At 36.4% G+C, this 72,089-nt stretch overlaps 2 protein-coding genes across 3 annotated transcripts in view; one reads left to right on the top strand and one right to left on the bottom strand.

Annotated features, from left to right (window-relative positions):
- UTP6 (UTP6 small subunit processome component) overlaps positions 1 to 3,803 on the bottom strand; it is a 22,893-nt gene extending 19,090 nt beyond the window's left edge. Inside the window, exons 1-2 of the mRNA XM_090292056.1 lie at positions 3,595 to 3,803; positions 2,287 to 2,371 (exon numbers count right to left, since the gene is read on the bottom strand). Of these exons, the coding sequence (XP_090148182.1) occupies positions 2,287 to 2,371; positions 3,595 to 3,686 (177 nt within the window). The 5' untranslated portion in view covers positions 3,687 to 3,803. The remainder of the gene's footprint in view (positions 1 to 2,286; positions 2,372 to 3,594) is intronic.
- Positions 3,804 to 30,188: 26,385 nt separating this feature from the next.
- SUZ12 (SUZ12 polycomb repressive complex 2 subunit) lies at positions 30,189 to 71,844 on the top strand. Of its 2 annotated transcripts, XM_090292072.1 has the most exons (16): positions 30,189 to 30,703; positions 33,192 to 33,238; positions 33,324 to 33,388; positions 37,739 to 37,807; positions 47,842 to 47,891; positions 51,798 to 51,883; positions 53,404 to 53,635; positions 54,882 to 54,975; positions 59,334 to 59,439; positions 62,351 to 62,528; positions 63,962 to 64,053; positions 64,252 to 64,395; positions 64,935 to 65,092; positions 66,996 to 67,194; positions 67,622 to 67,701; positions 69,348 to 71,844. In XM_090292072.1, exons 1-16 carry the CDS (start codon positions 30,424 to 30,426, stop codon positions 69,691 to 69,693), a joined length of 2,226 nt encoding a protein of 741 aa, XP_090148198.1. In that variant the 5' UTR covers positions 30,189 to 30,423; the 3' UTR covers positions 69,694 to 71,844. The 2 variants fall into 2 exon arrangements, with proteins under 2 accessions (XP_090148198.1, XP_090148199.1); XM_090292073.1 differs by lacking the exon at positions 37,739 to 37,807.
- The last annotated feature ends 245 nt before the right edge of the window (positions 71,845 to 72,089 follow it).

Here is a 72,089-nt window from a genome sequence, read left to right as displayed (position 1 = left end):
TGTAGCTAGCTACATCAAAGTCTACATTTGCTATATTTGCTTCAAATCTTATTTAAAAGAAAATATTCAAATAAGACTATGTACCACATCTGATTCCACTCTTCTCCCTCCACAGAGGAAATGACTATCTTGATGTAACTGTTTATCACTCCCAAGCATGACTTTGGACTTTATTAAAATGCTGTCTTGAATGCTTTCAAACTTTACATAAATGGTATCATATTGTACCCATCTTGCATATTTTTACTCAGCATCAAATTTAGATATATCCCTACTGACACATGAAATTGCGGTCCATTCATTTTAACTGCTACACAGTATTTCATTGTATGAATGTGCAATTTACCTGTCCTTTCTGGTGATGTATATTTGTTTCCAATTTTTCTATTACGAAAAGTTATAACTGATATTCCTGTACATATCGTCTTGTGGACATATCCAGGAACTTTTCCAGGGTGTACACTGACATCCACCACTAATAAGACATCCACCACTAATACATAAGCTCTTCACGTCAATGACTTTTGTCTGCTTAATTTATTATTGTAGCTCTACTGGATTGAATCAGTGCCATGTAGAGAGTAGGTACTCAATATTTACTCTATGGCTAAAAGAATGAAATTGCTGGGTCAGAGTAGATGTATTTTCAACTTTATGGAATATTACCAAGTTGCTCTCCAAGTAGTTGTGCCTATCATATACTTACAATATCAGTCTTTAAAAACATTTGCTAATATGATGGATATAAAGTAGTACTGCACCCTGGTTTTAATCTATATTTACCTGATTACTAATGAGGCTAACAGCTTTTCATAAATTGCCCAACAAATGATGTCTCCCCTTTGAAAATTGGATGTTCACATTTTTCCAGCTCTTTCCGTCTTCTTTCTAGTTTTTTGTCATTTTCTTCTTGATTTGTATACCTTTATATAATCTAGATCTTAATTACATGTTCCAAAATTTTCTCCCATATTGTGGCTTGTCTTTTCACATTATTTATGGTATCTTGTCTGCACAGCGATTTTTACTTTTAACAGGCAAGTAATTTTTCTCAGTTTCATTTAATAACTCTTCCCCTACCTAAAATCATTCTTTCATAGTTTTTGCAGATTTAAAGTCCCTCCCCCACATTTAGCTTGCCAATTCAGCAGGAATTTATTTTTGTGTACTATGTGAGGAAGAGACCTAATTTTTTTTAATGTAGGTAACCAGTAACTCATTGATTTAAAATGCCACTTATACCTTATAGCAAATTTACATGGTTCTGTGCAAGTGTGGGGGGAGGTGGGTGGTAATATATATGAGTGTTTAATCGTGGTTTTAATCTAACCCACACAAAACTTTTAAATATTTGAAGAGTGAAATGATTTGCCACTTCTTAAGTCTCAAGGTTAAACATCTCTATTTTCTTCAACAATTCCTCCTAGAACGAGGTTTCTATCCTGGCTGCCTTCCAACCAACCTCTCAGAGTCCTTCTTAAAATGTAGCCTTGAGTCTCAAACACTGCGCCAGGCATGGTCTGATAAGCGCAGAACAGTCTTTTTCAAACCAGCATCTTCTGAGTGCTTACTGTTTGCAATGTTCTCCGCTCAGCTACCTTGTTCATGTAATCAGTTAGATTATATTTTTTGACATAATATGCTCATTGAATAAGCAATCTACTATGAGCCCTAGGACTTCTTCCAAATACAAGACTCTTAACCAGGTTTCCTATATCGTTAGTTGTTTTTAACCTAAGCTTAGAGCCTTTAGTCTTAAAACATTCCATCTTGTTATTGGGTTCTTTATGAATCCTGCTTTTGTCATCCAACATACAAGCCATTCTCTCCCACCTGAAAATAGGTCTAGCACATGTATTTTACCTTCACTCAAGTCTTCCATTCACTTACAGGACTGAAGAATCTTGCAGCATACTTCTTTCTAAGCTGACAGACTTACAGACACCTAAGTATTAACTTTCCAACCAGCTACTATCATCAAACTCACTCTCCTTTATTGTTCCCCACACAAGGTGGTCTGTCAAATCTCTTGCTGAAATCCTGACATATGTCTTTGGCAGTCTCTGATCCACTAACCCCATAAAAGAAAAGAAAAAATAAGTTCAGTTTGCCAAGGACTGTAAAGCCTTAATGGAGCAATGCTATTCCCAGACCACCTGTTTTTGTCCATAAGTTACCTTTCTAATGACCAGTTCCAGAAGTTTGTTGAAAATTGACATCAAGCTGGTCATTCTATTATTAATTTAAAATGTGTGAGATTAAAAGATAGTGAAATTATTCACTTACTTGAACATAATTGACAAAGTCTTCCTTACAAAGAGCTCTTCGCTGTATTTTGTATTCGAGATTCGAAGCTTTCTTAATGATAGCCCTGAGGAGAAAGCCAATTAAAGTGCAACACTTACAAAAAACAAGACTTAAATAACTTTGGGGTTTTTGTTAAGTTTCTAAATTTTTTTATGTATTTAAAATATATTTACCAAAGCATATAATTCCCAAATAATTATTCTTCATAACCAAATATTCTCTTACAGGACCACTTCAGTGTTCTTAAAGGCATCAGAATATTTTAAAATTTTCATGAAAATTACCTTAATCAATTGCCAGGACGATTAACAGTCCCACCAGCAAAGCAAATAATCTTAAGTACTTTACATTTTTTACATATAGTATCAATAAAGATTCCTCCAAATTCAGGTCACTTAAACTTTAATAAGTTCTTAAATTCCTCTTGCTTTGGAGTTTCCAACATGAAAATTTTTTTAAAAACTTTACATTGTCTCTACCTAAAAAAATTTATTATATCTACAAAGGACTTATGGGAGAAGATTCACTGTATTTAGCTAAGGAATGAACACACAACACGTGCATATAAGGGGAATTTAATACAAGATATGCAAGACCGATAATTGTCTCTAGTTAATTAAAACAATAACATTTACTGAGTCCTTATTAAGACTTCACATAGATATGTTGCGTTTCATTAACAATGTTTAAGGATCCCAGTCACATTACTACATTCAGTCATTGTAAAATTAAGAAATAGTGGTGGAAAATCATTTAAAACTATTAAACTTAACTTTAACAAATTACTGAATGCCAACTCTGTGCCAGATACTGCTGACTGAGCCCTAGGGTAGAATACGAAACTGAAGTAAATGGTCCCCGTCTTCAAGTCTTGTTAGACTGATCTACTCCGGGGCTCCCCTCGGCCCTCTCTTCGTATCTCTAGAGCAGTACACTCTACTATAAACAACTGCGAGTACACCACACTGCAGTCAAAACGCTTAATTCATCTGTCTCCCCCACCATACACAAGGCGCTTTAGCTCCTGATGGGAAGGGTTCCTGGTTTTATCACCTTTATAGCCCCCAGACCTGGCTCCAATGAAGAGCTGTCAGTAAGTTTGGTGGGACGGATAACTTTGCAATAAAGAGAAATTAACTCTAGGCATCATCAAATATCAGAAATAAGCTTCCGCCGCGTGAAGAAAAATAAACAAAATTCAAGCGGTTCCCCATCCCTGCCCCCGCCACACACACTCGCCGCAACCTCCTCTCTGCCCTCCCCAGCCATTCCTCTTCCTCAGCTCACTTAATCTCTGCATGACTGAACAGTCCAACGCGTTCCAGCTGTTCCAATTCGGGAAGTCGATCTTCTATGCGTTCCTGAATTATCTCCGCCATGAGGGCCAAACTCTAGAACCTCAGAGAGGTTGCCAATAGCCAACACACACTTGTAGCGCCCACCTTCTATTCCGGAGACCCAGCCCTAACGCTCGCACGTGCTGGCGTAACGTGAGCTCTAGGTCCCGCCTTTTCCGCTTCCGCCGCCGGAGAAGGCCCTCTGGCCCCCGCGGCCGCGGTCTCCTCCCTGGGGCTGATTGTGGCATTGCAGCGAGGGACCCTCCCGCACAGGAGGGCTCCAGTGGACTGGAGTGGACGGGCGGGGCTAGGGCGGAGCTGGGCGGGGCTAGGGCGGGGCTAGAGTGGGGCTAGGGTGAGGCGGGGTAAATCCACCCGAGGCTAGACGTCGGCGGAGTTGGAAAAAAGCGGTCTGCAAGAGTTACCTGGGAAAGATGTCAAAGGCATTGTCTCCTTTTGTTACGCTCACTCCCACATCCTTGCTTTCCGACAGCAATAACTGCCAGCCCCCCCCCAAAAGAAGCAACGGAGAAGAATAGAGGGTATTATAATACAGGGTGGGCAAAAGTTAGTTTACAGTTAGTATGGAAAATAATACAATAGTTAATAAACAATATAAGAATAAACTTTCACAAACTGACAACTGTAAACCTACTTCCGCCCACCCCTGTATAATTATAGTAAACATTTCAAAAAGTCAGTAATGAAAATCGTAGGGAGCATTAAAACTGACTAGGCTATTCTAAACACTATGTCTTTGCTTTCGGCTAGATTTAGTAAACCAGTACAACACTAGTTTTTCACATGCCAGTTAGAACCAATAATTGATCTATTAATTTTTAAATGGGGAGATATTTTTATTATTTAAATAATTATTCTTGCTGTGTAGGACAAAACGTTTCAAAACTCATAGCCCTGGGTGGATATCAGAAACTGATTTTTAGGAAAGATTCTGGTATTGGAATGTTTGTGAGTTACCCAAATAAATCAATAAACCATTGCCCAAACAATTTAGCATTTCTAAGAAAACCATCAGACAACCCAGCTTGGAAGCCACATTGTTGGTGTAATTGCTGAACTCAAAATTACATGGCTTAGTTCTTTTTTAAGATGGTAAAGAACCAAAGCAGGAGTTCTTGCTAGATCTGTTTATTTCCAGATTCACATCAGCACCTTGATCCTCTGTGTGATTTATAAAAGGGGAATAGGCTTAGCGTTAACCATGTTTCACCTCTGTACCTTTCTCCCCCCCCCCACCCTTTCACATTTTAGCCTACTGGTGTCAGAATTGAGGCAAAGGTTGGCTTGAGCGTCATCATTTCTTAATTCCCTCAGCTTTAAGACATTAGGGAAGTGGAAGGAAATAATGGAAGTAAAACAAAGATGAAATTTCCTTGTGATAGGAAAATCTCTGTGGCTTGCGTTAACAGTAGGAGTGGGGATGCCACTAGTAAGTTCCATATGGGCAAGGAATTTTTATTTTGTTCACTAGATAACCTGGGAGCCTAGAACAATGCCTAGAATGTAATAAACATGATAAATGCATGACAGAATAAGAAAAGGCACTTCATAAATTCCTTTAGGTACAAGGGAGTCAAGAAGCTCTGAAAGATTGTAATCTTTCATTTAAAGGCAAATTTGATAGATAATTGATTTTTAAATCAACACAACCAAAAACACTCTCCTCTTTGATTTTCAAATTTGGCTTCTATGTTTATCTTGCTGTAAGAATCATTATAATGATAATGGTAAAGTCTTCTTTTGTCTCTTCTGCACCTCATAATAAGCTATTACTTATCTAGGATTTACTGCATGCCTGGCTACAATGGGCATTGTTCTAGTTCTTTATATATTAACTAACCTGCTATCACAAATATTTTCAAATATCAACCCAAGAAGGAGCTCTTGAAGAGGTAAAAAGCACCTACTAGAGGAAGCCCAACACAGCAAAAGAAACTATGTTTGAATAATGCCCACCGAAATGACGACAAATTCACAACTATCAACAACTGAATCTAAAAAATAAAAAACAAAAATAAACTAAGCAAACCAGAACAGGAACAGAATCATAGATATGGAGATCATTTGGAGAGTTATCAGCTGGGAAGGGGAGGGGAGAGAAAGGAGGAAATAGTGCAGAGATCCAGAAGCATAATCGATAGGAACAAAACAGAGAGATGTTAAGAATAGTGTAGGAAAGGGTGAAGCCAAAGAACTTACATGCACAACCCATGGACATGAACTAAGGGGGGGGGATTGCTGGAGGGAAGGAGGTTACCAGGTGAAGGGGAGTAAAGGGGGGGCGGGGAAATTGGGGCAACTTTAATAGCATAATCAATAAAATAAACCTAAAAAAATAATGCCCACTAGGTCTCAGAATACTTAGCTGAGCTGAGCTTCTACTCAGGAACTCTAGAGCAGGAGCAAAGGTTCTCTTGAGTGTGGAGCTCTAGTGTGCTTCTTGTAAAGCTTGACATTCCTTTTAGTCTTTTATTTGATCTTTAAAATTCACCATAGATAGCAGATTAACAAGCAGGTACTGACTGAGTGGGGACGCAAGGGGGCATTCTGTGTGCTGGAAATGTTCTACACTTGATCTGGGTGGTCATTATATGGTTGTACACATATGAAAAAAATCTATCCATTGAGATACATACTTACAGATTTATGTACTTTATGAAAGTTAAACTTTAATTTAGAAGAAAAAAAATTAATGACCAGACCCTCTCTTTGAGGATATCATTTCTTTCAAGAGTTTTATTTGTGTGGCAGTCAAAATATTGAAACACAAATGACCAAAGCCTCCTCCCTCTCTGAAAGACTTCATGCAAATGTTGCATACTAGTCCACAATGTATTAGTATTTGTTTTAATATGAATTATTGTTATTTTTCCAGCTCCTCAAGTAAGGTTAATCCAGAAAGATGTATCCTGCTCACCCCATGTTGCAGAAACGCCCTATTTGATGCTCATGAACCAGTTTAGAAAACAGCCAAGAGGGGTCTCAGTTAGCATCCTGAGACAATCTCTTATGGAGTCTGACAGAAGAACAGTAGCCAGATGTTTGCAAATCAAGTCAAAACACCTGTTCTTGCCTTCAAAGTACTTAAATGCAAACTTTTAAAAAACTTGAACTTTTCTTTAAATATGCATTGTCACATCTGAAGATTAAGTTCTCAGACAGCTCAGTGGTTAAAATCAGCCGGCTAAGAAATGCTTATCTATTATTATTATTATTATTATTATTATTATTATTATTATTATTATTATTTAAAGGGAAGTACCTAATTTCAATGCCAATTCACCTGGAATCCCATCCCCCTACCTTGCTAAAGTACCCTGCCTTCTTCTCCCACACAGAGAGCTCTGGTAGACTTCAAAGTCAGAGCAGAAGTGATAGACACAGACTGGTCTTTGATGCCTAAGAACATCTGAGCCCGCTGTTTGATGCGAATGAAAAGCATCTGTACTTTTCAAACCTTTCATGTTATCTCACATTGCTAACAACAAAAGCTGAAAAGTTTGAGGTGACACACATTATACACATTAAAATATTTGGAACCAGGAACTTTTCATTTCTTTTTCTATTATATATAGCTTCTTTTACTTTGCAAACCACAATGGATAGTAAATTACTTCTGGCACGCAGCCTTGTCAGCTTGCCAAATTTCAAATGGAGCAAGTTTTTACAGCGGGGCTAATAAGCCCTGAAAATAAGGAGGTAAGTATAATGGAAATAATGGCATGGTCTTTAACTGCAGGAGCATAGAATGACAATGTGAGATTCTAATAGATTCTACTTTTAAAAGTTTTTTTATTCTAATGAAATCTTTAAAAACTCTTTTAGGTTATTCTAGTTCAAATACATGTAAATGGAAAGAGTTTCTTTTAATTGGCAAAAAGCATTTTTGTGGGTTTTTTCCTGTGGCTTAAGTTATTGCTTTTTGCAAACTGGAAAAAAAAAAGAGAGAGAGAGAGAAAAGAAAACAAGAATATGGTAGTTTGGGGATAACAACCTACTATTAAAACAAACTGACATCTTGAAAAAAAACATGTTCTGAAATGATTGGCCTGGCGATTGTTTGTGTATGAATACATTTCATCAAAGCCATAGCTGATTAGCTACATCAACTTTTTTTTCAGGCTGCCCCCAATCCAGATAGAAACCCAGTCCTGCTTAAATATCTTTCAGGTCTTTATTGAACAAAGCCTCAAAAACTGAAAACAAATACCACATTTAATTTTCATCATTGAAAGAAATAGATAGTGTCTGTTGTGAGGTAATACCCATTTCTTTAAATTTAATTCCCACATCCATTCCCATTCACAAGTGACAGGGAAAAGTTCTTTTCCCCCTTCTCATGCTGCCCTCCAATTAGACCTGGACTGATTAGCCTCAGCATCACATGGTCAGTCCCAAATTGTTTAAGCAAAGAAGAGGTTTGGCATTCTGGGGTGTGTGTGTGTGTGTGTGTGTGTGTGTGTGCAACTATGCAACTATACAGAAATAATATGGCCTTGCTCCAGAAATGCCAGCTTTCTTATAGTTCCCCAACCATTCCAGGTTATTTTACACACACTATTCCCTGTGCCTGGAATGTCTTTTGTCCCCTTATTCATCTGGCAAATTTAGTTCATGAAAAAAAAAGAAGGAAGCCTGCTCTTAACACCCCACCACCTCACCATTACCACCAATCTGTGTACTTATATACATTTCTATAAAGAACTCAGTCTTTAAATTTCTTTTTTCCTCTCACTAATTTTCTAATTTTCTAGGTGATCCTATCAGGCCCACAACATCTACCAGTGCTATCCAATAGAAACCTTTCTGTGATGACAGCCACATGTTGTATCTGCATTTTCTGATTTGGTAGCCACGAGCCCTAGGTAGCTATTCAAGTACCTGAAATGTGGCTAGAGCACGTGAGAAAATTAATTCTTAATTTCACTTAATCGATTTAAATTTACATCACCATGAATAGCTAATGGCTGCCACATTGCACAGTGCAGATCTACATCAATTCCAAGTTTATAGCACCAGTCCATCTACGTCCGCTGAACATGTACTCATGCCAGTATATCCAGTCGCCTACTCAGCATCTGCGCTTGGAGCTCTTAAAGGCATTTCAAAATTAGTATGTCCAAATTCAAGCTGCTAATGTTCTCTCTCAAAATCCGCTCTTGCTATAAATTCTCCATCTTGGTTAACGGCAATTGCATTTTTTCTGTTTCTCAGGCCAAAAGCCTGGGAGTTGCCCCTGGCTCCATATCTAATTTGTCAGCAGTCCTCCACTAAATACAGCCAGAAGGTGACTTCTCCCCATCATTGCTACTGCTATTATCTTAGTGAAAGCCACCCTTACCTATCACCTGGATTATAGATTGCTATAGCCTCTACTTGGTCTTCCTGCTTTCACCCTGGTCCTTTGAGTCTATGCTTTTTCTTTTTTATGGTGATAGTTATTACATTTATTCAATACCATTTATGAGCTGATGTTGCATACAATATCTTATTTTATTAATATTGTATAACTGAGATGTGTCTAATTTTTACTTAACTCCTAATAATGTGAAAGACCTTAGAAAAGTCATTTTACTGTTAATAAAAGGTAGCATATATATGCATATGCAAGCCACCATTCTATTTAGTCTATATATATTGATTTATTAATCATAAGTCTTATTTTTTTATTTTTCAATCACACTTTACATTCAATATTATTTTGTATTAATTTCAAGTGTACAGCATAGTGGTTAGACAATTATATACTTTACAAAGTGTTCTCCTGATATTTTCAGTATCCATCTGGCACCAGTAATAGTTATACAATATTATTGACTGCATTTCCTATGCCATACTTTACATCCCCATGACTATGTAACTACTAATTTGTACTTCTTAATCTTTTCACCATTTTCACCAAGTCTCCCAAAACCCCTCTCCTCTGGCAACCATTAGTCTGTTCTCTGTGTCTATGAGTCTTGTTTCAGTTTTGTTTGTTTATTTTGTTTTTTAGATTCCACATATAAACAGGCATCTATTCTTACCAGATGTCTATTCTTAACAGCAACCAAAGTTATTTTGTTATATAATATGTCAGACCACGTCACTTGCTTCTCAAAACCCTGCAGTGGCTTCTTGACTCTGAGTAAAAACTAAAATCTTTCACTTGCCTACAAAGCCCCATACTATCGGGTGCCCTGTCACTCCCTTTCCTCTCTGACCTCATTCCCCACTCCTCCCTAGCTTCCAGATGCATCAGCCCCCTTGGTAACCCCCAAACATAACAATGCAGGGCCTTTGCACCAGCTAGTCTATCAGTCTGGAATTCTCTTCCCCAGATACATTCATGACTCATTCTCTCACCTCTATCAGATCTTTCTCAAATGTCACTCTCAGGAAGACCCTTCATATTTCTCCTCCCTGCAACAATCCTTATTCTATATTCTTGCTTTTTTCCCTCCATATCACTGATCACCATCTAACATAGTGTTCATCTTTTCAAACATACACTGAAACATAAGCTCCACTGAGCTGAAATCGTTTGCTGTTCAACCTCCAGAATTAGGCATGTTGTAAGTGCCCATTACATAGTTGTTGAATAAATGAATGAATATTTGGTATAGTTGTACTACTTAATTTGTATTGTAATTTATTTCTTTAATCTATATGTCTACCTGCATAATAATGTGACTTCCCTGGTGTGGCTCAGTGGATTGAGCGCAGGCCTGCAAACCAAAGGGTAACCGATTTGATTCCTAGTCAGGGCACATGTCTGGGTTGCAGGTCAGGTCCCCACTTGGGGGCTAGCTAGAGGCAACCACACATTGATGTTCCTTCCCCTCTCTTTCTCCCTCCCTTCCCTTCCCTCTAAAAATAAATAAATAAAATTTTTAAAAAGTAAAAAAAATAATAATGTGACATCCATGAGAGAGAAAACTAATATTTCATTTACTTTTGACGTCCCAGAACCTAGCATTGAAAAACATTAGGTGCTTGATAAATACTCACTAAAGAGAAGCAACTCTGTATTTGCATATCGCCTGTTATAAGAATCACTCACAGTGTTTAATATGCTCAAAACTCTTCCTAAAGGAAACTATTTTTCCCATAGTTACTTTTTTTCTTACCACCTGACGCTGGGCAATTTGCCACTACCAGTCAGATCACAGGTAAAATCCTGATTCAAGGACAACCAATCCATTGGCTGGCCAAAAATCTATAATGTACCGTGGCATAAAAAGATGAACTGGCCCTGGCTGGTGCGGCCTGCAAATGAAGGGGTCACCAGTTTGATTCCCAGTCAGGGCACATGCTTGGGTTGTGGGTCAGGTCCCTGGTTGGGGGTGCACGAGAGGCAACCATACATTGATGTTTATCTCCTTCTTTTTCTCCCTCCTTTCCCCTCTCTCTAAAAATAAATAAAAATATTTAAAACATATATATATTTTTAAAAGATGACCGGAATTAAACTGTCCCTCTTTGGACTCTGAATTAAGAAGAATAAAAAGAATTACATGATGGCAGCATATGATTTAAAATCAAAGAGAAACCATGTGTTAGAGAATTGAGCTTAAAGAGCCTGGCAATGCAAAGTTGTAAGGAAGTAGAAATTATGAGTAAGTGGACACTGAAATATAGAAAAACTATACAGAGTAAAGGGATTGCAGAGGAACACAGAACTTAAGAAAAAGTGGAGAGTCACTGAATCACATTAATAAAAGTACCCTGGAGTAAGGGTCCGCAAACTCCTGCAATTGAGGTGCCGTTTTGCACTGTTTTGAATCCAGTTCTTTTGAAGCTCTGTGCCCCTTTTAGCTCTCCGTGTTAATTTACAATAACGCTGAATTGCTTGAGGTGTCTTAGAATAGATCGTGCCTGTTCTTTACAAGCCTCAACCCAAATAAAATACCATTATTGGTTCATATAGTTGCCATCCCATGTAGAAGGGCGAGGGTATTGCTTTTTCATTTTTCTACCAAATGAAACATTTGAGATGTTCTTCAAAGCCATAGGCCATTGACCTTTGGAGCTTTGAACATTTATTAGGAAGCACAGGGAGGAATGTTCTCTTTGGAGCCATTTGGTTTCTCTTAAAGTCACACTCCTAAGGCAAGCTGGAATCCACTCAAAGTGTAGATGTACCTTGCTTAAACAGATTTGAAACCCTGGGTTTATAGCAATGGGTTATTATTTGGTCACTTTTAACATTCTATTATTTATTTACTTTATTAGAAAAGTAGTATACTGTTAGAAATTCAAATGCCATATTCTTTTGAATAGTGAACATTTATGAACCACAAGAGAGCCACAAAGCTAAAGTTTCCCCTGCTACATTAGAGTGAATAACATTGGCTTGGCTTAACACAAAGCACCTAAGGAAAAGGGCTTTCTGCTTCAAAGACTTGGTCACAATCTTTCTTTCGCCTTCTCCATTAGTAGCCCTCCCCTCTGGGTCCACACAGCTGCCTCTGCCACAGAAGAAGCCAGCTATTTTAAAATGCACTAGCTCTTTTGCTGGCAGGGCAGTGGGCCATAATGATTAAGACCACCAGCTTTATTTTGAGTACATTTTGGCAGTATCTACCAACATTTTAAATATACGTGCATTAAAATCCAGCTTTTCTGACATATACAAATCTACAGAAATACTAACAAAAGTACACAAACGTATATGTATGAGAATGGTCACTGAAGCAATGTTTGTAATAGCAAAACATTGGAAAGAGTCTAAATTGTCTATCAGGGAAGTGGTTAAATAAATTAAAGTACATCCATACAATAGTATAATATGCAACGATTAAAAAGAATGAGGAGTCTATTTATATGAGATGGAAATAGGCCAATATGTTGTTAAATCTAAAAAAGGCAACTTGCAAAACAGTAATTTTATAGTACATTTATAATGTGTATATGTGTGTGTTATGAACAAAAAATAAAACAAAACCAAAAAACCTTGGAGGATTGCCCACCCAACCACTCACACATTGAGAAGTGGACTGAGGACTTCATACCTTGCAATATTGTTTAGTAATATAACAAAAGCATATACCAGCTGCAGCATCTTTTGAGGGTTAGTTGGGATATTAAAATAAAAATTTGCTTTATCTTTATGTCTGATTGACACTTCACAGCAACTCCTGGAAATACCTTAACTTTTATTTAATACATTGTTATTTTTAAGCATCAAAGAAGATTCTGTCTTAATGGACTTGGGATCTGTTTTTCCTATGAGAAACACTTTTTGTAAAGTAAATAACTTCACTCCCTAAGGTATCTGTTTGCTAATAAGATATCCATAATAAATAGGGCATATTCTGTCTCTTTCGGAAATCTTGCTCCCTTTTCTCCCCATCTTACCCAAGCCTCTGTAACCTGGGAGCTGTCCAGGTACAAATTACCATTTAAAAAGACCTCAAGTTGTTCACACAAGCAGCTCTATTATTGCTCTCTCCTTTACAGCCTTGGCTGCTCAAAAACTCACATTCAGACTGGATCACATCCACTCCAGCCCTTCAGCACACAGGTATTGTGGGCGAGAGGCCGCTTTGGGCTACAAAACACTTTATTCATCCTAAAATAACTTCATTCATAGCTTCATTGAACAACTAGTTTGTGCTCATCACAGGCTCTGACAAAGCACTTTTGCTTACCTTGTCACTAATGCTTACAGCTACTCTGTGTGTGGGTGCAGCTTCGTTTAACGAAAGAGCAAACCGCTCGTCCAAAGAGCGAAGAGACTTGCCCAAGATCTCACGGCTAGTGTGTGGGGGAACGTGCTGGGAAATCTAAGCTTTAGGTTTAGGAAAGATCAGTAATGGTTCTTTTTCCTTTTCTAAATTAACTAATTTAAGAGCCAAACAGCACTATAAAACTTGTAAAGAAAACACATTCTCCTACGCCACCCACCCCTTCTCCCATTATAATTCTCCTTTGCAGCCACGGAAGCTTTTAAACTGTGGTTCCTGGTTTACCGCCATATTTCTAAATAACACGTGTGACCGGTATGGGGAACGGATTTGACCATGATGTATCCAAAACGCTACTCTACCGCCAACTCCCCCTGTCCCTTCACTCGCGGGGTCACCTCCCTGCCCAGATAGAACGCTGGGTCCGGTGCCCTCTCTTCGCTCCCGCTGAGCCAGTCTGCAGACGGCAGGGACTCAAATGCACCTCGCGGGCGGCGGGCTCGGGGCACAGCCGCGCTCCGCGTCTGAGAGCGAGGATCCGGCTGGGGGCCAGGGACCCGGCGGGGGGCCAGGGTCGGGTGTTGAGGGGCAAGGTCGGGACAGGGGTCAGAGTCTGGGATCGAGGGCGAGGGCCGTGATTGGGGACTGCGCGCCGGGGTCAGGAAGGCGGTGAGGGGGGTGAGGGGCGAGCGTCAGGCGGATCCTGGTTTAGCGGAGCGGCCAGGGCTCCCGGCCCGCAGATCACACAGGAGTCGGCGCCCCCCGGATCCGGGCCGCGGTGGCTCCTGGATGTTCCCCGAGGGCCCTCAACAGGGCGGCCGCAGTTCCCCAGGAAAGCTGACCTCCTCTCCAGCCCCTGTCCTGCGGCAGCTGGGCCCCTGCAGACCCAGCCCAACTCGACACTCTTCTCCTGCCCGTGAGCAAGCCGCTCGCCTTCCAGGGCACGGATCCCCTGTGGGAAACAACCCAGGGCACCAGGGCTTCGGGTTTCCCAGCTCGCGCAGCACGGTCCGAAGGCTGGGGTTTGAGAGTCACACCCCCACCCCCTGCTCCTTCCTCTGGGGCGCTGGGGGCTGTGCACAATACTGCAACCTTGTTGCATAGACCTCTCCACCAACCCCTTCCAGTGTTCCCTTCTGACCACCTTTTTGTAAGACCTTGATCAGGATGAGGGTGTTCAGGACTTGAGCAGTTTTAGAGGGAAATTTCCTTTGTTTAAGGGGGTTTCGGGGCTCTGTTTCCCACTGGGTGTAGTATCCTCTTATCGGCCTTCATCAACTCTGTCCCTTCTGCTCCACACTTACTTTTTCTCCATCTTCCCCTGTCATCACAGCTGTGGGTTAAATCAATTTTTAGTTTTACATTATGAATCTGAAAATATTTTCCACGGTGGGTCTATGTAATATTTCCTTTCTTATCAGTCTTTTTCCCTTTTCCCTGTGTTAATCATTGTCTCAACTATTAAGCATTCTATGCACTTAATTAATTTTTTCCCATATGTTCTGCCAACACTGTAAATCCCCATTCATTCAAACTCATCAGCTAACACACCTATTTTGGTTTTTTTCTCAGAAATATTCCTCCCATTCCAATCTGAGCTGTTGCTCACTAAGCCAACTGCACAGCTGTTCTGAGGTTTTCCTTCACCATCGTGGTCCTGGGAATTGTGGTTCTTTGTGGGAGTCCCCTGTGTCCTGGATTCCATGTCCTGTTTTTTCTCCCTCGTTTTGGTACAGTGCATCTTCCGGTAGCTTCCTGAGAAAGGGCATAAAGGAAGTAAATTTTTCTTGAGATCTTGCATGTCTGAAAATTATTTGACCTCCTCGCTAGACTGATGTGGTAATTTGTGTTTGTCAGTCTAGGTTGGAATTCACTTTTCCTTAGAACTGTGAATTGTCTTCTAGGTTTTGATGTTTCTGCTGAGAAGTCTAATGATATTCTTCCTTTTCTGTCTGGTCCATACACCTTTGTGTATCACCCTACATTTACTATTGTTTCTGGAAGCTTTATCTCCTATCTTTGATGTTTTGAAACACACCATAATATGTCTAAATGCGCATCTTTTCATTCATTGTGTTAGACATGCCAGGGCCCTTCCAATTTAGAAATTCCCTTCAGTTCTGATAAATTTATTGTGTTATTCCTTAGATCTCTCCCCTCTACCCACACATACTCTGCTTCACTCCATCCCCATCCTCTTTCTTTGTTCTTACTTTTTCAAATATTTGTTGTTTGTATATTGGACTCTCCAAATAAATCTAATTCTCTCATCTTTTCTCTTCCACTTTTCACCTCTTTTTTTTTTTTTTTTTTACTGTCTGCAAATTCAAATTTCAACTCTATTTACCAAACTTTTCAAAATTGTCCCTTTGTCAGTTTTGCCTTCTAAACAGTTACAATGCCTTTGGTACCTGTTCTAGACTTGTCACGATTTGACTCTGAATATTTGACTGTAGACTTAGAGAAAGCTGAGAGCTGGGGTTTTGATGAAGAAGGAGCTGATAGTGGATGAAGAAGGAATAAGAAAGGAGTTATACTGCTTCCTGAATATTTAGCAGAGCCAGTCATGAAGCATTTGCATGAGATGGCCACTCACTATGTAAGGGACTCATTAACCACGTCTATGGTTACACAAGTCCTGGAATTTCTAAAGCCATAAAAAAGTAATTGCTAGATGTGTTGTGTGCCGGAAAAACAACCCGAAGACAGATCCCCATCAAAACAAAGAAGGGGAACAAAACGAAGGGCACTGTCCACTTGAGGACTGGTAAATAGACTTTACCCACATGCCAAGGGTCTGAGGATGGAAATATTTGCTCATCTTTGTGGACACCTTTTCAGGATGGGTAGAAGCCTACCCTACTAGAACTGAGAAATCTTCGGAGGTGGTGTAAGCCTTACTGAAGGAAATAATTTCTCATTTTGGCCTCTCCGGCAGCATTCAGAGCAATAATGGACCTGCTTTTGTTTCAGAAATTACACGGAAGATTAGCAAATTTTTAAGAATCAAGTGGAGACTCCACACGGCATGGAGACCTCAGGCTTCTGGGAAGGTAGAGAAGATGAATCACGCCTTGAAGAAAAATATAGCCAAGCTGTGCCAAGAAACTCACCTCCACTGGAATCAAGCTTTACCTATTGCCCTGCTCAGGATGAGGGGGCTCCTCGGAGTGGGACTCAACTGAGTCCTTTTGAAACTGTGTGTGAGTGACCATTTCAGGCTGTGATTGGGGTGGGAGATATGTATATAGATCAAAAAGTGAAGGTAATGAAAGTGTGCGACACTTAAGCCAGACCTTAGCTGCAATTAAGGAGTTGCTTGTATTAGAGGCCTCTCCCCTACAGGTTCCCTGCGTTCCTTTGTGCCTGGAGATAAGGTGCTACTCAAGACCTGGAGACAGGATTTCCCGAGAGCCAGCTAGAAGGAAAGTGGACTGGACATTGGGACGTACCCCTCACCACCCCTACTGTGGTGAAGTTGGCAGGAATAGAGCCTTGGATTTACTGCACCAGAGTAAAGAAAGCACTGGAGGAACAATGGACCAGGAGTCTCAGGAAGACCTAAAAGTCATATTTAAAAAACAATGACATATTCTTTTCATCACTTTTTGTTTAACCTCATATTATGGAGAACTTGTTCCTTTCAAATGTGATGAAAATATGTGGGTATATTTAGAAAAATATTCTAAACATTTCTGAATTTTGTCTTGCAGGAACTTATGTTGAACAAACTTTCGCTACATGTCTTATAGGTGTGTGTACTCCCCTGGAAAGCCTTCAAAATTATACTTTGTTTAAGTATATCAATAAGAAAATAACTTACTCTGATACTTTTAATTAGGAATCTGTGGTAACTCTAAAAGACAGGGAAATGTTTTCCTTGAAAGTCACCAATGTAGCCCCAGCTGGAGAATCTGCACCTTTTGTCAACTGTGCTAAAAACTGTTCTGTGCTTTATCCTAGCGCGTTGGTGCGTACAATGTGCCCCCTCATGTGGATCTGCAATTAAATGTATTCCTAAAGCTAAGATACTTGCTCAACAGCAAAATGAGTACTTCTGTATGAAACTGACCTTATAGAAATAAGGTAGTTTAAAATAACAGTGGGGGAATGATGGGGAACTCAAATGTTGGAAAATTTTAGTTTCAGGTAACAGCTAATAAGCTTAGTAGTCAATGTATGGAAAAAGCTACTGTTTCAGGAATGAAGGTCTGACCCACCTTTACCCCAGGAGACCATCAGCAGGTCCGCCTCTGTGCCTCAGGAGGACGGCAAGCAATCAGGATGGTATCTGAGCCATTGGACTCCAGGGTAAGCCAACCACTACCCAGGACACAGATAAAGAATGCTGCAGCTTTTATCTGATTAAAATTTTTCTTGAATTCCAAACCCCTTACCTACACTTTTCTTCTTCTTATAAAAAGGGTCAGTTTATAATGGAATTTAAGATGGGTCTGTTAGGGTACAAAGCCACCATCTTTCCAGATCACTGACCATCTGAGTAAAGCGCCCATAAAGATTCAATCCCTGTCTCTGCTTGTTGGGTCTGGTAGGTGACAGGCAACACGAACACTGGTTTTTCCGGTTTCAAAATGTCGCCAGTTTGATTCCTGGTCAGGGCACATGCCTGTGTTGTGGGTTTAGTCCCTGGTTGAGGTGCATGGGAGAGACAACTGATTGATGTTTCTCTCTCACATTGATGTTTTAGTTCCCGCTCTTTCTCCCTCCCTTCCCTTTTCTCTAAAAATAAATAAAATATATATTTTTAATGCATAAATGTTCTTGAAATAATGCTGAAATTAGTGTGACCAAAGAGCAGGCAGGATAGCCAGGAATAGTAAGACATGAGACAAGAAGGTAGAAAGCAAAAATGAAACTAGACCACCAACTTACACCATACACAAGAATACACTCAAAATGGATAAAAAACTTAAATATAAGTCAGGAAATCATAAAAATCCTAGAAGAAGCGGGTTAGGGAGTGGGTGGAAGTGGAAGAGGGTTTTAGGGGGATAAATGATGGTGGGAATAAAAAAAACAATAAAAAATGGAAAAAATCCTAGAAGAAATGTAAGCAGTAAAATTTCAGCTATCTCAGGTAGCAATATTTCTGCCAATACAGTATTCCCTTACTTATCGTGGGCATTACATTCTAGACCACCCCCTGCGATAGGTGAAAATCTGCGAAATAGGAATCTTCCATTTACTTTAGTATTTATATATATTTTAAGACTTTATAAACCCTTGCCACACACTTATAAACCATTCCCAGTCCATTGTTAACCTTTCCCACTCTCTTATTAACCTTTTCCACACTTTTATAAACACTACTTATGTTCTTAAACATATTCTACACTCTTAAACCTATGTAACTTTAACAATATACGTATACAGTACCGCAAAATCCCGCAATATAGTGAAAAATAATTAAATGTAATATTTTTTAAAATCCTGAGATACAGTGAGGCCACGATAAGTGAACCCCGATATAGAGAGGGACTACTGTATATCTTCTAATGTTAGGGAATTCAAGAGTTAAAGATTTTATCTTTAGTTGATAGGTTTAACTTATTAATGCATGTGGAATGCCATTTTTCCAGGAACTGGAATGCATGACCTAGTGACTCCACCAGATCAACAAGTAATTCAACCTTTGTGTTTCAGGGCATGTGCAAGTGATGTAGATGGTATCTGAACCATTGTGTTCCAGGGAGGGATAGCAGTGATGCAGATAAAAAAATACTAGGGAAATCTAGTGGACTGCAAATCTTAGCTGATTAACTATTTTCCAAACCCCTTACCTACCCTTTCCTTCTCCCTATACAAAGGTTGGCTTCAGATGATATTAAGACAGTTTTTGAGAGTATATAACCCACTGTCTCCTCAGATCGCCAGCATCTGAATAAAGCGTTCATAAAGACTTAATCCTTGTCTCTACTTATTGGTTCTGGTAGTGACAGGCAGCATGAACGCTGGCTTTTCTGGTTTCACTTGGGCAAGGGAAACAAAGCAATAAATTAACAAATGGAACTACATCAAATTAAAAAGCTTCTGCACAGCTAAAGAAACCACCATCAAAACGAAAAGGGGGCCCACAATATAAGAGAACATATTTGCCACTGATACATCTGATAAGGGGTTAATTTCCAAAATATATAAAGAACTTACACAACTCAAAGCCAGGAAGACAAACAATCCAATTAAAAAATGGGCAAAGCACCTGAATAGACACTTCTCCAAAGGGGACATACAGAAGGCCAATAGACATATAAAAAAATGCTCCACATCACTAATCATCAGAGAGATGCAAATTAAAACTATAATGAGATATTGCCTCATACCTTCCAGAATGGCTACCATCAATAAATCAACAAACAACAGGTGCTGGTGAGGATGTGGAGTAAAGGGAACCCTACTGCACTGTTGGTGGGAATGCACATTGGTGTAGCCACTGTATGGAGTTTTCTCAAAAAATTAAAAAGGAACACCTTTGACCTAGCAATTCCACTTCTGGGAATACAACCTAAGAATCCTGAAACACCAATTCAAAAGAATATATGCACCCCTATGTTCATAGCAGCATTATTTACAGTAGCCAAGATCTGGAAACAGCCCAAGTGCCTGTCAGTAGATGAGTGGATAAAAAACTGTGGTACATTTACATAATGGAATACTATGCTGCCATTAAAAAAGAAGGAACTCTTATTTTTTGCAACAGCATGGATGGACCTGGAGATTATCATGCTAAGTGAAGTAAGTCAGTCAGTGAAAGACAAATACCATATATGATCTCACTTATATGTGGAATCAAATGAACAAAATGAACTAAAGAACAAGATAGAATCAGAGGCATAGAAACATGGAACAGACTGACAGCTATAAGAGGGGAGGGGGACTAGATAAAAGAAGGCAAAGAGATTAGTCAACAAACATATATGCATAACTCATGGACACAAAGGTGTGGTGATGGCCTGAGGAAAAGGGGGGCAAGATCTGGGTGGAGAGAGACAAAGAGGAAAAATGGGGATAATTGTAATAGTGTAAACAATAAAAAATGAAGGAAAAAAGGAAGGTAGAAAGTACTCTGATTTTGCAAAGCCTTTACCTGAGAAATTAGGGATATTTATTAACTTTTCAAAAGGTTCTATCATAGTATTGTTTGAAACACAAGTCAGTAGTTTAGGCACTTAAACAGTCTTAAAGATTCATAGCTTTCCAAACTACTTGTTATATGCCATTATTCTCTGTGAAATACTCCTGAATTCACAATGTCAGGAAATGTGTAGCCCAGAATAAAACAAGTTCCCCAACTCTGTTTGGGAGTTTTATGGTGAACTCATTTTCTGTGTTCAAACATATTCTATTTCCCTTCTTCTGCTCACGCTTAAGTAAATTTTAAAATTTCCAAGAAATTAAAAGTATCTTCTAATGAGAAAAAAAGGAACTCTGCTTTAATTGAGCATATTAGCAATATAATTAGAATAATAAAAATAGAATTGATACTACAATTTTCTAGAAGCTCCTGAAGTAAGAAACCTGACTTACCGTTAAGCAAAGAGGAAGTCCCCAGTCTGGAGCGTGAGCTCTGCCAGTAAAGGGGCTGCATTACTGATAAGCAGAACTTCAGCTTACTTGCTACCTCCCATTGTCTCTTTCTCTCACCAGCATTTGCTGGGAAGGGCAACAAACAGTTTCTCCCTTTTACTCAGGGATTTGGTTGTCATTGTCCTCTCTCTCCTCCCTAACTAACATTTCATGGTCCCTGAAAAAACAAAATTAGTTCTTTCTCATTAAAATGTGGTGGCACTGTTGGACACATAAGTGATTGTATTAACAGCACCAACGGGGCTCTTCGGAGTAAGTGCTCAGGAAAGAGCAAGACAGATTGACAAGAATGTGACTACTCTCATTAGGAAACAAACAAAAAGGATTAGAGTCAGAGACACCAGCATAAACTCATGTTTAGCTTAGTATATCGATAGATAGGGATGCATAGATTCAGAAATATAGATTTGTGTGTGTGCATGTGTTCGTGTACATACACAAATTTCCTAGCACTGTCCACTGGGAAAGCCTAGAAACAATGACACCTCAGCGGCAGTGAGCACATCCAGCTCCCGAATCTTGGTTTCTCTATCACTTTTATCATAATAAAAAGAACCATGGCTTCTTGGAGAAATGGCTGATGTAGGACTGGGGTAGGGAATATACATGATGAAGGTGGCACTTCTTGTAGTACTGGAAAATAAGGAACTGCTCAAAGGAGAAAAAGAGCAGAATGATGGGGCCATGTTAAGGGAACAGAGGAATCAACTAAAAGATCTCCTGGTTGCCAAAGCAGAATAATTTAATCAACAAAATGAATAACATAGTATTGAATATAGCTCAAAGTAGCAAATAAATGATTCAATAAGTGCAGAAATGAGGAAGGAGAGAAAAATCTCTTGTACAGAAAAATTGGAAATTATTTACATAGATACTCCCCCATCAAGGCCGTGGACCTTAATTCACCATCACAATTACCCATCAGCACCCTTGAGTGTGGGCTACACTTAAGGACTTGCTTCCAAAGAGTAGTATGAATAGGGGTGAAAAAGTAACTTTGCAGAGGAGAAGGCTATCAAATCTTAAATTTGGTGATTAAGGTTAACATCATCAGTGACAATCATGTTGATAGCATGTGGATGTGCTGTGATGAGGATGGCACTTGACTTTTGTGATCTTCCTTCCAAAACCCATAACCCTAGTCAACTATTAGAAAAACATCAGACAAACCCAGATTGAGGAACTTTTTATAAAATACCTGACCAATACTCTTTAAAACCGTGAAAATCATCAAAATCAAGGAAAATCTGAGAAACTGCCACAGGTTCAGACTCTAGGAGACTAAGGAGGACTAAAACCAATGTGGTATTCTGAATGACAGTTGGATAGGATAGATAGGCATAGACAAGTTAACTTTGTGCCCAACAGATAACATACATATTATTTAAACATCCATGACACATTAAAATAATAGAGTGTTTTAGGCCCTGAAAGAAAATCTCAACCAATTCTCAAAAATAAATAAATAAATAAATAAATAATTAATAAATCCAGAAATTATACAAGCCTTTTTCCCCCCTCTTACCATAGTACAACACAAAATTAATAGGATATTGGTTGAATAAATTATGGAACTTCAAAAAGCCTAACAATTTAATTTTTTAATATGCTTGTCTGTGGCTAATTTGACTGCTCAGATATTTTGTACTGTCAGTATTTTTCCGGCACTTTTATCTTAATTTGTGAAAGAGAATTTTTAGATTCTTGTATGATACGTGGAACCTCAAATTTCCTTTTTAACTTTATTTCTCATCCTAAATATTGTGCAGTTCAACCTTTCTTAGTGGCACTCTTCTACATCATTTGACGTGTTTTGAGCTGAATTAATAACCTTTTTCTGATCCACTGGAGAAAAGATTGCTCCAGTGGAGAAAAGATAATTCCATTTGTCGTTTTTCTTTCTTTCTTTTTTCTTTCTTCCTTTCTTTCTTTCCTTTTTTTTTTTTTTTTTTTTTTTTTTTGAGAGAGAGAGAAAGAGAGTAAGGAAGAGAGAAAGAGAGGGAGATAAACATCGATCTGTTGCCTCTCACATGCCCCCAACGGGGGACCTGGTTCACAACAGTTATGCTCTGACTGGGAATAGAACCTGCAATCTTTTGGTTGGCAGGCCAGCACTCAATCCACTGAGCCACACAAGCCAGGGCTGCCTTTTGTTAACTGAACAATCAGGAACCAAAAATGGACCCTAAAATCTGTAATTTTATAGAAAAGGAATATTAGTATGAATGTAACTTTGGTGTAGCACACTGAAAATGATTTCTGTGATTTTCCTAAAATTAAATAACTTGGCATAACTTTAACAGTAACCTAGGTAAGTGATTCTTGATCTTTTTTTCTCAATGTCTAATTTGATTTTTTAAAAAGTCTTATTCTCCTACCCTTGAAATTCACATCTATCTCTCTAGGTAGATGTGCCTTAAAAATACTGATATGTGGCCCTGGCTTGTGTGGTTCAGTGGACTGAGTGCCTCGGGTTGATTCCCAGTCAGGGCACATGCCTGGGCTGTGGGCCAGGTCCCCTGTTGGGGGCATGAGGAGGCAACCACACAGTGATGTTTCTCTCCCTCTCTCTCTCCCTCCCTTCCCTTCTCCCTAAATAAATAAATGAATAAAATCTTTTAAAAATATCACTGGTCTCAATCAAATCTTAATTTTATATTTGAGTAAAGTGAGAGCATAGAAGTTAAATAACTTTCTCAAATTCATACTGCGAATTCGTGACCAAGTCCAAGTCTTGATTCATAGAATGATATTCTTTCTCCTAAGTTTGTTGCAAAGTATAACATGAAGAAAAAATAGATTTTAAAAGTAGAAATAAAAAGAAGCATTTCTTTCCTACTAAGAGGGCCCTCTTCAAAGAGTGATCTCTGAAGAGAGCCCCACCAAATTAAAACTCCTTGGCCTCTGTGTTAATTTGATCCTGATATACTAAAAGTACAGAAACTTAATTTATCTTGATATATAATAGATGTCCTTCTCCAATCATTCTCTCTCTTTACAGTGCCTCTGTAATAGAAAATGGCTACAGAATTCTGAATTCTATTGTTGGATGCTTTTATAATCTCAAGGAATTTGTTTCAGGCACATAGAGTGCAAACTTTCCTACTGGCAAGATAAAAACTCTGTATTGTTCTATCAAAAACAGCTTTTAAATTATTCTGTGGTCTCTTCAGGACACCTCTCTTATTCAGTTCAACCATGAAGGTGGCAACTTTCTCAACTGATAACATGAATAAGTTGTTGTTAGAAGCTTCCATGCCAAAAATTGTTAGAGTGCTTATGATTTCATGGAACATGGAGTAGCAATACCTTTTAATGGATTCAGAGCAAATTTCAAATCACTGAAGGTCCAAGGAAAAATCTTCCTATAGGTTATAGTTAAGAGGTAGAAAGCCATGAATATAAAGAAAAAAAAAATAGTTTGACGAGCAGTAACAGCTTAGTTTCCCCAGGAACTAATTCAACTGGGCAGTGTGCAAGCAGAAATAAAATCCTAAGTAGAGTTAGGTGAATGAGGGTATTTTTCATACGAAGTACATGAAACATACCAATGACACTGTATTTGTAAGTTAAAACGCGACTCTTCCATAAATGTTCATCCCTACAGATTCTCTCCCAGTATATACCTAACCTCCTGTGTCATCTTGGCAAACTACTTTAAACTCTGGAGCTCAATTTCTTCAGGTGTATAAAAGGAGTCTTAAAGTAGATACTATCTAAGTTTCCTCTAGCTATAAAATTTGTTTCCATATAGTAAATTAATTTCTAAACAGTAATTGCTAAATATATCCTTCAAACAAAAATCATATCATGGAAATAATAATAATTGTAAAAACAAGTACTAGCTAAAAACAAAGGCCTGAATTTCTTCATTTGTTCCTATTAACAGTAGTAATTAGCAATTATGAAAGTGAAATGAAGATGAATTTATAAACTTGAAATGGAAATCCAGTATTATGGAAGTAGTATAATACCTAGTTATGTTGACCTGATATACGGAGGACAGAAACATACTAATGGTCTTTTCTCCTCAAAAAATGAAGGAAACAATTATTTTGGAAACAATAAGTTCACACAAAGTTAAGACATTAACAACATCAAGACAAATTTATCTTTCTGGGCAGGGCATGCATGGGATATACAGAGACTAATTTTTTTCAACTATTTTTCATTACTATGAAATAAAGTAATTTTCATTACTCTCAGCATAGGGCTGTTTTTAATGCTGTCAACTTTGATATGCAGATACCCCAGAATACATTATTATTGCCATTTTAGCTCCTTGTTTCTCATGAACAGATCTGGGAAGGCCAGCACAGTGTAATGTGTTGATTTAGAAATATATATATATATATTTTAGCAAGTAGAACCACGAAGTAAAACAGCTCTAATTGAATGGAGATGCAGATCCCACCTGATTGCAGTTTTGCCATTTACCTGAGGTAGCTTCTTGAAACTCTGGGGCTTCCAAGATGACAATTTGGATATCTTTGTTGCCCTGGAAAAACACATGGGTATTTGAGTCCCCTGTAACTTGGTTCAAATCTCAGTTCTTCCCCTGATAAGCTGGTGACAGAACTGCTTAATCTCTTTGAGATTCAATTACACATGTGTGAGAGGTTAACGATAGTAACTAACATTACTGTTTTTGATTGTTGTGTGGATAGGATGCTCAATACATTTCAATTAACTTCTGAGTTTGATTAAAATTAAACATAAAACAACTTGCCCCACAGTTTGAAAAATGGGCATAGTAGCTGTCTCCAGACATAGGCTTCCCAAAATTCAGGTTTTTTAGGTAGTTCCAATTTGTCTCAGGTGGTTTTTCCTCCCTTAGGTTATTAGTGTCAAGTTTCTTCTCGCCAGGGAGTTCTAACTACCATCCTTATTATGTCTAGTTAACTCTAGATAAACACACACACAAATCAGTAGTTTGTTACAAAACCCCATAATACACAGTGACTGTTCCACTGGTCTCATGTTTTTCTTTTCTAAACAAAGGAAACAAAAATATGTAAACTTTTGATTTTTAATTTCTAATAAAGTGTTAAAATTGTTCCTTTATACTAAATTTTATTAGGAAGGTTATTACTATTTTTACTTTGGAGGTCATTCATTTTTTTAAGTCAAATTTGATTATATTTCTCTCAGAACTTACCAGCAAATGTGACTTTTATTTTCCCCAAAGCAAGACTTAAGCTTTTTTTTTTTTTTCTTTCTAATATAGCATTTGTTGGCTTATTTTAGTAGACTCAGACCTCAGCCTTCTAGTGATGGGAGTAGGTGGAGGATAGAAAAACTCTGTACAAGTAAAAAGAAAAATTGATATCTAGGTTATTTTCAGCAAATGCATTCAGTACTGATGATTATTCATTCCAGCGTACCAGAGGCAATACTTACTGATCTTTCTTGACCTAGAAACATGTACAATATCTTATGTCTCTAAAACTCTTTAGTTTCATAGCATCATGTCAAGAGCGGGGGCTCTAGAGACAGACTGTCTGGGTTAGAATACCAGTTCCATTACTCATCTTATGCAAGTTGCTTAACAAGTCTTGTCTTTGTTTCTTCATCTATGAAATTGGAATAATAACAGTTACCTACATCAGAGGGTTGAGTGAGGACTGAATGAGCTGAAAATGTTAAAATACTGCTCGGCACATAGTAAGCACTCAATAATTATTATCATTATTTATATTTGTGCACTGGTATCCTTATTCCTCAAAATTCATTGGGTGAGCCCCTATTCTATTCCAAGAGCAGTGATAGACACCTCAGCTACTAAGACAAATCACCAATTATCCCTGACTCCCAAGAGTTTACAGTGAAGTAGAAAGAAAAAGACTTGGCGATATAATGAAATGGTTGTTAACTTGATTCACGAGTGCATAAACTTAGATGAGAAAAAAATTAAATACTTATTTACATTGACCTCCAACTGAAATTTAGCATTTTCTCCAACAATTAATATACGCGACAAATCACAGTAGTGACAGCAGTGCCTGTGGCTTTATTCCCAAGAGAAATAATAAATATGCCCATATCAAGTTATAGTTCTTGCAGATAACTCAAAATATTATTTGCGCTCATCATTATTTTGAAATTATGATAGTTATTAGACTGACCTGCTGCTAGGTCTTATTTGATACATTCAAAAAGAAGCACCTAGGCCCTGGCTGGGCAGCTTAGTCAGTTGGAGAGTCATCCCAGTACACCAAGGTTGCAGGTTCAATCTCCAGTCAGGACACATACAGGCATCACCCAATGAATGCATAGATAAATGGAACAACAAATCGGTGTTTCCCTCTCACCCAAATCAATAACTAAAAAGAAGCACTTATGTCATTACATCACAACTTTATTTTTTGCTATTTTGGTAATGATATTTTGTTGTAACTGGTTTCCTTTATAATCTGATAAATTTCATATTTATTTTTAAAAGAAGGAGTCCATACCCTTCATCGGAGTGCTAAAGGTGTCCATACCACAAGAAATGTAAAAATTCCCACCACATAAGCTTGTGGAAGGCCAAGTGGCAGCACTAATTAAAGAGTGCAGAATTGGGAGGAATACAAAATGCTTTTTTTAAAAAAGAGAAGGAAAGTGGTCCTTATTTTTAAAACAAACTTTTAAAAACAGTCAATTTGAGGTATTAAGGATAACTTTATTCTGATTGGAACAGTGCACAGAAATTGGAGTTAAAAAACCAGGGTCCAAATTATAGCTCTGCCACTAAATGAGCAAGTCACTTAATCTCTCTGAGGCCATTTTCTCATCTGTTAAATGGAAATAATGCCAGTTTCATAGGATCATTACGACAAAGTAAAATAATATTAATATATGTAAAACGATTGCTATCCTTCTTCCCTTGAACACATAAATATAGTTCTGTGCCAGGAAATACAAATGAAATGAACCATGACCTTTGCTTTTTAGGAGTTGATCAATTCCAGATAGGGCATGAAGGCAAAACCAAACAAAACCCTAGAGAGCAATTCCAATTCAGTGTGAGGTAGGGGACTTGTGAACTGGTGCCACAAGTCTTAAAAAACAGTTGCCATGCCAAACTCAGAAATAACAACACAAAAACAAAGATCGCCACAGAACTAACCAACCCTGAGATGATCTGTAAATGTTTTACCTGTAGAACAAAATCTGATAGTAAGAAGACTGTAATGTAATCAAGACAACACCTCAATTAATTGTCTGAGCTATAAGGTTTTTCTTTAAGTGCTCTACATACATTCTAGACAAAGGAGAACACAAAGAGTGAGAACGTGCTTCTACGCCTTTCCCACAGCACTGTGGCTCTCCGGGACCAGTGCCGGTTAGCTACCGGATGTTAAAACCATGCTCATGCTGAAGCCTAAATACGACCATGGCGTTCTTAAAGGGTTACCTTTAAGACCATCCAAACTCCCTTCACTGCATTTCTCTGTTCATTTAGGATTTATGATCACCTGTAACTTGGTCTTTTTCTTCAACTGTACCTGTTCCCCAACACTCCCTCCGAAAGGGAGGGCCTTGCATAAATGATATGAACACTGGTAATTTTACCAGTTATTATTTTAGTGTTAATGAATCAGTTAGCATACTGGTTTGTAACTTGGTATTTTGTGATCTGCTTAGTGTGATTTAATTCTCCAGACACTACTGAATGGATGAAACTTTACTTTTTAACCCAGTAAAGCTAAAGACCAGCAGTTTACCAAGATCTAAAAGCCCACAAGCTTCTGTGGGGTGGCATTAAATTAGAGAAGGTTTTTTCCAGAAATCTAAAAAAGAAAATTAAAAACCTCTTTTTGTGTGGGGAAATTGAAAAAAAACAAAACAAAACAGTACAGATAGTATATACAAATAGTATAACAAAAGAGCATTCTGAACTTGTCTGATGAAAAATACGAGCTTTGCTTAAAAATCAGCAACAGATTTACCCAATTTCAGATGCGTTCCTGAAATGCCAAATTTTACATTAAATGCATCAATTGTAGAGTTCACTTTCTTAAGTAGCAAATGCATTGATAAAGTCAGTATTTTAAATGTTTAAATAACCATGCCAAGGATACTAGTTTTGTAAACCATTTGAATTACCATTCCAAAGACACTTTGTAGTGTTTTGAAGCTAACCATAAAGACTAAAGTGAACATTTGAAAAATGTTATTTAAAGTATGAAATGGTTCTGTGCTTATAGATTGGGGTTTTGGAAGATAATTTTCATTTTCATGTAATATTATATCACAGGATTTGAATGGGAAAAACATCTCTTAGAAATCATCTTGCTCAACCTAAAATTCAATTCTTTGACTATTAGCTCAACTCCAAACCTCTCTGTTCCAGAAGACTGAATCGGGCCTATGCAGCTATCTTTTTAAGCAATATCCGCAAAACATAGGATTCCCGCTCAAGTGTTTGAGCCTCAAAATTAACAGGTTCTCAATAAGGGTGTATGTCATCCAGTTTATCCCTCTGACCACTCCTCGGGTGTCTGGGATGGGAATAAAATATGTAGGTTTTGCTTCCAACACGTTGAGAAGCCACAGTCTCTCTCAGTAACGATCCTGAAGCTTCACGGCACCCACAGAAAATAGTTCTCACTTTATAGGATATTTGTTACACATAAATCGCTCCCTTTGGTGGAACCCAGTCGCGTCCAAGAGCAGCAGCCACAACCTCTTGGATGTCCCCAGGCTTCCCCAGGGCTTTGCTGGGTGGGTTCGGCCATGGAAGGCTTGAGGCACGTGGTGACAAGTGGACAGGGGAATTGATTCTTGCCCCGGGAGCCCCTCAAGAGGAGCGACCCGACTAACCCCCCAGGCAGGCCCTTTCCTATGAAGTTAGAGACTTGATGATCAGTAATGGATCTCAGTTCATTTAACTGACCCCACGCCCCCAGTTCCTCAGACGCCCGCCTCTCGTTAGGTGTCCTGTACCCCCTGGGGGCGGTGACTGACGACGCTCAGAAGGCGAGAAACGGCTCCCTAAGCCTTTCGCTGGGTCCCTCTCTCCCCACAATGCACCGGGGCCAGCAGGAAGGCCGCTCCGACCCCTAATTTTCCCGCGAATTCAGTTCAAAGAAGCGGTCGGGCCCGCGATCGGCAGCGCGCACGGGTCAACCAAGCCGCGCCTCCGCGAGAAGCGCCTCCGCGTGACTGACGGGGGAATCCGCGGGCCAACGGGCTGGGCGGCCGGGCGGCGCGCGCTCCCGCTGGCCAATCAGAATGCCGGGCGGGGAAAATGGGCGGAGCCAGGCCAGGCTAGGGTGAGCGGCCTCCCGAGCGGAGCGGGGCTCTCCGGAGGAGACACTTTTTTTTTTTTCCTCCCTCCTTCCCTCCTCTCCTCCTCCCTTCCCTTCCCCTCTCCTCCCCTCTCTCCTCCTTCCCCCCTCGGTCCGCCAAAGCCTGCTGGGGCGAGCGGTTGGTATAGCCGGCGCTTACTCTCCGGGGCCGCCGGCGGGTAGCTGGCGGGGGAGGAGGCAGGAACCGCGATGGCGCCTCAGAAGCACGGCGGTGGGGGAGGGGGCGGCTCGGGGCCCAGCGCGGGGTCCGGGGGAGGCGGCTTCGGGGGTTCGGCGGCGGCGGTGGCGGCGGCGACGGCGTCGGGCGGCAAATCCGGCGGCGGGGGCTGTGGAGGCGGCGGCAGTTACTCGGCCTCCTCCTCCTCTTCCGCGGCGGCGGCAGCGGCGGGGGCTGCGGTGTTACCGGTGAAGAAGCCGAAAATGGAGCACGTCCAGGCTGACCACGAGCTTTTCCTCCAGGCCTTTGAGAGTGAGTACGTTTGAGGCTTTGAGGTTAGGAATACCCTCTCTTCCGGCGTTCGGGGATCGGGACACTCGTGGTGGGCCCCCCTTCCTGTCCGGGAGTAGACTTGATTTGGGAGTGGAGGGAGCTGTTTTCCCTTCAGGGATTTCGGCTCAAGGGGCCCCGAAGTCTAGGGCCTCTGGGGAAAGTGGACTATGAGGTCCAGGTGAGGGTCCTACTCCCCGAAGATTTACACGAGAGGTAGGCAGCGGGGCCTCACGTTAGGAGCAGGCTCCTTTCCGAGGAGATGCCACCTGGGCTGTCGATCAGCGCGGTCTCGGATCGGCAGTCAGATCCCAAGACTAATGCTTGCTTTTTTCATGCCGTTCGTACTCTAGACGTACAAGGGTTTCGGTGGGTGGTTTTGCGGAGCAAATGAAGCCTCTAAAGTGAAGAATGCGGTCACATCGACAACGTTGTCATTAGACATGCCTCCGCACTAACTTGGTGCTACATGTTAACATGGCACCTCTTGATGCCGTAAGCCTTCCGCCTCTGTCCACCCATTTCACGGATACGCAGACTGAGACGGGCAGTGGGAGGCACTTTACTTACTTGGAGACGAGGTCGGAAACCTGCCCGCTCTAGTCGTCTTAATTCCGCAGCGTTTTCTTCTGTCAGTTTCTCCTTTAAGACCTGTTTCGAGGGCAAAACCACGACTTAATTAGGAAACGGGTACAAGGTGTCTGACACAAACAATAGAATTTATTAACAAACATCGTCACTAAACAGTTTCAACTGTTCCTTAATGATTGTTAGATCCCGATTGCTTTCCTTTTTGCTTTTGTTTGACTGTTATAATTTGGCTTGTCTTTTATACTGAATATCGTACAGAAACTTGGATAAACTCGGCTCTCCCGCTGAATGCCTTTATTTAACGATTTTTCCGTGGCATATGTTAAGGGCATGGTATCAGCTGGGCTTGGAAAGACGTATTACATTGTGTAATTCCCTTCTTTCATTCTCTCATTAGTGCTTCATGAAATTCTAATTGGAGTTCAATACAAGGAATTTCAGTTTTTATTGAAACGAGTACAGAACCTCCTTGAGAGAGAGATTCACATTTTTAGTTTTGCTTAATATACAATCTTATCAAAAATGTAGAGAGAATTTAAATTGGAAAATGGTGGAGAACTAAAGCACAGTAATGATATACACGTTTGTTCCCTTTCTAAAATATCTCATGTTTTAGTTTATGTGGAACAAAACTAAACTAACTTAGGTTAAGTGGATATTTTAAAAATTGTTTCTAAATATGAGAAGGCCAGTCCTCCAAGAAAGTTTTAGCTATTTTGCTTTCTGTTGAGTCTACCATAGAGAAGTGAACTGTCATTAAGAACTAGATTTGACCGCACAACTTGATTCTTCTCTAATATTGACCTTAGTTTCAGAGAAGTTTAAATGCTTTGATGCATCTAATAATATAGTCATTTAGTTCACTTCGATACTGCTTTAAAGAAATTAATATTGTACTAATAGGCCAGTAATGTAACTGATATAATGGTGTTATATATAAAATATTTTTTGTCTATAAGCTAAGTCCTTTATAGCAAGTTAAATTTTAACTCAGCATTAAAAAGATTTTGGGAATCTGTTATTTTAAAAATATGTGTTGATGTAGTATGTAAATGTTGAGATAATATTTACATTGAACAAAATAGATAAAAACTTGAACTATAACTGGAAATATTCATTAAAATATTTACAATTTGTGCCAGGTGTCTTTCAGTATTACTGACTTTCATATCTGTATTAGGCCATGTAGGGAACAGTTTTATTCCATTTTGGCTGACTACTATAAATTTTTTAAAAGACTGATTAAAAAGTGGAGATTGCTTTTTCATTTGACATCAACAAATAGTTCTGCTAAATTCAACCTCCTCATTTCAGCTACTTTTTGGAAAGAGATAGTATTTATAAATAGTTTACATTAGCCAAACTAAATGAGTGTAACTACGTCTCTTCAGTTCTGCGTATAGACTAGTTTAAAAAGTACCTACCTTAGAAATGCAAGCCTTAGAACAAGATTCTGGAGCATCTTAAGTTTAACATACATGTAGCTCTGGCAGGTGTGGCTCACTGGATTGAATGCTGGCCTGCAAACTGAGAGGTTGCCAGTTCAATTCCCTATCAGGGCACATGCCTGGGTTGCAGTCCAGGTCCCCAGTTGGGGGCGTGCGAGAGGCAGCCGATCAGTGTATCTCTCGCACAGCGATGTTTCCCCCCAATATTCCCCCCTCTTTAAAAATAAATAAATAAAGTTTAAAAAATAAAATACATGTAGATGAATTTTGTGAATGTAATTTTCTGGATGTAAATATTTAGTATTTAGTAAATATTTTCATAACAGGTGATTAGTTTATATCAGTTGTAACAGGCTGGGTTGGTATTTTCTTGACAACTTGAGTAATAGGTAAATTTAGATAATGTTTGGGTTTTGTTTTCTGTTACTTAGAACCAACGCAGATCTATAGATTTCTTCGAACTCGAAATCTAATAGCGGTAAGTCATCAACGAAATTTATCAATGTTATTTTTTTCTTAGAATTTAACTTACTTAATTTTAATATATTTAACTTTTTTTATAGCCAATATTTTTGCACAGAACTCTTACTTACATGTCTCATCGAAACTCCAGAACAAACATCAAAAGGTACATTTTATGAGTCTTATTTCAAGTAGTTATGTTAAAGTTTTGTTGTAAAGTATTATTTTTAATGTAAAGATTAAATATGAAAAGTTAGGTGAAAGAATGGCAGGTTGAATTGTTTGCCAAGTGACCATTTTAATAGTATAATTTCTGTAATTTGCAGTTTTATTTCTACTTTTTCCTAATAGAAATGATTTAGTAGGAAAGTGAATGCAATGATTTTACTGACTTTTTTTTCACTCTGTGCTACTTGTTATTTTCAAGTTTGGGAGAAGTCGAGGATTTAAATACCAGAGGGCTTAAACTATTTTTGATACATAAACTTAACAGTTAATTTTTAAATATTCCTTATGTGTCCTAACAATAAAGAATTTGCTTCTGTAATAGTTTCAGAAAATCTCATTTGATATCTTTAGTGGTGGTTTTACTAGAGGGGAAATACTTTTGAAGTCATTGGGATGGTTGTCCTTAAAAAACAAGAAGTCTTAATCATTTAGTTTTCAAGTGAGGTCTAGAAGTATGAGAGCTTATATTTGCTTTGTAATATTTAATTTTTAACCACATATAATTAAGGAATGCTAGTTTCTTGTTTTACATGCAGGATTATTTATTGAGCAAATCAAGTGAACAACTTTAAAGGAGAGAACTTTTTCACTAAGCATTTGATATTGTCATCTTGACTTGGTAAAACAATTAAGCTATCTGAACAGACTTTTAAACTAAACTCCTTTGAAGACTCCTACTGGCGCCTAAGTAAGCATCATGTTTTCTATAGCAAGACATACTTTAGCTTTGTAGATACATCTAGGTCGATTTTGAAGGATTGAGTTGTTAAAACTACCTGTCTTCTGGTGATGTTTGTGAATCGAGAGAAAGAGGATATTGGATTTAATAGATGAAACTTGTTAAATGCCTAAATAATTAGGAAGCGGGTGGCTGATTAGGCAATAGAATTTAAAGCTCTTTACCTGTCAACTCCATTATTTGATCTATGCCTGAGTTCAGCAAACTTTTTCTATAAAGGACCAGATAGTAGGTCTAGGAAACAGAATTGGGGATATTAGGTAGGATGCAGTACTTACACAAAAAGAAAGACACCAAATATCCACAGGTTTTTGGGATTTTTTTTTAAAGATTTTTTATTTAGTTTTGAGAGAGAGAGGAAGGAAGAGATAAAGAGAGGGAGAGAAATATCCATGTGTGAAAGATACATCAATTGATTGCCTCTCATACACCCTCAACTGGGGACCCAGCCCGCAACCCAGGCATGTGCGCTGGCTGGGAATCAAACTGGTGACCCTTTGGTTCACAGGCCGGTGCTCAGTCCACTGAGCCACTCCAGCCAGGGCTGTCCAGAGATTTTTAATTGTTGAAATTCAAAATGTTTTTTAGATTTTATTTATTTATATTTAAAGAGAGAAGAAGGGAGGGAGAAGGAGAGGGAGAGAAACCTCAGTGTGTGGTTGCCTCTTGCACGCCTCCAACTGGGGACCTGGCCCTCAACCCAGGCATGCACCCTGACTGGGAATCGAACCGGCAACCCTTTGTTTCATCGGCCAACGCTCAATCCACTGAGTCATACCAGCCAGGGCAAAAATGTTTTGAATTGAGTACAATGTTTTGAAATAACAGGACTACTATAGTGAGCAATGTGGGATTCTTTTATTTTTGCAGGGTTGGGAGAGATAACATTTAGCTTAATTGTGGTTTAGAGTTAGTGTTCTCTGTCATCAAATCAATTGCAAATGTTTATCTGTAAAAAACATTTTTAGATTGTGGGCTTTGTAAAACAGACAGTAGGCTGGATTAAGTAATGGTTAATTTTCTCCTGTAGTATTTTTAATATGGAAGATTAGCTGAGTTATCTAGGATGCTGCCAGGTTTATATTTAAAAGTGATTTTTTTTCAAAATAAATTTGAGTTAATCCATAAATGGATAAAAACAATATATCCATTTAGAGCCTAAGTTCATCATTTTCCTGTCATGTTTGTTTATTAGACTATTTGTCTCAGTGTCAGATATGTGATCTGCTAATGGGTGGAGGCAATTTTAAAAGCTTGGTAATAGAAACTAATTTTCTTAACTTATTGCCCTTTTGGTAAAAATTTATCTTTTGGGAAAGTTTCGAAGCAGTTTACCAGCCAAGAAGCATAAATTCTACTTAGTTTATTTCCATACAAAAAAATACATTAGAGAAAAATAACATTAGGAATTATTTAATTCTTTTGTTATATTCCTGACCTGTATAAGACATTAAAACTAATTTTTAAGAAATACACCACAACTTACATCTTCAAATGAATGCTGTCCTTTTCAAAGTAGTTGATGGCTTTGAGGGTGGTGTTTAGCTCAGTAATTGTTGTCCTTGTTTAAACTTCTTGGAACTTCTTTTATAAAATTGCTTTTAGTACTATTTTGCTCAAAATGTTTTTGGAACTAGCCTTGTACTTTAGTCTCACTTCATAGATGTATTCAAACTCTGTAGGTTAACACTATACTGACAAAATGGAAATAACTGGTGAGGAAAAGGACATCTTTTATTGAATTCATTTTATACTTTTATGTAAACTATTTTTGAATTCTCCCAAGAAAATTTCCTAAAATCTCTTGAATTTAAAAATATCATCTTTTTTGATGACTTTTTGATAACTTTTCTCTTGTTAAATCTGACCTCTAGTAGTGGTACCTTTCTAAAGAACAGAAACACTTGGCATTGGATGATGGGGCTGCTTTTGTATAGTTGCTTATGTGTTTTTTTTTCCTAAGGAGAGATGGGTTGTCTTTATGATCTTACCTATTTCAGATGGTTCTTAATACTCAGTTCTCCTTTGCCGAACTCCATAATTTTGGAAAAGATGAAACTTGTGACTTAGTCTTATCTTTACTTCCAGCAGACAGGGTTTCTTCTTAATCATTACATAAAGATAAACATTAGTCTTAAAAGTTTTTAGTCGTTTTTACAACCCTCGTCAGTAGTACATTTCAGTATTCATACTGAAAAGATCTTTGTGACTAGACTAAAGGAATCTTACATTTTTCTTCTTTCTTCTCTCTTATCTGTGGAGATTGAAAATGTAGTGCCCTTCTTCATAAAGTACTTCTTACTATGTTCTATTGGATAAAACTTTATTATTGAAGTTTTCAGTAACTAGAGGTAAAAGAGAAGCTTTTTAAAAAAGATCTTTTGTTAATGGGGACTTTTTTATCTGAAATATAGATTATATCAATTCTGTTCTTCCTATCAGAATTTTACTGCAACACACATTGACATTTCTCTACTGATAATTTTTATTATAGCAGTGGAGTGCAATACTGGTTTTGAGGAATGAGAATATTAGTAATTTCTAGTATCTGAATTCAAGCTTTACAAAGTAATTAATGGTACTACAGAAAGCTTTTCAAGTCCTAAATTTGAAAAGAGTGTGTTAAGTGTGTAAAGAGAAATATTTGTTTCCAATTAATGTATGTGTATCTAGATTTTCAGCCTCTATCTCTAGAACATTTATAATAGACCAACTTAAGAACTAAAATGAGGCTTATTTTAGGATCCATTCATTCTTAAATTACTTGGCAGGGGGGATTATTCTTAATTTAAGTTTCAAGTTTGTGGAAGAATTACTCTTTTCTCTTAAACTTGTCAAGTTAAAAGCTAATAATATGATTTGATGGATATGTCCTTTAAACTTTCAAGATTTTTTCATGATGATGACAACCATCTCTTTAGTATGACATTGTTTAACTTTAGTCATTACTAATAATCTTTGAGGATGTTTTGATAACTCCAGATTTTTTTAATAGGATATTTTATGTGTTAGTGCTAACACAGATTTGTCAGGTTACTTAATAAAAGGATGAATGTTTCAAAATATTCATAATTTGCATTTGTTTGGCTCAGTCCAACAAATGCTTGAATACCTACCAAGTATAGGGCACTATGCCAAGCACTATGTGACTTTCCTTGGAAAAAAAGTAATCTCTGCCCATTAGGAGCTTATAATGTAGCAGGAGAAATAAAATATTTATGCAAGTTCCAAATTTAGGAAATAAATGTTAAAATAAATATAATCTAAGTGCTATAGGTAAGGAGAAATCACTCTGGTTTGAGAATAATTACAAAAGGTTTCATGGAAAAATTAGCATTTGAGATGGGACTTGAAGGCTTGTCTGCTGTATTAATAATATACACTTGTCTTAGTAGTATTCATTGTTATGGCTAACCATCCATACTTTATTTTAGTAAAAATAATAATAAAAATCAGATTTCCAATTTGCCTATTATAGTCACAATAAAGTGTAATCTGTTTGTTTTTCCCCGTTGAGAAGTGATTATTTTGTTTATCTGTTTTTTCCAGGAAAACATTTAAAGTTGATGATATGTTATCAAAAGTAGAGAAAATGAAAGGAGAGCAAGAATCTCATAGGTAAGATGATCTATCAGTGTACGTTAAGTGACATACTTGAGGAAAGAGGAAAATGATAGTGATCATTTCCTTAGTGATTACCTTAATATTATAAGGAGTTAGAAGGAACCCTAGAGGTCACTTTGTCCAAACTCTTACACAAATCAGGAATTAGTTCCTCTATACTATCCCTGGCAGAGAATCCTTAAGCCTCATTTTGAATACCTCCAATGCTGGGAACTCAGTGTTTTCTAAGGCAGCTGTGTTCATAATTAATTATCTCTCTTACCACTTTCTTAAATTTTGAATCCAAGTTTCTGTAACTTCTACCGTTGGCGTTAATCTTACTACCTCCTTTAAGGGGGGATGGAGACTCATATTTATGGTGTACTCAGCTGTATGCTAGGTGCTACACCAGGTGCTTTCACAACATTCTCTCTCTTCTAAGTAATCATCTTCAGATCTGAGAGAGGCTCTCTTCCATTTAAAGAAAAACTATTGATTGATTTTAGAGGGAGAGTGAGATAAAGACATCTGTTTGATGCTCCACTTACTTATGTAGTCATTAGTTGATTCTTGTGTGTGCCCTGACAAGGGGTCAGACCTGCAGTGTTGGCAGGTTGGGACGACGCTCTAACCAACTGAGCAACCCAACAAGGGTCTCTTTTCTTCCATTTTATCTTTCCCCTTATTTACAACTTTCAGGCAAAATAGTCCTAACTTTATTTTGTATTTGAAATAAGTTTAACACATGGTAGTTTCATAAATTTGACCTTTTGGGCATAATCTACTTATTGCATGTTTTCAAATGTGATATTCGGAACAAATTTCCTAAATGTCCCAACTAACCTAATATCTGGCTAGGGCCAGACAGTATGCTTCCATTCCTAAACAATATGCTTCTGTTTATTCTTTGATATGTAAATTCAAAGTAAGTTGAATACTGTTTTAAAGAGAAACAGGAACTTATGTGGTATTTATTCATTAGAGTTGAAAAAATTGCCACAATTGATTTTTCTTTTTCTCTTAAAGTTTTAAATCATGTGTCACCAATTTGGCTATACATTGACTTAATGATGCTTCATTTACAGTTTCTCATTTTAGTGACTGGTGTAAGATGTCATTTTTATAGATGCTTATATTTAAAGTTTGGGTTTTGAATTAGGTTCTTTTGTTACTTGAATTATAAAATCATATTTTTTATTTTATATCCTACAATCTTGTAGGACCAAAGTGTAATTTCTATTTCTGTATCTAGGCAGTCCTGACTTGTAAATAAGCTTTGGTAGTTTATTCTAGAAGCATAGATCAAATGTCTTTAATCTATTCCTGCTCAAGGAGTAACTTACAATACAGAACTGAGAATATCCCCAATAAATACATACTTTATTCTTGAATTTCTATTCTAGATTCTTGTCACTTACCCTGGACAAAGCTCCTGGGATCCTCAGAGCTTTTTTAACTTAAAATGTAAGCCGTGTTCTGACCTCCCTGTTTCTTTTCTTCTGAACACCTTAATAGTTTGCCCTCCAGGTATTTCAGGGTTCATGTGAGAGGGAAAAATGAACCAAGAAGAAGAAAATTTAACCCTTTTCTTCACTTTCCCTATCAAGGTTCCACCTTCATCACTGCTAAACCCTACCACTATCTCTTGTGACATTGTCTTTGATAAGTATAGAGCTTGCCTTAGAGGGTGTGCTATCAGGGAGATAGAACGTATGGTTAGTTTTCTGAATAATCACTCAATAATTTTCTTCCTTTTGCCCCAGTGGGTTCAATAGCTAGACCAGTACTGTAACAGGGGTGCTGTTAACCAACTCATAGAAACATCAGAGGTTTGCATAGAATTTCTGCTTGTAATTTTGAAAAACAGCTTTAAAAATTTTTAGGATCCAGCTGGGACCAATGAGTTGGACATTTCAATCCCCCAAGATATTTTATTTTCTTTAAACTTGACTCTTTGTTGGAGCTGACCATGCTTAATATCCAGTAAGGCACTTTAGGCCAAGGATGTATTGCATTAATGTGCGGGAAGCTTCAACCTCCCCCAGGATCGTTATGGGTGTCTCAGTGGTGCACCCAGAGACAGTAAATTGAATTGGGAAATTGCTTTGTTTTATGTTTACCTCAAAAACCTTATACATATTATTAAGTGACTTCAGTGTATTTCTCATCTCAAATTAGGCATAACCCTATTGTTTACTAAACTTATCACATAGGCTTGTAAGAAGTTTCCTAGGCACCAGTATGTAATGCCAGCACTATAAAACTTTGCTTGTAAAATCGTTGGTCAGATTCTCTTTCGAGAGAACAAAATAAATCTTTGTTGTTCTGTGACATTAAGTACTAGGAGTTAAAATCTTAAATCATACCCAGTAAAGTATCTCTTCCACCTATATTTTTCTTCTGTACCATTTCAAATGTAGAAATCTTGTTTAGTTTAATTCGATCACTGGATCTGTTCAACAGCTGTAGTCCGGGAGTCTTCTACTGTAACTCATGTTCTTTCAGCACTTCCAAAGTTCTGATAGCTCCACACCCCGCAAAACTCCAAAGTTCCAGAGGAATATTAAGATTCATAAAAATACCATAGTACTACAGCCCCAAAATTATAATCAAATGCCTGACCTATTTATGACATTTTTAGTGACTTACAAACTAAACCAAATTCCCAGCAGTATTTGTTCAAAATGAAGTTGGTGTTCCAGGATTTTTAATGTAGTTTCTACTCTAGATATATAGTTGTCTTACTAGTGACAGATAATGGCAGAAACTTATTAAGGGCAGGAGCTGATAGAAAAAAGAAAAACATGTTTTATACTTCTTTAAAGTGTTGGTCAATTCATGAAAATAGACTAGAATTGTCATCTGTAACCTTAAAACTCAATTAAAAGTCCTACCATGCATGAAGATTGTTTTTCTTGAAAAACGGCTTCTGAAAACTCCCAACAGTGAGCAAATTGTAGAAATTTATAGTGGTCTCACCTAGTCTCCCAAGTTTTTATTGATGTTTCCCCCTTGCATTTTTGGTGTGCTTATATTTAAAATAACTTTTTTTTTTTTTTTAAGCATGCCTTATAGCCTATATGTAGCTCTTGTTTCTAGCACTCCAATTTAGTGTGGGTTTTTTTGGGGGGGGTGGGGGGAGGTTGACCAAGGACCATGGCTTATTAGAATGCATCTCTGGTAGTTGTCTCTCCTAGCAGGATGCTCTAGTGCTATTAATCCTAGCAATTTTGGAATTACTAGCCGTAACTCCTGACTTCTAAGTGCATTTCCACTAACTGAAAGTTCACCATAAAAAGATTTCCAAATTGGAGTTGCTTCCAAAGTATTTCCTGGGGCCAAATGAGAAGCAGAATATTTCCTCTCTTTTCCCCTTAATCATCTTTCATTCTTGGTCCACTGTTAGTGGCTGGAGAAGTCCCCTCAAAAGGTAGCCAAACTACATCTTTTACTAGGGATATTTTCAAGCCTCTGTTTTTAGTAGGTTCATAAGGTAGAGTGCCTTTCTGTAGTATTACAACTTAATCTTTAGAATTAGTAATCTTCCTTTTCTAAGCATCTTTTTGTACTTTAACAAGGCCGCCAGTCTACTTTTTTTCTGGAATTCCTGTTTACTTAGTGTACCCATGTCCCAGACACTATACTAAGTCATAGGGAATATATAAACTAAGTGCTGAGAAAGAAAAGTATAGGGAAACTATGAATATTTAAAGCAAGAGAATCAGCTCTTGTTTGAGATGTTGATTTTGGGAGTAGTAATTGTCAAGGAAGGTTTTCCTGAAAAAATGAACTGAGATTTGAAAGATAATAGAGGAGTAAAATGGGACGAGAGCATGAGCAGAGAGCTGATTCTAGATAAAGGGAATATTATACGTATGTCATTGGAGGCCAGAGTAGCTGACAGGGAGAGTGACATTAGATGAGGCTAGAGCAGATGGCCTTGGCCAGATAATGCGAAGCCTTGTAGGCTGTTTAAGGATGTTGGTCTTTATCCTAAGAAAGCCATAAATTATTTTAAATAGATATATTGCATTAATGATGCTTCCCTACCCTTCTCTTTTAGAGATTTAGCTTCATTTTTTAAACTTCAGGCTGCTCCTTACGTTGTCTTTTCCACCTTTAATGAGATCTGATGTTTTTCTTCTTTTTCTTTCTTTCTTTTTTTTTTTTTTTTTTTCGTGTTTTTGACAGATCCTGTCTTGACTACATTTTGAAGCTATTTTCAAATCAGCATCTTTTCATGCTTGAGTTTTAGTTGTGGTTTTTCGTTTTGGTTTTTTCCCAAAACCTGGGCCATGAATTTTGTTTTACATACCTGCTTTTGAAGGTGCCTTATAAATCACCACTGAGCATATCTTGTTCTTAAAATCTGTTTAAAAACAAATTTTTTAAATGTTCCTTTCATGCATAATATTGAGGTTGACAGTAATTCCTTCATGTTTTGTCTGTAATACTTCTAGAAGGAGATTGGTTTATATGTAATGGGTTTCCTCCCTTCACTCAACTTTATTTTCTCACTACAGAGGTTTCCTAGTCTTGTGTCTGAACCTCAAAAGAAAGACCAAATTCCAAAATAGTGGGTCTGGAATAGTCACCAGTTCCTCAGCTTGATACATCATAGCATTAAATGTATAAGAAAAGTTGGGTAACTAACATTTAACAGTGTAGATGCCAAATAGCTTATCATCAAGCTTGAACTGTTATGAGGTAATACAGTCTTGACCCTAGAAATTACACCTTATACTTATCCGCATCTGATTTATGTGTACAAACTGGAGTCACTAATCTTGGTCTTTTTCCAGCTAAAATTTGGTCCTTCTGTGGGATTTGGCTATTTTTAAAATTTGAGTTTCCTAAATGAATCTCATCTAAAATGTTAATCCCTTATAAATTTATTTTTTTAAAAACGATTTTATTTATTTTTAAAGGGGGTGGGGAAGGGAGGGAGAAAAAGAGAAAAACATCAATGCATGGTTGCTTTTGCACACCCCCAATTGAGTGCCTGGCCCACAGCCCAGGCATGTGCCCTGACTGGGAATCAAACCGACAACCCTTTGGTTTGCAGGCTGCTGTTCAATCGACTGAGCCACACCAGCCAGGGCATCCCTTACAAATTTAAATGTATTTTAGCATCGTTCTACAGACTGCTTTAGAATTGTCAGATGTTTGTGCTTGGAATCTTATCCCAGAATTTTACATTCCTCATCTAGTTTCCTACTGCAATGTTGCTTGCTTCCTCAGAAGATAGGGGTAGGAAACATCACAAAGATGAACCAAATTCTAATCTGATAACTTAATACTGGTCACCTAAGCTTGGTCCGGTGCAGCTTAAAGCCAAATATACCTGGCCAGTCTATAGAGTTTCTTTTCTTTCCCTTCTTCTGATCTATGTTAACCAATTCAGATGTGACTGTAGTAGACTTTAGAAAGGAAAGAGGGTAAATCAGGAAGGAGAAGAAAACTGGTGTTTTTCCTTAGATGAAACCAGCTGTGGAAACATTAACTAGGCCTCATGGTTACATTTTATTCTAGGTACATGTCAAGAGTGTTTAGGAGGGTGAAGAGGAGGAGAAAAAGTGCATAGCAAATTATACTCCCAGAGTTATTTTTAAGTTGGTTAGTTTAAATTTGGAATTTCTTTTCTCAAACAATGTGATATTACAATGATGGCTGGATGGCAGAATGTGCTATCTCATTTAACTCAATGTACCATTTAAAACTGTCTCAGACCTTTCTATTTGTTTTTAATTTCCAACTTTTTGTAGATGGATACTTTTGTAAATATACCAATTACATGCATGTATGTTATGACAATGTTAAATTTTTATAAAGGTTTTTGAAGTCTTATTTTTAATTTCTTTGTTGTGGAATGGTAGGTTTTCCCAATGAGACCTCAGTTTACAGACCACATTTTGAGTGACACCGATTTAAAGTATTTTCTGGGGTAGATCAATGCAAGATGTTTTGGCATTTCAAAGTTGAAAGTTAGACTCGCATCTCCTATAAAAATAATGCAAGTAATATAAGTACTACAGTATAATAGTAATTACACTGATGTTAAAAATCTTATTACTCTAGAAGGACATCATTCTTATGAAGAACATTTGTTGAGTGCCTCTTTGTAAGATACTGCTAGGTTCAAGGGTCACTGATATAATGATTTGTTGAAAGAGAATCTGTGTGAAAAAAGTGACAAAAAAGTGGTAAATACAAGTGCTTATAAAGGAAATTAAGCTCTGATCATTAAGTTAGGGAATGTTTGGGGATGAGTTCTTTGTAGAAGAGGTTTCATACAAGCCTCAATCCTGAGAAGTCGTTTTCTTATTTTATAGATACCAAGTCATAGCTAATAATGAACCAGAATTCAAACTTGGGTTTTCTGTCTCTAATTAATCATTCTGATCTGTTTTCCTGCTCTATTTTATCTTTATAATCTATTTTCTTATATCTGGCTTTAGTGGAGATAAAAAGAAATGGGAGCCATATTACAGACAGCAGTAAGACAAAAGATTTGGCAGTTGGGGACTCAGGAGAAAATTTGGAGAAAGGAATGATACATACAAAGTGGTGTTTCTAAGAAAGTTAATCTGGCCTTAGTATATAGGTTTAATTAAAGCAACTAAGAATAGGATGGGTTGGTTGTGACTGTAATTATTGTTTTCCAACATGTGGAAATTATAGGATATTCCTCTCTGTATTTCATTGATGTTTTGGACTTTTGCTAATTCTGCTTTGTAAGGCAACATTTATGGCACTAATTTTATAGGGAAATGCTAGATATCTTTTAGTAAAATAGTATGTAGGTTTTGTAATTGACAGATACACTTTTAAAAAGTCAGCTTTTTCGCCCTGGCTGGTGTAGCTCAGTGGATTGAGTCCTGGCCTGTGCACTGAAAGGTCACTGGTTTGAATCCTGGTCAGGGCACATGCCTGGGTTGCAGCCCAGGTCCCCAGTTGGGGATGTTCGATGTTTCTCTTGCACATTGACGTTTTCTCCCTTTCTTTCTCCCTTTCCCCCCCTCTCAAAATAAAAAAAAAATAAAAATCTTTTTAGAACAATCAACTTTTGGTATAATTAACATTCAATAAAATACATTCACCTTAAATATATAGTTTGAAATTTGACAAATATATATACTTTCATATCCATAACCAAGATGGATATGTAGAACATTTTCATCACCTTGAAAAATTGCTTGGGCTTCTTTGCAGTCAATCCCCTAAATGTATGGTTTTTAAAAAGTATGAATTAGCCCTGCCTGGTGTGGCTCAGTGGATTAGGTGTCGGCTTGAAAACCTAAAGGTTGCTGGTTCGATTCCATTCAGGGGACATGCCTGGGTGGCAGGCCAAGACCCAGTTGAGGATGTGTGAAATGCAACTGATCAGTGTTTCTCCCTCTTTTTCTCTCTCCCTTCCCCGTGCTCTGAAAAGAAAGAAAATCTTTTTTAAAAAGTATGAATTACACGTTGTTAAATTCATTCATTTTGGTGTATAAAGAGTTTGGACAAATGTACGAGGTCCAGACGGTATCCAGCCATGTAATATGAAAAATAGCAACATTACTGAAGAATATACAAGAAACATTGTACATAGAACAATAACACCTCAGTCACCTTCAAAGTAGGCACCTTGGGGCCTCACACAGTTCTCCCAGTCACTATTAGCTGTCCCTTCGTATTTTCCCGAATCTCAACAGTCTGAAATTTCTTCCCTTTCAAAGGTTGTTTTAGTTTTGGGAAAATCCAGAAGTCCTAGGGCACCAAATGTGGGCTGTAGGGAGGCTGAGTCACCTGGGTAATTTGATGTTTTGCCAAAAAACTCTGCAGGAGACGTGATGCGTGTGTGGGGGCATTGTCATGATGAAGCTAGCAATCACCAGTTGCCCACAGCTGCAGCCTTCTGAATCATCCAGATAGTTTCTGTGAAGGAATGTTTAAGCTTGATGCAGATTTGCTGCTCTACTCAGTCATTTTGAATGTGACGGCCACACAGTGCACACTTAACAGTGTGTACCACGTCCACTGACTAGTACAGTGAAGTTGTCATTGTTCATGCATGTGCATTCCAGTCCACTCTTCTTAGCTGCCAGGTTACATCGATGTCTTGCAGACTGTTCTTGTTATATGAACAATGGCTGGACTTTTTCGGGAACGATCTCTTATATAGCCAGGTAACTACAGTTGAGATAACGAACCCTAAAAATGCCCTCATGCCTCTTCAGCTAGCCCTCCCCACTCCCAATGTACTTTTATATATTTTTCTTTAAAATTTTCCCCCTCAACTGAGTATATGCTCATTGATTTTAAAGAAAGGGGAAGGGAGGGAGGGGGAGAGAAGGTGAGAAACATCTATGTAAGAAGAGAAACACTGATTGGTTGCCTCTCTTATGCACCCTGACTGGGCAAAACCACAATGTGAGTGTATGCTCTGATTGGGAATCAAACCTTTCTGTTTGCTGGAACGTGCTCCAACCAACTGAGCCATGGCCTGATGCACTGTTAAAATGTATCTTATTTCAAAAAATGAGTTACCTGTTTTCAAGAGTTCCATTGTATGCCATTTTTATTTTGTTATTAAGTTGTTATTCTTAGATTTTCCCTCATATTTATGCTTTCTAAGTCTGCTTGGATCCTTATACTTCTCTTCCATAGTCATTTTGTCCTTTAATGATATCCTGGCTTACTTTTCTTGGTACAGTTCTAGAGATGTCCTTTGAGACCCCTGTCCTGTAGTTCTTTTCTTTCTTACCTCCCTTCCTTCCGTCCATGATTTAGGAGAAACAGCCATTTGTTGTTCCACTTACTTATGCATTCATTGGTTGATTCTTGTATGTGCCCTGACCAGGGATTGAACTCTCAACTGTGGCAGCAGGAGATGGCCGATGTTCTAACGAACTGAGCTACCCACTTAGGGCATTAGCATTGTTTTTGGCTTATCTCACAGAGAACATAGACTCATCCTCACATCTTCTGTTGAAATATCTCACTCGCCTCTTATTTATCTAAGAAAAAGAGAAGTCCCAGGCTAAGTTAAAAAGTTATCCTCTTTATAATATGTCATTACCAATCATTACTTGCTCCTTAATACTGTCTTGCCTTGGTGTTTTTTATATAACTCTTTCCCTCTGCTTACAAGAATGCCTAGATTGTCACCACCATTTTTTAACAAAAACATATACCTTTGATGGATCTTTATTGCCCTTTAACTACTATTTATTTTCATTAGTTACACTAGTAAATTTCTGAAGTAAGGGATCAGAACTGCTTTCCATTCCCCAACATCTGTTCTGTATAGCCCTCTATCGGGTGTCTTATCACACTACAGAAACTGTTCTGGAAAAGTTATGAATGGCTCCTGTTCAACAAATCGATTGCTTTATTTTTCATTTTAAAGTACTACAGCACCTGTTGATGTTTCTGTTTGTTCTATCTCATCTTAATAGTTTTTTCATTGTTAGCAGATACAAAAACAAATAGATCACTATATTTTATGCTTCCTTTTCTATTGCTTCCAAAACCAAAAGTGAAAATGACATGTTGAAACAGTAAATTATAAATCTATAGCAGATTTGTAATGGTGTCTTTTACTCCTGATTGAAGTAAAAAGTGATGGTTCTGCATCATGTGCTAGAAAGTTAAATTCCCATAGCTTTAAAATATTTAGACAATTGCATGGATTCAGCAGCCCTTATCAAAAGAATTTTTGAGGGCCAGGAGGGAAATTTTCCCATTTTATAGGTACAGTACTAAAGCACAGTAAATTACCTTGCCTCTCATTCGGTGGTCTGTTCTTATCTGCCTTTTGTGTTTTTATTGTGTGTGTGTGTGTGTGTGTGTGTGTGTTTTTTTAATGTGTATAGACACTGTTTTGGATGTCATACTTAACAGGGAAAACATGGAGTCGTGGACTTGAATAGAGTTAGGAATAAGAAGGTCAAATATCTATAAATTACTTGAAATAGCTATGATTTTAATGTTATATTTTAAAGTCTAGGCTATTTTTATTATAGAGCATTAAAGTAATAAAATGTTTTGTTTGTTTTGTTTAGTTTGTCAGCTCATCTGCAGCTTACCTTTACTGGTTTCTTCCACAAAAATGGTATGTACTTAAAAGTAAACATATTGGCATTCTAACAACCAAGCACCTTTGTGAATGGAAAAAAAATATGTGTGTAAATTTATAAAATTTAATGGAGAAGACGTTGATTCTGATAAACTCATTAGTACAGCTCTCCAATGATTTCTCTTACTGCTTTATGTGGTTCATAATGGGATGTGGAGGATGTAACTTGCAACTCTTTAAAAGTAGTGGCTCTCAAATTTTAGTGATTCTAAAAATATTTTGACACTTTTCTTTAAAATCCATGTAACTGGGCCCTACAAAGTAGTAGGGTTTTTGTGTAGCTTAGGAGCCTGCATTTTAATAAAGCACCAAGATTGCTCAAACATAAGTTATCTAAGAAACAAATTTTTTTTAAAGATTTTATTTATTTTTAGAGAGAAGGAAGGGAGAAAGAAAGGGAAAGAAACATCAGTGTGTGGAGAGAAGCATCAATTGGTTTCCTCTTGCATGCCCCCTAACCAGGAACCAGGCCCACAACCCAGGCATGAGCCCTGACCGGGAATCAAAATTGGCAACCTCTAGGTTATCTGGCCAGCGCTCAATTACCCGCCAAGGCAGGATAAAAATCCTTTAGAAAAACATGTCAAGTTGGTATTTTGTAAGGAACATAGTTTAATAAACAAAATGATTACTTAGACCAGTTTGATAACTAGTCAGTTTTTTTTATGTAAGAATTATCAACTCTGATAATAATTTCTATTAGTAGCTAGTGTAACATAATCATCATATAGAGTCCTTTTTTACTACTGATTTTAGAAAAAGAGAGAAAGATTGACTTACTGTTCCACTTATTTATGCATTCACTGGTTGCTTCTTGCATGTACCCTGACCAGAGATTGAACTCACAACCTTGGCTTTTCCAGACAATACTCTAATCAACTGAACTGCCTGGCCAGGGCTAGAGTCCTTATTTCTAATAATTCATCATTATTTGTTTTTCTGTGGTACAGTATTCCCTCACTTATCACGGGTATTACATTCTAGACGCCCCCCCACCCCGAAGTAGGAACCTTACATTTACTCTACACTCTTAAAGCCTACATAACTTTAACAACATACATATACAGTACCGCAAAATCCCACGATATAGCGAAAAATTCGCGATAAGTAATTAAATATAATATTTTTTAAAATCCCGCGATACAGTGAGGCCACGATAAGTGAACCACAATATAGAGAGGGACTACTGCTTCTAAAGTACCTGGACTCTCAATACTTTAGAAGTTTATCATTTGAATTTTATAGGTCTGTGAGCCCTTTTTTCCCAGGGGCTTACATAAAACATAAAATTATCCATCACTGAAATTATTAATGGACATTAATTAAATAATATTTACTTATTAATATTTTATTTGGTTAGTTAATATAGTTGAATTAATTTTACTTAAGTAATTGAAATTAATTGGAAATTAGTCTCATTAAGCTTTTTTCATGTCTGAGTGACAAAATGTGTAAAGTTCAAAAATTGCTTGAATTCATTTTTTTCTTGATGTTACTGAGGTAAATGAGAAAGTAAACTCCATTGATACTTCTGTTTACAGAAAAAGTTTCCCACTATAATCAAATTAGTGGAATTTGGGAGGAAGAAGATACATTGCTTCTCTTGTCTATTCAAGGTATATTTATAAGTCACCCATTCGATTCCTGGTCAGGGCACATGCCCGGGTTGTAGGCCCTGTCCCGGGTGTGGGTGCATGTGAGAGGTAACTGATTAATGTTCCTCCCCTTCTCTTTCTCCTTCCCTTACCCTCTCTCTAAAAATAAAATCTTTTTTAGAAAATCTCTAAAATCTAATTATTTTCTTTTGTTTTTAAATGAAGACGTTCTTAGCAGTTATTTGAAATTGCTTAGAATGAATACATAAAGATTATTAGGGTACTGTTTTTGCAGTGGATAATATTCAGAGAGTATTTTTGTTATTGCATTTTAGGCATTGGGTTATTTTTGCTATATATTAAAGTATTTTTATCTGGATATAACTTTTTTTAAAATTTAATCTTTATTGTATTTTTTTCCCATTACCATTTAGTCCCCTTATACTCCGCTCCCCTCAGTGATCACCACACTGTTGTCCATGTTCAGGGTCCTTTTTCCTTTTTAATCAATCTCTCCACCCCGACACCCACCCTAACTGTCATCCTGCTTTTATGAGTCTGTCCCCATTTTCCTTGTTAGTTCAGTTTGTTCATTAGATTCCACATATGAGTGAAGCCATATAGTATTTGTCTTTCTCCGACTTGGCTTATTTCACTTGACATAATGTTCTCCAGGTCCATCCATACTGTGTTGCAATGACTAACTTTGGATATAACTTTCCAAGAGACTAATTCAAATGCATTTTATGCACACACCCTGCATAAGAAGAATCTTTATAAGTAGAAAAAAAGTTGTCCGAAATCTCAGAACAAAATGATTTTATTTCTGTATATGTTCATGAATTCATCTGTTAGAATACTTCTACATATTACTGAAATTTCATGAATGAATAATTATTTAAAGTTTTAAACTAATAATGCCTTTGGGATTTAAATACAAGTTATAGAGAAGTACTCTGGAACTTTAATTTGCAAAAACATTTGTTAGTTAATTGTTATAGAGAATATAGATTATATTTTAAATTTAATATACTTAAATTTTGTGAACCAAGAGATTCCTCTAGGTAGTAAATTATGTCTTAATTTTTGCTATCTCATTTAGGCTTTAGAGAAACAAGGGGAAAGGTAAAAAAAAAAATCTTTCTTTTGAAATGATAATATGATGCTTACATAACTTTTATAATGTTTACTTTTTTGTTATTTGAATATGAGGGTATGTTTATGAAAGCTGGGGACAGTGAAACAAGGAAGAGCTTAGCACAGAAGCAGCAACAGGAGAGCCCAGGCTGGGCTGCTTTGGCTCCCTGGGAAGTCAGAGGAAAGGGGTCCTTGGAGACAGGTTCCAGATGTTAGCCCAGGACAAGGTGCCACTGCTCATTGCTCTCTGGTTGCAAGTCTCCTGGGGTCCCTTACATTTAATTTTTTTAAGACGTTTTTAATCTGTTTGGTCATGAGTTCTGGTCAAGGATTTTTTTAGTTTAGTATCTTTGCATTCAAAATGAAACATGTAATAGTAACTAATTTAAATGTATCTTAAAGTTAAGTTTTGGCCCTGGCTGGTGTGGCTCAATAGATTGAGCGCTGGCCTGCGAATCCAAGGGTCACCACTTTGATTCCCAGTCAGGGCATATGCCTGGGCTGCGGGCCAGGTTCCCAGTTGGGGCCACATGAGAGGCAACCACACACTGATTTTTCTCTCCCTCTCTTTCTTCCTCCCTTCCCCTATCTCTAAAAATAAATAAATAAATAAATAATATTTTTTTAAGTAAGTTTTAATGATAGATGTTGGTAGAAGGATTTTTATTTTGTTTCTGGCTGTCTCTCCTGAAATATTTTTATTTGTGCTTTCCACCAAGAAGCTTTAACTGTGTTTGGGAGAAAACTATTTTTTTGGTGACAAATACAGACAAATGCAGTTTATTATAGTCTCTTATTATCATAATTGTTAAATCTTTTATAGCAGAAGTAAATGGTAATTTTTTTTAGTTTTAATTAAAATAATTGAGCCATTATTTGGATCAAAAGAAAATCAAGAGTATATAAGAAGGTAATTATAATTGTCTCATGAAAGGTTTATTTAAATGACTTTATATGTAAAGGCTTTTTCAGAGTTTCCTGCACATTTTAAAACTGATCTTGGAGAAAAAGAATGAATAAACTTCTGAGAAGCCTTCATTGTAGGAGGTCTTTTTTTGTTGTTTGAAATTTCTAAACTCCTTAGAAAATGAGTACTGTATTTATTTATTTTTTAAAAGATACATTTTAAGTGTTGTCTTTTTCTATTTAGATAAGCCATCACAAAACTCAGAAAATGAACAAAATTCTGTTACTCTGGAAGTCCTGCTTGTGAAAGTTTGCCATAAAAAAAGAAAGGTAACATATAAAATGCTATTGGTAGATTTAAGTGGAATGGTTTTTTAAGTTGCATATGTTCATACATATATACTTTGTCTTTAAACCTCGAAATCTTTTAAATACGTTGGTGACTGAACTATAAAACTGATAACCTCTCTTGCCAGCCTCCCAGATCAGAGTGTTTTTCCTAGTCTGGCTGTAGGTATATGTGTGCAACTTTCTCCTATAGGACTCTGACATTGAAGGGAAGAAGCTTGCTTTTGAGGTTTTAAAACATAAATTACCTCCCAACCACTTCAGTCTCTTAGCTTATTTTTTAGCTTATTTTTTGTAACACTACTTCCAGGCAAAGAAATTCTGTTGCTCAGCATTATCAGATATTAACTCGTTAATACATTGTTGTAAGTTTTTATTATAAGATGAAATCATTTTGTCATAGAAACAAGTGTAATAATGAATTTTTTTTTTTTTTGGACAATCCATCAGAGCCAATAGGTAATTTTAGTAGCTTTAAGTCAAATCCTTGAGTATTTTAAGAGTAGGAATGACCTATATGAAGTTCCTATGCTGATTTTCTTTTAAAATCGTAGTAAGGTGATAAAGGCTTTAAAGTCTATGCTAGAGCATTGGTATGAAGTGGACTAAGGTGACAGGAGATGGCAGAGTAAGTATATTGAAGTTAATGAATAACACTCCCAATGCCCCTAACCCACCTGTAGTGATGTGAAAATTCTTCAAGATATCATTTTATTTAGGCAAAAAATTGTGAATATACCTATAGTATCCTTTTGATGTTTCAAGAAAAATAATAGACATAAGCTTTTTTTTTGAAACATTGATATACTAATATCAGTCATCTCTGGAGTATAAGATCTAGGAGGTGGAGGAAACTAATATTTATCATTTTATAGTCTCTTATGGACTAGAGTTCTATTTTTACCATAAGCATGTATTTAAAAAGAAGTTACAATAAGTATGTACCATATTTTCTTATAAAGGTCTTATACATCTTCTAATTTTTCAACTATGCTTTTTCAGCATAATTCTAGTTACATAATTACAGAACATCACTCATAAGATGGTTAATATTGCCTGTTAAACAACATTTAAATATATGAATTTACTACTTCATAATGTTGATAGTGGTGTTATAATTCTTTTCATTTCTGATTCTCATCAGTTATTTTGTTAAAATAGAAAAGTTAAGGGAAACATAAATTTATGCAAGTTTAATGTTTTAAGCATGATTTTAATTCCATATTTCTGATTTAAAACTTTGATGATCACAGCTAAATATTTGATATACTGTATCATTATTTTAAATATATTGGAGAAATTCTCATTTGTTTTAATATAGTGCAGTTTTTCCAAATTTTCTTTTTGCTTCATCACAATTTTCATAACTGTGGTTAGAATTTTAGCATGTCCTTTGGTAATCTTGACCTATACCATGTTTCCTATAGCTGTGATTATAAGTTTTATTATAATTTTTATAATTGTATATGTATAAATATAATTTAATAATTTTACTTTTACAGGATGTAAGTTGTCCAATAAGGCAAGTTCCTACAGGTAAAAAGCAGGTGCCTTTGAATCCTGACCTCAATCAAACAAAACCTGGAAATTTCCCATCCCTTGCAGTTTCCAGTAATGAATTCGAACCTAGTAACAGCCATATGGTGAAGTCTTACTCATTGCTATTTAGAGTGACTCGTCCGGGAAGAAGAGAGTTTAATGGAATGATTAATGGAGAAACCAATGAGAATATTGGTAATTTTTATTTTAATAAGTTTACTAGATTTTGTCATTGGAGCTTAAGATGGTTAATGAAAATTATTAAATCAGTATATCTTTATAGTATTCATAATTTTGTACTATTTCTTTTTGAGTTAATATATTAAGACACCATTCCAAGAGAAAAATAAATTGCATGTGTTCTAATAGCATGGCTTTTATTTGCAAATCTCTTGACAGTGTAATGAGATAATTTTATGGTAGATTGCCCAGGCTTTTGGACTGTTGGCTTTGTGCTGTACTAGATACTTAGTTTATAAAGTTCTCTTTGTTACATGAGGAAACATTTCATAGAGTAAAAAGATTGAATACTGATGGAAAAGACTGGTATTTCAAATCAGAGTCTTAATAAACAATAAATTTACCCCCTCTCAACATTTTATTATGGAAATTACATATAGAACAGTTAAAAGTATTTGGGAAGATAAGTATATCCTCCCATTCTACCCATAGGTTGTGCAATTAATTTTTTATTATACTTGGTTATCATGTATATCTCAACAGTTCTGAATTCACCTTTGAGGTAATCATTCAAGCAACATATAGGTGCTAGATACACAAAGGTGATTAAAACATTCAGTTTTATCCTCCAAAGGCTCACAACCAAGAGTGTGGAGATAGACAAATACAAATGTGTAGTGTTGACCCTTGAACCAACCCACCCCCACCTCACCTACCCCTGCAGTTGAAAATTCGTGTATAACTTAAGTTGTCCCTCTGCATCTGCAGATTCCCAAATACAGATTGAAAATACAGTTGATGGGTTTGAACTGCATGGGGTGTATAAGTGGACCCGTGCAGTTCAAACCAGTGTTGTTCAATGGTCAATGTTATTTGACAGCAAGATGATGAGTGGCCTAATGGAGGTATTTGTGAAGTTCAATGGGGAAGCACCTTGGAAGAAATAATCTTTGAGTCTTCAAGTATCCTTTGAAGTTCTTGAAAAGTAACTATGAATAAGGAGGATTTTTTTTCTCCTTGCCTTTACTAGGCACATATAGTAAGATCATAAGATCATTCTGAACAGAAAATAACATTTGCACAAATGTGCAGTTATTGTCAATGTTAAAAAGGACATACATATCGTAAAAATACAATATGGAAGAGTGTAAGCCTGGATATTAAATTGTAACATAAGTGTAATTTGTACCTCATTTGGGATAAATGTAATAGGACATTTTGCTTGAATGTTTGATTCATGAGAAATGTTTGTCAAATTCAGATGTCAATGAAGAACTTCCAGCTAGAAGAAAACGAAATCGTGAAGATGGGGAAAAGACATTTGTTGCACAAATGACAGTGTTTGATAAAAACAGGTAATGCTGATGGACAAGTGAGGCTCCCATAATGTTCTAGATAGCCTTTTATTCTGAAACAGAATGTAGTGGTAATATTATTTCTTTGCCTTTGTTTCTCTTTCTTCTTATGACTGAAAAAAAATTACTAGTACTTTTCTCTTTATTACATAGAAAGCAATAAACACAGATGAGGAATCCATTGAATGGTTCAGTTAAGATTGTTTATTTGGCAAGTGTTTTCTGAGTGTCTGCTGCTTGTCAGAGACTGTACTAGACAGTGAAATGGCAACAAATCTTTGCCTTCATGGAGCTTAACATTAGTGGAAGAAACTTACACCACCCTTCCAAAAAATTATGTTAACTGATGTCACTTGGTGGTGAGTCCTGTGAAGAAAAATAAAGAGAATAAATGGTTATTTTATAGAGAAGTCTCTGAGAGTAGGTAATATTTGAGCAGAGACCTGAATGAAGTGAGCCCTGTTTTAAGATTGTGTATTTACTAAAATTAGGAAGAAAATTATGTGTAATCATTGTATGCTTCTCTATGTGCATTTGGCACAGGGTAGCAAAGAACACTTGGATTTATAATCATCTTGGCAGTTTTCATTTGGGAATGAAGCATCTTAGTACCAGTAAAAGAAGGTCTAGGAGGCAAATGCAGTGTTCTTTTCTGACAGGTGAAACCTATACATGACTTACTTCTTGTTCTAGGATGTACACTGGTAGTTCATGCAGTTCACTGTCATGTACAGGAGACAGAGCTGAGTGTAGCAACTAGTATGTTCCTTTCACTCTTTAAAAAGTACGAGATTGTTTCTATAATATCACTTACTAGCCACCATGTAAAAGAAAGGTATAGGCTTTTAATAGGAAGGCAAAGATAATTAGTAATAATACCACAGATTTTGGCTACCAGATTGTCTTAAAATATATCACTCAGTGTGACTTAATATTACTACTACTGGCAGCACAAATATAATGTCTCTTTAAAATTAGAAATTTGAACACAGATAAAAGATTTAAATGGAAAACAGACAAATGTAGTAGGAGATAGTGGTTATGTCTGCGGGAGAAGCATGAGTGTGTGGCGCACTGGGCTTCATTGATGTTGGTAAATGATCCTCCTCAGGCAGCATGGGTAGGTATGTTGTGTTCTCTTTAAGTTCTTTACATATATATTACCCTACACATAATATTAACATACTCTTACATATATTATACTTTGCATATATATTAACATACTTCTTATACATGGAAAATACTCCTTATTTAATGATAAAATGTACCAAGAAAAAATCATGGGACAATTTTCCCCCAACTTATTTTCAAAATTCCCAAACCTACAAAAAAGTTGAAAGAAAATACAGGTAACTAATGCCCGTATACCCTTCATCTAGTCATCAGTTAACATTTTACCATATTTACTTTGTGTGTTATGTTTTTTTGTGATGAACCATTTGAAAGTTTGATTATGGTACTGTACTTCATTTCTTCTAAATTCCTGAGGATGTGTCTCCTAAGAACAAGAATATTTCCCTCCATAAGCACAGTGCACTTACAATATTAAGGAAAATTCATATAATATAATACTGTCTCCCCAATTAATCCCAATAATGTCCTTTATAGCTCTTTCTCCCTTCCCCCCAAATTGAGGACTGTGATTTGTAGCTCCTTGTCAGTTGCCACATCTATTCAGTGTCCTTGAAATTGGAATCGTTTTCCAGTTCTTTTTGTTGTTGTTTTTGCCTTTTGTGACACTTTTTTTTAAGAGCAAGCCTGTAGTTATGCAGAATGTCTCAATTTGGACCCTTGTGATTGATTCCTTAATAAATAGATTCAGATTAGATAAACATTTTAGACAGTAACTAAATAGTGATAAGTTCTTTGCACATCACAGACACAGATAATACTGAGTTTGATCACTTGGTTAAGGTGGTATCACCATATTTCTCCATTGTAACAGTGCCTTTTTCCTTGAGTTAATTGAGATGTAATCTCTGTGGTAATATATGAAACTGGGTAAATATCCTCTTTCACCCCACCTGCCATTCACCCAGCAGTTTGGCATCCATTGAGGATTTTATTTTCTTTAATATTTTTATTTTATTTTATTGTTTGTTATTTTTTTAGAGAGAGGGGAAAGGACAAAGAGAGGGAGGGAAACATCAATGTGTGGTTGCCTCTCACGCACCCCCAACTGGGGACTTCACGTGCAGCGTAGGCATGTGCCCTGACTGGGAATCGAACCAGCGACACTTGGCTCACAGGCCAACGCTCAATCCACTGAACCACAGCAGCCAGGACCCCCATTGAGGATTCTTGATTGAATAAATTATCCCCATGACAGTTGTCAGTTGGTAACATATATCGTTTCTCCCACATATATTGTCGGTTTCTTGTAAAGAAGAACATTTCTTCAACTTAAAGACAATCAAGATGGATTAACAAATTCCATTTTTATTCTGTTTTAATCTATTCATGTGATTACTCATTTTAAGGTTCAGATTGTCCTAGATTTGATCAGGAGAAGCCCCTCTAAGCAAGCTCCTATGTTCTTTTGACTTACGTAGTTATTGTTATTTCTCTTTATTTTCTGGAACAGTAAAGTGTTCCGGGTTTACATTCTGTTTTTTCTAACTCTGCTCTGAAATTGGTCATTTCCTCAAGGAGTCTTGGTTTGTTTTAGTAGAGGAAAGTATTTGTAAGCCAAGACCTGGAGAGTTAGATGTGTAAAAATTGTTTTTTATAATCTCAGAGAAATTAAACTCTCCTTATAGAATAACCCGATCTCAAAGCTATGTAGAAAAGTATGAACTATGGAGCAAAATAAAAAACTTCTAAAAACAGAAATAAACCAAGTCAAGAATGACAGGTTGAGAAAATTAATTTTAACTAATACTGTAATTGGATGTCTAATATAAAAAGGTCATAGTAAGTGAAAAGAAAAACACCACAGCCCCGTGGAAGAATGAGCAAGAGATATGATAAAAATGTTTACCAAAAGAAAATAAAAGAAAATATATATGGTTCTTAAACAATTAAAAGATAAGACATCTGTATATAAAAGTACACTGAGATGTCATTTTTTTTCACTTACCAGTTTGGCAGAGATCAAAAAAGCTTGATAAAGCACTATTGATCAGGCTTTGGGGAAAAAGGGCCTCCTCATACATTACAGGTAGGAGGGTAAATTCGATTGAACCTATCAAATGTACAATCATAAAATAGAATATTATGTTGATGCATTAAGGAAGCTCCTTTTCAATGTAGAAGTATATGAATGTATTACCTATGTAAATAAAATGAACTTTTAAAAATATGAAATAGCATAAATTCAAGTAGTACAGCATAAAGACAAATTCTTGAGTTTCAAAATTATTGTGTTAAGAGTCAGTCTTTGGAGACAGACTACCTGGATTTAATTGCTAGCTCTGGCTACTTACTGTGTCATCTTAAGGCAAGTTACTTAACCTCTCTATTCCTCATTTTTCTCTTCTGAAAAAATGGAGTAATATCATCTTCCTAGAGCTGTTGGAAAGTTTAAATGAACTGTGTAAAGTCTTTAAAATAGTGCCTGGCACATCGTAAGCACTCAATAAATGTTAGCTATTATCACCTAACAGAATTCTCTAAGGCTGATGAAGAGATGCCATATTCTTCTTGTTGTATACAGTGAATTATTGAACATGATTTAAGAATGGTGTTTAGGGTAGTAGCCAGTGTTTAAAAGTATAAAAAAATAATATAAGCTATATATACACACACATATGTACATACACGTTAAAACTATACTATAGGTATGGGCATAATTTAGTTGACTTCTTGACTCAGCTGGTATTTCATTTCTTCATTTACCCATGAAATGTTTATTGAGCACCTATATGTGCCAGGTGCCCCAGGATCTTATAGTTATTAGAATTGTCATTGTAGTCATAAATTTGTTTACTTGTCAAATATAAAAGTCAAAAACTCTAGTTCAAATATAATAGTTAAAAATAACCGAGGCTTAATTCTCAGTGGTCCCCTAAAAAGAGTATTGTAACACTCCTGTTTTTACAAGTATAAAGCCTACATATATACTTTATACTTAACGTTTAAAACTTAGTAATTTTTGAGACCTTAGGTATATTATACTTTAAATGTTTAAAGTTATATCTGAGTAGCTACATTAATAAAATAATTCTCTAGTAATAGTGGAAATCATTAAAATTGCTTTTGTCAATAATGGGGTATAGGTTTATTTTAAAATCTTGTTGGGTATGTAAGCTAGTTTATAAATTTAATAAATGCTTTTTAGTTTAAATCTAAAGATGTAGAATTTGTGTACTTATAATAATAACACAGGTTACTTTAAAGTGTATGTGTTTGTCTAACAGGCGCTTACAGCTTTTAGATGGGGAGTATGAAGTAGCCATGCAGGAAATGGAAGAATGTCCAATAAGCAAGAAAAGAGCAACATGGGAGACTATTCTTGATGGGAAGGTATGGACTGCTTAGAAGGTTGAGCATGTTATAGTTATGAACTCCCATTTTTTTATTGGTGGTTTCTCCCCCAAATGCAAATTCATGTTGAAAGTAGTCTCTTTTGGTTTTGTACTTGGAAAACAAAATTGTCTAGACAATATTTAATGGAAGGCATCCTCCTTGGAACCAGACCAAGTTCAGATTTTCACTCCTAGTATGTGGCATCTGGCAAGTTACTTATGCTTTGTATCTCAGTTTTCTCATCTGTAAAAGTAGGATAGAATTGATACGTGAAATGAAATAATGATGTATGTTTAGCACCGTGCCTGGCATAAAATAAGTGCTCAATAAATGTTAGCTGCTATTTTTAAATCCCACTCATAGAAACAGATAACATGATGACTAGAAATAAATTTATCAAGAAATCTGCAGAACTTAAATGAAGCACACTTAAAACAACTCTTCTAAGAGACTTAATAAATAGGCATACATATGTTTCTTGAATAGGCAGGCTCAACAGAATGTCATTTATTTCTAACTATACTGGGTCAGTGTGCCATCATTACCAAATCCTAAAGAATTTTCTTAAGCATTAAAATTAGTGTCAAGTAAATTAGAACAATATATAATAATAATGAGGAGAAGTATGGAAAAGTTTTCTGAGAACCTTTACCTACCAGAGGGAAGAACATACCAAAAGTGAAAAGAATTTAAATGGTACAGTATAAACATAGAAATAGACAAGCAGATCACTGAAGCATAGTTTTGAAACAGTTTCATATACATTTGGGATTTAGTCATGATAAAATAGGTGCTAGATCCGTATAGGAAAGAAAAACTATTCATTCATTGTGACAGCTGGTCTCCAGCCAACTGGAAATAAACTTAGGCCTAATAAATTCCGGAAGGCTCATAAATTTAAATGTAAAAATTAACAATATGTAACAAAATGTAGGTGAATATTCATACAATCTTACTATGAGGAAAGCTCTTCAAAGTGTGATGCAACAGCTAAAAAGTACAGTAAAAATGACTACAGTGAATTATTTCTAAATACAAAAATCTGAATTTAAAAACAAATGATGGACTGGGCAAAATATTTGTAACATACCAAAAGTTAATATTATGAATACATAGTTTTATAAGTAACAAACAGGTAAGCAATCTCATTAGAAAAATGGATAAAGGACAATCAGTCGTTCTTTAAACAACAAATATAAGATGGCCAGCAAATTCAAAAGTATTCTAAGACGTGCAGACAAAATCAGATACTTCTTTTGATTATAGTTTAAAAGATTGACAGTTTATAGTTGGATATGTGAGGACACGTGCTTTCAAATAATGCTTTAATGTAAGAATAAGATGGTATATCCTTACTGGAGGGGGGCGATAGACGATATGGGTAAAAATTTAAATTGTGTAATTATATATATAGTCATTAACAATTTTTGTAACAAGATAGTAACTGATAACTGAAAAGATACAAGTAACAGATCTTGTCAAAATTTTAAATAGTGAAAAATTAGAAACACCTTATTGTAAAACACCATTAAAAAGGACAATTCTTTGACAAAATTTCCATATTTAATTTTAATGTAATTGTATATGTACTTCCAGTATTTCTAAAATAAATGATAATAGTGATTACTTATGGGTGATGAGATTTCAAGTAATTATTTCTTTATACTTATTTTTGGTATTTGAATTTTCTACAGGTATTTATTATCTTTATGTTTTAAATTTCTTACTAGGTTTATTCATGAGAAAATAAAGATTGTATCTATATGGGTTGTTGGTTTTTCCCAAGAAATTGTTTGAGGCAATAGGAAATGGCATCCTTTTAAATCAAACCATATAGATTTGCTTTTTAAAAAATTGGTATCTAAATAAATGTCCCATAAGCCAATGCTATTTTAATTGATAGTTTGTTAATTTTTTTTACATTTCCGAAAATGTTGTAATGAATATATTTATACAGATATCTTTTTGCATTGCAAGTATTTTTATAAGATAAATTCATAGATATGGACTTACTATGTCAAAACCAGTTTATTTGACCACATTTTTTATCTCGTTCCAGTCTAAAATTATAGTTTTAAGAGGATTATTTGTAATAAAGATGTAGAAGGAGTTTAGGCTCGTATGGCAGTAAAATAAATAGCAGCTCATATGTTCAAGAGGCGGTTGGAGATCTATGGGTTTAGAACTCAATCATAAAGAATGGAGAACCAGTTTGGGGACATCAGCCAAATAATAGGTGAATCCTGGAGGATGGGTGAAAGATAGGGACACGTGGCTAAATGTTAGCTAGCAACTGAGAAGACCAAGAAAAGAGCAAGTAGTCTTGTAAGTGATTAGAGGTAAAGGAGGAAAGCCAAGATAGGTCATTTGCCAGAACCTAAAGAAGAAAAGGCCAGGGCAGCCATCCGTGAAGCTAAGAGAAGTCAAGGGAAATTACTGTTATAACTGTTCAATTTAGAAAGTAATTAGTCATCTAACAGTGTTTGCAAACTGGCAGGCTTTTGGGTATTGCAGTTTTCTTGTTGTTTTTGAAGACATTTTTAATTGGTTACTGACATAAAAATGGTAAGATTTCCCATTAGATCTTGGATTTCTGACTTCTTTTGAAAAATCTGAAAATCTGGCTGTGTTGGACCAGTGTTGCACATGGCAACAGTTCAACTACTGCTGTTAAGTGGCTGCCTTTTTTAGACAGCCGGAGCTTTCCAGTACTATAGTCTCTGCTGGGCCGTACATTAACTTGACCTGCCTCGCCATCGCTGTAGGCATTTTTGAATTTCAAGGAAAAACTGTTGACTTCAATCAAGTCCACATTAACTTATATTGTTTTTTGTGTTTGTACAGTGTCTTTCAATTCATTATACCGAATCTCCCGTCACTCTTTTCATGTTTTTTTCTTCTTTTTTAGAGGCTGCCTCCATTTGAAACGTTTTCTCAGGGACCTACGTTACAATTCACTCTTCGTTGGACAGGGGAGACCAATGATAAATCTACAGCTCCTATTGCCAAGCCTCTTGCCACTAGAAATTCAGAGAGTCTCCATCAAGAAAACAAGCCTGGTTCAGTTAAACCAACTCAAACCATTGGTAAGAAAACGTTGCTATCAAAATAATGTTTTGCAGAGTTAGGGCTTAGGCTTTAGATTACTTTGTTTCTCTGTTGCTCTAAAAATTATTCTTTGGGAAATATTTGACTTATTAGACAAATTATGAGTCATGGTAAATCAGGGTTCTTTTGTGTCAAAGTTTTGTGTTAAAGTACAGATCAGCAGCCCTTTATCCAAAACCTTTGTGTCAGATGTGTCTGGGAATTTTTTAAATTTTTTTATTTTAGAAGCATGATACAGTATATAATACATATGTCATATAACACCTCTAAATGAGATCTATCGATAGCCTATGTCAACTAAGGACAGATTTTTCCACTTAATTTGCCTCAAATTCATGAGTCAACTATTGGTTTTTAGAGCTTTTTATCTTTTGAAATTGCATGTTGATAGAGCTTTGGGATTGTATGCTTTTTGTAATTCATGTAAAACTTTGTATATGTTATAGAACTGAATTCAGTATTGCAGAGTATTTTTATAATGGTAGAGCTGAAACAGGATCATCATAACCTGAATTTTGCCAGGTTGAATTTTGAGTAATTTTTTAAGAGGGTAAACATTTACAAATGGAGTTCTGTTGAGTTAAGGTCCAGGTTGCACTGATCTGTCATTTTGTATCTGCCTGATAGAAACACTGTCCTTGACCTTGAGAGTATCAGGTCTCTGTTTAAAGAAGGCAGAAGATTTAAGATAGCTGTCTCTGACATTGACCACTCATGTCCATTTATTGCGTGCAAGTCATTATAAGAGTCACGTTAAAAAGATATTTAAAATGGTCTGTGTCAGAGCAAAGATTTCTCAAGTAAACTGTGGTCTGGACACTTCTCAAAGTGCTCTGTGGCTGGCCGGCCGAATAGGTGAAAGAGCTTCAAAGGGACTGAAGTAAAAAGGTTTATAAAAAATTGTACATACTAAATAGTTATGTCAGGGAAAATGAAGCCATTGTAAGTCTGTAAATAAATATACCAAAATTATTTATTGTGATTATCTTTTGGATTTGGAATGATTTTAATATAATGATTTTTTTACTTAATTTCTGTTAAACGAACACTTAGTGGATGTCTGCTCCCTGCTTTGCACCAGGAACATTAAGACCAGTCAGAACCACACTCTGATCTCAGAGTGCTTAAAACATTGCAATGACTACATGTAATTACTTCAGCTTACTTTTATAACAATTCAGGACGTAAGAGTGGTTTTTAAAGGAAAAGTATGGCTCCTGCCAATAAAGACCTAAATATGATTAGGAATATTGATTAAGGGGGATTGTTCCCTTGAGGGTAAGAACAAAAAGCATATTAAATACCACAAGTAGAATTCTGTGAATCCTTTAATGTCTAATTATTTTCACAAGATATATTACCTCATTTAGAAGCAATTATTTGAATTAAATATAAAAGTATGTATTTTCAGCTGTTAAAGAATCATTGACTACAGATCTACAAACGAGAAAAGAAAAAGATACTTCAAATGAAAACCGACAAAAATTAAGAATATTTTATCAGGTAAACATAGCTAACCCTTTTACAAGTAACCATGGAATGCTTTTGTTTTGCATGTTACATCTGAAATAGTTTGGATATTTAAATAAAAAGAATGTCTGATACTTTTTTGTTTTAACTATTTTTAAAGGTGATATTGAAAAAATATTTTGAGATGTGTAAGTTGGAGCTTTGCTTTTTATTGTTTGTTTTATTTTAAAGTTCCTTTATAACAACAATACAAGACAGCAAACTGAAGCAAGAGATGACCTGCACTGCCCTTGGTGCACTCTGAACTGCCGCAAACTTTATAGTTTACTCAAGCATCTTAAACTCTGTCACAGCAGATTTATCTTCAATTATGTTGTAAGTAACTTTATTTTTTTCTTACTAAAGTTGTATTTTGTACGGAATACCTAAGTTTCTGCATTTGATGGATTGTTATATGGTGTGAATTACAATGAATGATTCAGAATTTACATATAGCTCACCAATATTGATTCATATAATCCTCACACCAACTTTCTGAATTAAGTGGTAATTTTCATATGCTTGTTCAGATAACAATTTGTAAAAAGTTACCAAGCCAATAAATGGCATAGGCAAGATTTTAACATAGATCTTTTTGACTCGATGTTCTCTGACTTCCTGTTCACCATGCTGGTATGCCTGGCTAATATTAGTTTATAAAACATTAAAAATCACAGAGACTCATATAAAATATTAAAAATCACAAAGACTCAACTCGCACATGTACTTTATGCCTTTTTAAAAATGCTAATAATTAAAGGGTGGAAAAAAGAACCACAAGCACTTTTTAAATTAAATAAATTGGAGTGGTGGATATTTAGGACAGGATAATTAATAATTTGCCTTTCCTGAGCTCCTTGCCGTTTCTGTTACAGTATCATCCGAAAGGTGCTAGGATAGACGTTTCCATCAATGAGTGTTACGACGGCTCCTATGCAGGAAACCCTCAGGATATTCATCGCCAGCCTGGATTTGCTTTTAGTCGCAATGGACCGGTAAAGAGGACGCCTATCACACACATTCTTGTGTGCAGGTAGGTAAAAAGGTTATACAACAAAATATTAGTTGTTGGCTATTTTTAATTTTTTTAAAAATGTGCTTTATTGATTATGCTGTTACAGTTGTCCCAATTTCTTTTACCTTTGTTCCCCTTCACCCAGTGACCCCCCCTCCCTCCAGTTGTCCCCCATAGTTGTTCCCCCTAGTTGTGTCCCCCCCCTTAGTTCATGCCCATTAACTGTGGTTTGGATCTGATGAACTCCTTCAGTTTTGCTTTGTCCTGGAAGCACTTTCTCTGCCCTTCTATTCTGAATGACAGCTTCGCTGGATAGAGTAATTGTGGTTATAGGTTTTTGCTTTTCATTACTTTGAATATTTCTTGCCAGTCCCTTCTTGCCTGCAGAGTTTCTTTTGAGAAATCAGCTGATAGTCTTATTGGGACCCCTTTGTACATAATTCTCTTCTCTCTTGCTGTTTTTAAGATTCTCTCTTTATCCTTAATTTTTGACATTTTGATTACAATGTGTCTTGGTGTGGTTCTCCCTGGGTTCAGTTTTTCTGGAACTCTCTGTGCTTCCTGGACCTGTAAGTCTTATTTCCTTCCCCCAAGTTAGGGAAGTTCTGCTTCATTTTTTCACATAATTTTTCAATTTCTAGTTCTTCTTCTTTACCTTCTGGCAACCCTATGATTCGGATGTTGGTCCGCTTCTAGCTGTCCCATAGGTTTCTGAGCCTCTCCTCATTTTCCTCAGTTTTCGTTTCCTCTTTCTGCACTGGTTGACTGTTTGTTCCTTCCCTATATTTCGATTTGTTGATTTGATCTCTGGTTTTCTTTCCCTCATCACTAGTTTCGTATGTGTTTTCATTCATTTTAGCAGGACTAGCCTTCATTCCTTCCCCGTCTTGTTTAAGATCTGCTGTTAGGTGTGTAAGCATTCGTATAACCAAAGCTCTGAACTGTGTCTCAGAAAGATTATCTATCTGCTGATCCGTTAGATTAGATATTTGCTGTCTGGTCAGCTGTGTCATTGGGATCTCCATCATGATCTGTGTCATCCTAACAGTTTTGTGTTTACCTCTGCTTCCTGGGTGGGGCTGTCACACCTCCTACACTATAGGGAGCAGAGTCCCCTACACTTGTCAAATCGGGTGACCCTTCTCACCACGCTGTGGCGCTTTGTATGGGTGTGGGGGTCCAAGATGGATTCCTGCCATTCATTCTCTGCTGAGAGACCAGGAGCCTCCTCCTCTGTCCCCACTCCCTCTGGCCCTCACAGTCCAAGGCAATGGGGGTCTGCCTTCCCCGGCATTGGAATCACAAGCTGACAGGTCTGGTCTGCAAGCTGGGGGTGCTCCCCAGGCGCTTCTCGCCTCTCCTTAAATATGGGTGTCCATGCTTACCGCTGTCCCACAGCCGTCACCGCAGCTGCCGCTGCCAGCACAGCTTGTCCTCTCTGCTCTGCCCCAGTTTCGTCCCTCCTACCCGTCCTGACGAACACTTCTTTATAACTTCATACGTTGGACTTCATTTCTTTCTGAAATTTCTGGTTATTTCTGGTTTTGCAGTAGTTGTATTCCTTCTTAGTTGTGGAGGGAGATGGAGCATGCCAGTCTAGGCCTGCATCTTGGCCGGAAGTTCCCTGTTCTTTGGCTTTTATTGATGATGATGGAGGAACAGTGGGGAGCATTAGCTAAGTCCCTGGGTGGTATACTGCTTTATAGCACTAGCTCCTACTTCTGCAGGGTTTTCTTTCTCCTTACAACTTCTTCCTGTTTTAAATGTTAATGTCTGCTGCTGCAGTGGTTGGGGGAATTAAAGAATTCTCATAGTAGATCTAGGTACAAACCTGTAAAAAAGGAATGTAATCTATTTGGTGTGAAATATAAAGAGCACTATCCTCATCACTTAATAGTACATCAACATTTCTTTTCATTAGGCCAAAACGAACAAAAGCAAGCATGTCTGAATTTCTTGAATCCGAAGATGGAGAAGTAGAACAGCAACGAACATATAGTAGCGGACACAATCGTCTGTATTTCCATAGTGATACTTGTTTACCTCTCCGTCCACAAGAAATGGAAGTAGATAGTGAAGATGAAAAAGATCCTGAATGGCTAAGAGAAAAAACCATTACAGTAATAATAATAATTATTATTATTGACAGTTATTTTAAAATATTTTGATTATTTTGTTTGGAAACTATTATTTAATAATGTGAATTAAAGTTTTGACTTAGTATGAAGGAACTTTTTCTAAGGAATTTAGGAATCCACAATTTATAATTGTGTCATTTTAACATATTTTCTTCTTGTGATTTAGTAGTGTGTTCATTTTATTTATAGGTAACTAGTTCATAACTTAAGAATTTCTTTTTAAAATTACTGCTTAGTTTTTAAGAAATGTTGCTGCTTTGCTATATAAAGAAGTTATGGTATTTTTAGTTACCAAAAATCTGTTTTTGACATTCTCACAATTTTTTCCTTAGAAATACCAATTATATTCTGCATTTAATAGGTGTTTTTCTTTTTCTTCCTTTAAAAAACTTTTTTTTTTTTTTTTTAGCAAATTGAGGAATTTTCTGATGTTAATGAAGGAGAGAAAGAAGTGATGAAACTATGGAATCTCCATGTCATGAAGCATGGGTAGGGTATTTCTAAATTTAAATATTCCATTTCCTTTATATCCTATTTGCTGCCTCACATTCTATAAATCTACATCTGTTAGAATCTTATATAAAATTCCTTTAATTTAGATAGTGTGTCCTAAATCTTATCGTAATCCAAAGTATTGTAATTGCATAGAGAAAAATGGTGATGCTCAGAGAATGTGTAAAGAAGGTGCAAGCTCTAATGGATTTTTATTTTTAATATGTTCCTATTTTTTAATTTTCATTTTATTGCCAGGGAGTACAAAAATGAAATGCCATGTGCTATATTCCTGGAAATCTTGCAAATTACTTATCACAGTTATTGCTAGTTTTAAAAAATTGCTTAAATATTCTGAATAAAATATAACTAGCTTTTCTGATTTATTACCATTTCATAGGAGGCAAGGTAAAACAATCCTTATTTCTTATGCCTTTGTGGCTACGAGTATGTTCCAAAGCAGTTTTTCCCGCAGTTCTGCCTCCTTCCTTGTGTGAACTATTTTCCTGTCAATACACATTTTCTTCTCTACCTTCATTATTATTAGATCCTCATTTAAGGCTTTCTTCTATATCACAAGTTTTTTCATTTATAGATAAGTGAAATAAATGGGAGGGAACACTTGCTTCTTTACTCTTGAAGAGTGGAGAGTTATGGGTCCATAAGATATCTGGGTGCGGCCTATAGCCTTTTTTGTATACACGTATTGCCTTCATCTCAGAATAGTTCTCACATGTTTAGTGGGTCCTCAAAAAGAAAAGAGAGGAAGATGGCAGATCACATATGGCTTGCATAGCATTAAATATTAACGATGTAACTTTTTATAGAAAATGTTTGCCAGGTCCCCAATTAGGGGAAATAAGTTAGGAGTCAAGTATGTAGGCAGAGGCTTAGGTTAAATCTGTTTTTCCTTTTGTCCTGATATGCCAGTTGCAAGATAAAATTTTATCACATTATTTTGTTGAGTTCTATTTTAATTCTCTGATCTAAGTGTTTTAGCACAACTCTTGGGGTTCATTGTATACCAGCATGATAAAGTGGCAGGTAGTTGGGTAAACTGCAGATATTTAAAGATCTGTAGGCAGGCCTTATGTACTTTATTGTACTCTCAGTTCCAGTGGATAACTGAGCAGCCATTCTTGTATTTAGTTCTCTCAAATTTTATTCATTATGTCCCCAACTCACTTTCCACCAACACAACCACACAGTTACCACATTTGTTATTTGTTGTGACATTTTCATTTTTTCAGAGGCATACCCATGAGCTGAAAATGTAGAAACATCGCTTCTGAAACAGGAAAGTATGTCAAAATCAAGGGAGAGAATGAAGGGGACATTGTGTGCATAGTTAATGATAGTGGTGCCGGCAAGAGAAATTATTTTATACTTTTAATACTGCGGTATGTGATTAGGAAAAACAGAAATGACATCTATTTAATAAGCTCTGGTTAAATTACATCTCTTAAAGTTTTTTAAATGGTAAGCTCATTCAAGTTATTGAATCTCACTTTCACTGTAGTTTTACCTCTTGCTAAATCATCACTATATTTGGATAGCTTTACTGTCCTATAGTGGTTATCACTTCTACTTGACAAAAATGCTGTATATCATTGTTAACATTTTGTGTTGTTTTTATTAAATAGGTTTATAGCTGACAATCAAATGAATCACGCCTGTATGCTGTTTGTAGAAAACTATGGACAGAAAATAATTAAGAAGAATTTATGTCGAAACTTCATGCTTCATCTAGTCAGCATGCATGACTTTAATCTTATTAGCATAATGTCAATAGATAAAGCTGTTACCAAGCTCCGTGAAATGCAGCAAAAATTAGAAAAAGGAGAATCTGCTTCCCCTGCAAATGAAGAAATCACCGAAGAACAAAATGGGACAGCAAATGGATTTAGTGAAATTAACTCAAAAGAGAAAGCTTTGGAAACAGATGGTGTCTCAGGGGTTTCAAAACAGAGCAAAAAACAAAAACTCTGAAAAGAAAAGGCCTAACCCTGTGTTATGGACAAACACTGAAATTGCATTCTATGGAGTTCAGCCTCTAGGAAGTTTGGTTTTTGTTTTTTAATCATAGATTCCAAACAGGCATTGTTAGGTGAAGTAATTGATTTCAACAAGGATATTTTTATCAGGGTTCTACTTCACTTCATTCTGCATCATTACATGTGTGTCAGTGTTATTGATGTCATTAAAACATTCTCTTGTTTGAGCATGAAAAGCAATACTTCAAAGAAAGTATTTTTAACTAAAGCAATTGTCTTATGAAGTAAACTGATAGAAATTTCATATATTTAAATTTTAATGATTTTTGCATTTGTGATTGGCTGTTCTCCTATTTTGTAATTGTGAGACATTGTCATAGGGAAAATTGAAATGTGATTCCCTTTTTTAAAAATTGAACATTTTTGTGACATGCTGCATTACCACTTGCAATCAAACCTTGATCCTTGATTTTGAAGTCACTAATTTGAAATGAAAAATTACAACACACAAGATATTTTGCATTGCATAAGTTCATTTTACAATTTTAAAATAGCACTTCTTCATCTTATGCCTGTTTGAGATGTTAATTTTTCACCTTCAACAGTGAAATGTCATGTTGGTTTATAAGATTACTTACCATTTGTTTTTATGTGGATAATTTTAGTGCATTGCTCACCCAATACATTTTTTAAACTTGAACGTTTTGCTGTTTTTGCCCTCAGTTAGGTAATCATGGAAATTAAACTGTCCAACTAAGGGAAGAACAAATTTGAGATTTTTAAGATGGCACATTTGAGGGAAGAAATGTTCTATAAAACTGAACCAGAAAATGTTACACATTTTTTCTTTGCAAGGATGTCTTTGTCATGTGTTTCACAATTAGAATATTCAGTACAGATGAACTGACTTGAATTGTTTTGAGCAATTTGCCCTGTGTTATATGTGTTTTATGCACATATTTGCAGTTGGATTTTCTCCAACAGAAAGTGGTTTCACTACTGGCACATTAACAAACACCAATAGATTTTTATTCCAACTTCAAGCACTGTGGTTGAGTAACATCACCTCAATATTTTATTATCCTTAAAGATAATTGCATTTTCATATTCTTTATTTATAAAGGAACAATGCTGCTGTAAATACAGGTATTTTTAATTTTTTTATTTCATTCCATCACCATCAGATGCAGTTCCCTATTTTGTTTAATGAAGGGATATATAAGCTTTCTAATGGTGTTTTCAGAAATTTATAAATTGTAAATACTGATTTGATTGGTCTTTAAGATGTGTTTAACTGTGAGGCTATTTAATAGTGTGGATGTGATTTGTCATCCAGTATTAAATTCTTAGTTATTGAATTTTGTGTTAAAAATATAGGAAAGAGGGAAACTGCAGCTTTCATTACAGACTCCTTGATTGGTAAGCTCTCCAAATGATAAGTGACAGTAAACTGATCATGCCTCCGGATAGTGGATGTTGAGCATTTCTCTTGGGCTTTAATTTGCTAAAGCTGTGCACATATGTAAAAAAAGATAATAGATTATTTTAGGGGAGATGTAGGTGTAGAATTATTGCTTATGTCATTTCTTAAGCAGTTATGCTCTTAATGCTTAAAAGAAGGCTAGCATTGTTTGCACAAAAAGTTGGTGATTCCCTCCCCCAAATAGTAATGAAATTACTTCTGTTGAGTAAACTTTTTATGTCATCTTATAATAAAAGCTGGAAAATCCCTTTGTTTCTATTTATAAAAAATGCTTTTCTATATGTACCCTTGATAAGAGATTTTGAAGAAATCATGTAAGATGATAAAGCATTTGAATGGTACAGTAGATGTAAAAAAAATCAGTTTAAAAGAATGTTTGTTTTTACATTAAATGTTTATTTGCAATCAAATGATTTTGTACATAAAGTTCAATAATATAAAAGTTGTAATTGTTTTGTGTTTGTTTTATGGGTTGTTAATGTGTGCAGTAAAACTTTGGCTCGTTTAGGATAGTAAGAATCAGGAAGTACACCCATCAGTGAGAGCTAATAAAGAAAGGACTTCCCAGCCTCCAGAATTGTGTTGTTTAAGCCAAAGAAAAAAAATTAAGGAAAAAGTTTAATGTGAAGCCTGCCTTCAGTTTTAGTAATGTCAATTTCAAATTATGTTGTTTATGGTAGTACATAAAGTATATTAAGTTTATACTTGAGTAATGTCAATATTGATAGCTACCCATCTTTGGTTGTGGATTTTTTTTTCATTTCCTTTTTAGTGAAATAATATCTTTTAGTGAAATAATATCTAGAGGAATATAAATGATAGTTATAAGGTGATACTGAATAAAATTATATACTACATGCCATGAGGTCAGTAGTTGTAGAAGCTAACTCTAAAAGAGTTGGGGAAAA

This window comes from Furipterus horrens, unplaced genomic scaffold (assembly GCF_987537825.1).
Source record: "Furipterus horrens unplaced genomic scaffold, mFurHor1.1.pri manual_scaffold_11, whole genome shotgun sequence".
NCBI lineage: Eukaryota > Metazoa > Chordata > Mammalia > Chiroptera > Furipteridae > Furipterus > Furipterus horrens.
The sequence above is the reverse complement of the archived record's forward strand: the minus strand, read 5'-3'. Positions and strand labels throughout refer to the sequence as shown.

Bases quoted from the DNA above. Each gene is read 5' to 3' on its own strand.
- SUZ12 (XM_090292072.1), top strand. From the start codon at position 30,424: ATGGCGCCTCAGAAGCACGGCGGTGGGGGAGGGGGCGGCTCGGGGCCC. The intron at 62,529-63,961 runs GTAAGAAAACGT...ATGTATTTTCAG, and splicing joins TAAACCAACTCAAACCATTG to CTGTTAAAGAATCATTGACT. The intron at 64,054-64,251 runs GTAAACATAGCT...TTTATTTTAAAG, and splicing joins AATTAAGAATATTTTATCAG to TTCCTTTATAACAACAATAC.